This window comes from Ipomoea triloba, chromosome 4 (genome assembly GCF_003576645.1).
Source record: "Ipomoea triloba cultivar NCNSP0323 chromosome 4, ASM357664v1".
In the NCBI taxonomy this organism is placed as follows: domain Eukaryota; kingdom Viridiplantae; phylum Streptophyta; class Magnoliopsida; order Solanales; family Convolvulaceae; genus Ipomoea; species Ipomoea triloba.
The window spans coordinates 21,071,298-21,129,960 of NC_044919.1; the positions used below are offsets into that span (position 1 = coordinate 21,071,298).

A 58,663-nucleotide genomic window follows, 5' to 3' on the forward strand; every position below is an offset into this window, starting at 1 on the left:
TATATATATATATATATATATATATATATATATATATATATATATATATATATATATATATATATATATATATATATATATATTTACTTCAAATACTGTCAATTATTCGTGCATTTTCTTTGATTACTTTTGAATAATATCTTAAAAATTATAGAAATTAAGAAATTAATACTTTCGTAATATAAATTTTAGATAATCAGTTAAGGAAATTGATAATACACATATTACGTCTATAATTAAAGGAGATTAAAACTATTATGATAATTATTCCAATTCACAGATTATTACGCTAATTCATAGATTATTATGTCCATATAACATGCAAATTATTGCAATTCACAGATTATTACACATAAAATTATGTTAATTGTTACTTTTGAATAAAATCTTAATAATTATGGTAATTAAGAAATTAATTCACACATTATACTTTTATTAAACTGTTTTTATACTTACTATAATATAGATTTTATATAATCAATTAAGGAAATTAATGGTACACATATTACAGACATAATTAAAGGAAATTAAACATACACATATTACATCTATAAATAAACGAAATTAAACTTACACATATTATTTTAGCATTAATATTTGATGCACCGCCGATTTATAGATGCTATACACCAGCGGTGAAGGAGAAGATGCCACATCATTAAAAAAAGGGAAAAGGGTCAAATACATCCCTGAACTTTATATAAGAAGTCAATTAGGCCCTCGAACTTTTAAAAGTTGCAATTAAACCTATCAACTTGTTATTTTCAAGCATTTAGACCCAACAGCAGGTTAATTACCTGTAATAGCAGGTAAGCTGCTCATATGACATTTTTTTTTCCAAATAAATTAATATTAACCAAAAAGAAGAAGAAGACGGCAGCTGCCACCTTCAATAATAATTTTTTTTTTTTTTTAAAGATGGCAGCCATGGCTGCCATCCTCTTTATTTATTTATTTTTAAAATTAGTTCCCCATGGCAGCCAGGGCCGTCGGAGTCGTTGAGAATCCATTCTCCGACAATGACTCTTCACTCTCCTGCATTACTATAGGAGGCGGCCGCTTTGTTGATATCGGTTTCAGAGGAGCCCGGATAGCGATTCCGGCGTAACCCATTTCTTGCCCTCCGACTCCTTACCAAGAGAAAAAGAACAAGCGAGCTTTTGAATATGAATTAAAGGGAAGGGAAGAAACACACTTGGGGCAATTAAAGAGTATTCTCAAAATTTTGATTTTGGGGGAATAAACCAAAAGGCCGGAAATGCAAAAACGGCTTTGAATGAGTGAGAGGGATAGACAGAGAGGAATGGCAAACCAAAAATGTGAGAGTTTAGGGGAAAAAAAATGAAGAAGAAGATGGACGGCCATGGCTGCCATCTTCTTCTTTTTAAAAAATTATATAAATTTTTTTTTATTATTTATTTGAAACAATTGCCACATCAACAACTTACCTGCTATTACAGGTAATTAACCTGTTGTTGGGTCTAAATGCTTGAAAATAACAAGTTGATAGGTTTAATTGCAACTTTTAAAAGTTCAAGGGCCTAATTGACTTCTTATATAAAGTTCATGGGTGTATCTGACCCTTTTCCCTTAAAAAAAAAAAGGTCAATATTGACTAGGTCCTTTTTTACAAAATATTAAAGAGTTGTATTTTATTAGGAAACTCTTTATTTCAAATTAACAAACTATATCTACTTTCCTAAACATATTTATTATTTAGTTTTTTTTTTTTTGACAATCTTATTACTTAGTTATTATCTATCTAAATTCCTAAACATTTTTATTAGATACATTATTAATTAAATTACAGTCAAAGACCTTTTGATCTAGTGGCACCTGGTTGCACCCCACATGGGAAGGGGTGAGTTCGAGCTTCAGTGGAGACGATTCTGGCTCTTTGTGTTTTATTTGATTGAGAAAGTAGCTATGGAAACCACCTAACTACAAATCTCTACCGTCCCTTCAGACTCTTCCCAAAGCCCCTTCTAACTTCCCAACACCATATTTGCCACATCCCCTACAAACTAATACCATTCGCTACTATGAACAAACTTAACCTCCAGGCGTCAACTAAGGGTGCACCAAATTGCAACCACAACCACCCATGAGATGGTGGGATGTGAATGAAATAGCGTGAGATTTTTCAATAAAAATTACAATCCCAATAGCTTAATTGATAATTTAGATCACAACAATTAGGCTTTTTGTAAGCGTGTACGGTGTATTAATATTTGTTAATATCAAGATTTAAAATATTAGATAATAAAAAAAATCTCAACATTTGTTTTCAAAAATTTTGCATTCGAATTTTATTTTTAAAATGTTTAGGAAATTAGATAGATAATAACTAAGTAATAAATATATTTAGGAAAGTAGATATATTTTGTTAATTAGAAATAAAGAGTTTCCTAATAAAATACAACTCTTTAATATTTTGCAAAAAAAAGACCTAGTCAATATTGACCTTTTTTTTTTTAATGATGTGGCATCTTCTTCTTCACCGCCGGTGTATAGCATCTATACATCGGCAGTGCATCAAATATTAATCTATTATTTTATTAAGAATAATATATACTCCCTAATTATCATAATTATTCAGATTATATGGACGTCATAATTAGCATAATACGGAGTATTAATTAAGAATAATATATATACCCCTTAATTACCATATAGTAATCATAATAAAACGATATCATTTTTATTGGAATTAATGATAAATTTTTATGTCCAAATAAGAAATTAAACATACACATATCACGGTGGGTAATTAAAGGAAAATTAAATAAACATACACATATTACGCTCATAATTAAAGGAAATTAAACATACACATATTACGTCCATATTACCAACGCATATTTAACACTTTGATAATTAAACATAGAGATTCCCTTCATTTGATTATAGTATATTTTTGTTACTTAAAACAATATCAATTAGCCATGCTCTTCCTTCTATTCCTTTTAGACTTTTCCTAATATGTATTTTAAGTTAGTTTTTTTTCCCAAAATGGTTCATCGACTATTGCTAATTCTCAATTTTGCATTTCGACTTTCAATTGTACCAAATGTGGTCCCTCAACATTCAAAATTTCACCAAATTTAGTCATTAGTTAGGAATTCCGTTACTTAGCATTAAAATAGAGGGTATTTTGGTCCGTTCACCTATTTTGTGTCTAATACACTCAGTAATAGTCGAGAGACCATTTTGGGAAAAACTATTTTATTTATTTTATTTTTGCTTATTTTTAATTTTATTTTTAGACTCTATCAAATTAGAATTTCGATAGATTTTTTCTCACAAAAATATATGAACCATTTTGGGAAAAACTTATTTATTTTTATTTTATTTTATTTTTGTTTATTTTCAATTTTGTTTTTAAACTCTATCAGATTATAATTTATGTAGATTTTTCTCACAAATATAAATAGTTAAAATCCCACACTCCAACCCCAAAATTTTTAACTTTTCCTCTATCTCTATCAAATTTTACAATACATTTCATAACTTTCATAAATACTCATATACGTTTTATTTTTTTTATGTATTTAGGTTCATATATATCTAAAAAAAAATTATACTAAAAGTTTAATAGACAATCAATCACTATATATCACAATAAATATTATTTTATCATTGAAAATTACTTTTTTTACATACTCTATTAAAAAAGTTTCACTTTCAAATTTAAGTTTATTAATATTCATATATAATAACTTATACTTGGTAGCCAGTGATTTGAAAGTGGTAGCTATAGTTTGTACTAACTTTGGAATGAAGTAATGGCCTTGCGGGTTAAGTTAATTAAACCAACTTTTCAAAAATATTTTTGAACATTTTATTACTGATCGAGAAGTGAAGTACAATTCACAATTCTAAGAAGTGTCAGAAGCACCCTTTGACCGAGAAGTGCTCCCCACAATGGTATGACCGAGAAGTAAACTTACCTTCCGATCACATGCATGAGTTTACTTTTTGGCAACTTACATTTCGGTCCAACATTTTCCCTACATTTTGCACTCTATGGGTGTAAACTTGAAAAAAATGATAATGTTATTTGCAACGATACAAATAATATTTATTGTGATACATAGTGATTGATTGTTTATTGAGTTTTTAGTATGATATTTTTTAGAAATATATGAACATATAAATATTTCATATGCCAAGATTTCACAACCTAGGTTCCCAAAGGTTCACACCACTCTGATACCACTTGTATTAGAACCTAATCAATTTTCTTCCAATGATCAAGACCTTATGCTCTGATACAGTTCTGATTCTTTAGGGGGGTAGATGGTAACATTCGGTATTTCTAGTATGATTTTAGCTATCTTTGTACTAGTGTGGTAAAACAAATTAAAGACCCTTAATTTACATCTCATAAAATATCTGTCATATGTACCATCTCTGTCACTCCCACACCAAATTCAACATCCTTGTTGGCACTGATGAGGATAGGGACTATGTTGACATGGCTATTCTTCGTTGCACAATGGAACGCACTTTCTTTTTTCTATTCTGAGCAAATAACAAAGACAAGGTTGCTGCATGATTCCGTCGTAGTATGTTTTTCACAAAATGTTGAGGACCGTCGAGCGTTGCAACTTGCAACATAGTATTTCATTTGGCATAACTTGGTGGCCATCGTCTTCCATGGTCAACGTGTTTTGCCGCCCTAGAGCCTTATAGTAATCTTTTGATTTACCCTCTATAACTGCTTTGTATAAGACAGCTTCATCATATCAATGCCCATAGTCGATTACATTTGAGCACGTATGTATCAAATTAACTAAAAATAGTTGATATCAATGAAGCCACAGTTATATATTTCCGACTTGTTTCTACCATAAAATAAATATCTTTTTCGGTATCAACATATTATTTTCTCTCTGTCTTATTTTCTGTATGTCCACTTTGACAACCAATTTTACCAACATTACTTACAAGTTTCCAACCCTGCCATAATGTTGTTCATGGAATATGATTTAATTAGTTTTACTTGCACTATTTTCACTATTAGAGCCTAATTAATTTTATTTCATATCCCAAGATTTCACAACCTATTTTCCAAAGGTTCGCACCACTCTGATACCACTTGTAGCGTAATCAATTATCTTCTCAATGATCAAGAGCTTAATGCTCTGATACAGCTCTGATTCTTTTAAGGGTGGTAGATTGTAACAATCGGTATTTTTAGTATAAATTTTAGCTCATGGTTTTAGCTATCTTTGTACTAGTGTGGTAAAACAAATTAAAAAACACTAATGATACAGTTGCATGAAACGTATTTCGACCCAACGGTCCACCGTAAATAGGATATTTATGTGTTCAGGAGTTGGTACAAACTGTGATGGAATCCTAACCTTACTACTAAGTAAATTGCTGTCTTCCTAGTATTATTGAGAGAGTATACAAATTCATCATCCTCTTCAACCAATAACTCCTTCACCACTTCCAAATGCCCCATTCGCACGGCCTTGTGCAAGGCCGTGTTCATCACAGTATCTGTCATATGTATCATCTCCCTACCCGATTCAACATCCTTATTGGCACTGATGAGGATAGAGACTATGTTGGCATGATCTTTCTTCGTTGCACAATGTAATGCACTCTCATTTTTCTTATTCTAAGCAAATAACAAAGACGAGGTTCTTGCATGATCCTCTTGTAGTATGTTTTCCACAAAATGTTGACGACCGTGGAGCGTTGCAACTTGCAACACAGTATTTCATTTGGCATAACTTGGAGGCCATCGTCTTCTTCCACTGACGATGTGCTTTGCTGCCCTAGAGCCTTATAGTAATCTTTAGGTCCACCCTCTATAGCTGTTTTGTATAAGGCAACTTCATCATATTAATGCCCATAGCCGATTCTATTTGAGCACGTATTACTGTATGTATCAAATTAACTAAAGATAGTTGATATCAACGAAGCCACAGTTATATATTTTCGACTTGTTTCTACCATAAAAAAATATCTTTTTCTGTATCAACATATTATTTCCTCTCTGTCTTATTTTCTGTATGTCCACTTTGATAACCAATTTTATCACCATTTCTTACAAGTTTCCAACTCTGCCATGGAATATGATTTAATTAGTCTTGCACTATTTACTTTCACTATTTTCACTATTAGAGCCTAATCAATTCTATTTAATATGCTAAGATTTTACAACCTAGGTTTCCAAAAGTTCACACTCTGATACTACTTGTATCAGGGTCTAATCAATTTTCTTCCAATGATCAACACCTTATGCTCTGATACTGTTATGATTCTTAAAGGGGTAGATTGTAACATTCAATAACAAATGGAAAGCAGGGCTAACGTTGTGTTGTCAGCCTCATCTTTACCCTCAATAAGGTTGTCCACTTAGGGATACTTCAAAACATATCTTATAGCATTCAATTTATGTCCACTACTACTTCATGAAGGACATTTTGGAATTTGCTATTAAGCATCATCCAACAATCTGGGAAGTTATTTGATATGTATTTCATAATTTCAATCAACGTTGTCATACCATACTGCTATGTGAATACTGTGATCCACATATCAGCTTTGCCTGCACAAATGTAAGTTGAACAACTTTTTTATGTAAAAATCATATTGGTAACTCCATTATACCGGATTTTATAGCATAGTGCTGCGGCAGCCAACCTGAATCGATCAGTCATGTCGCACAAAGAGATCTCCCTCTTCAATAGTAATTCCATGCATCCTGAGATGGATATATATCAAAATCATCAGTCATGTCACACAAGGAGATCTCCCTCTTCAATAGTAATTCCATGCATCCTGAGATGAATATATATCAGTGATACAATTATATGAAAACACTATATAGCTACTTATTATATATGTTTGGTCAGGCAAGGGTGGCCACGTAGAATGCCATATAGCATTTAATTGATCTTACTAGGTTAAGAATAAAGGAGAAATTAAGAGTTCAATTATTACTATTAATATTATTTTTAAATTCAAATGCAAAATTACAAACACATTTAAACTAATAAACATTGAAAAGTGTCAAATAGACCACTGAACTTCTTGCTTTTGTGCAATTGGGTCACTGAACTTAAAAAGTGTGCAACTGAATCATCAAACAAGCAAAATTTGTGCAATTGGAACATTTCTTAAAAATTTTCCTATAAAATCCAATTATATTACTTAAATGTATGTATTAAGAGTTGCATTTTTCTCTACCATACTAGTTGGGAGTCAATATTGAAATGTCTTTAACTCAAATTTAATTTTAAAAAAATTAGAAAAATGTTCTAATTGCACATATTTTACTTGTTTGATGGATGGATTGCACACTTTTTAAATTCAATGACCCAATTACACAAAAACGATAGCGGGTTATACGGCCATACGAGTGTGCCCGCAGGTTACATAGGTCATGAGACCAACTTGTATAACACGAGTACCCCTTAGGGGCTAAACGGGACGACCCATTTGGATCGGATGGGAGAAATATAAAACCCAACATGCTTAGACAAAGGCTAAATGGGCTCAACTCAGCAAACCGAGCCTGTTTTTATAGCTCTAAATATGGGTACTCGCTTTCAGTTTCCAATTTTAGTTCAGATGGTTCAACCCACCCAATTAGCCCGACAACTCGAAGTTTAGGGTTAGGGTCAAATGGAACCCAAAAATAAAATAATAAAATAATCGATTAGCCCGACAATCAGACAAGGCTAGCCCAAAATCGAACGCGCTAGCCCGATTGACATACCTATTTATAGTTATTAAAAAACAAGCTATAACGTAAATTAAACAATCAAACGGTCACCGCCATAAGTAAATAAAAAACGACATCATATAGGACCAAGGTTCATAGTGCACCTTGCACCCTAGTCAAAGATATAACGATTCATACATATAGGTTTAGGATTTAAAATAAGTATAAGTGTGACATTTTTACTAAATAGGTCATGCTAGGCCATAGGGCCCCTACAAAGAGGCCTGACCTATTTTCCCTACTAACGAGTAGTTGACGGCTTGCCAACACAATTGCTTAAACGAACTTAAATATAAAAGAACAAGTAACAAGAACACATAAGAAAACTTAAGGCAATGAATTCTACATAAATTGTCTTAAGCTCTTCAAAATTAGGATCTGTTTTGCACCTTGGTTGGGGATATTTATACAAGAGAACTGTGTACATAAAAGGAAATTGAATTCCTAAAAAAAGCTTATCAAATCAAGGCTTTAAGCTATAAAAATACTTCCTAAAACACAAATAGGAAAGTGAAATAAATTTAGTAACAAGCTCCCAAATTTGATTTTAAGCAAGATCTCTCAAATCCCTGGTCCATTTATACCCCTGGGTCCTTCAATAATCCCAAACATTATGTCACAGTCGAGGACCAGTGGTCCGAGTAGTTCCCAAGAACGCGTACTAAGAAACCATTTCCAGTGATACCACCCACAAGGCCCCAACAATTGGAATCGAATTCAATAAAGGGTACTAAAGTGTAGGGGTGTGCACTTGGTTAACTGAAATTTTTAAAATTTTAACCGTTAAACGAATCATACTTTTTTCCAGTTAATCGGTTAAATAAAAATTATACGAATACATATAATAATAATATGATATATAAGAAAATATACAAAAACAACACAGTAACAACCCTGTAAATATAAAAGCACAAATTAAAAAAGTGTAAATATAAATAATAGTTAACCAACCAATATTTATAATTTTAGTTAACTAATCGGTTAATTTGGTTAACCTATATTTTCAAACCAAATTAACCGTTGACTGAAACTCTATAAAATCTTTAACCATTAACCGAAGTGAAATATTTTTGTTAAAAATAGTTAATCGAAATTTTATGTACACTGTCCAAGTAAACGTAAACGGTAAACCTGACCAAAATTCCCGAGAGCAAAATTAAAATAGTGATAGAAGACGACAACAATCCTAGGTGAGCTAGCACATGCATGGTGTAATATTTATCTGAGCTGATGGAAACACATGCTACCAACAAAGCCATTGTGTCTATATTATATAGTAGCAAGGATGTCCCCTCCATGTGCCTTAAGACTCCGGCCACTTTCCACTAATCTTCTGGTTAGTGTATCATTATTGGAAGAAGAAAAAGCAAATTAAAAGAAAAAACAGTCACACAGATGACAAGGAAAAAAAAGAGAGCTTCAATTCATTTGTTTCAGATTGATGATCTCCAATTCCCCAAATGAAAATGCAGAGAAACAGTAGCATACAATTGAATGAATATGAAAGGTAGAGCGGGCAAACAACAATAGTAATTTCACTTTACAACAGATAATGTGAGGATAAACAATGAAGAACCAAACAGAAAACATGTTGATGAACTCAAGGAAACTGCAGAAGAATCCGGCAAAGACTGAGACGGGGCAAAAGCAGAATCAGGGATGACGGGAAGCGTTTCATCGGGATTCTTGCTGGGATTTGAAGGGATTGTTGGCATAGAAGATCCAGCTGAAGGTGAAGGCAGTAGGGGAGCGATATCTGGCGAGACTTGAGGAATAATACTTGATGAAGGAGCTTCTGATATGGCAGAAGCCTCCAGCTTGCTGGTCTGATGCAGAGACAAACACAATAAAGGGGAAGCCATAAAAGCCATCATCACTACAACAAAGTTAAAGCAATAAGCCATTGTGGCAATGATATGATGGTGAAATCAATCACACACTCATTTCTTGGAGGCCAGGCCTTTTATAAATGTGTAAAGTGAAATTTACAAAGAAGATATGATTAAAGAAATGTTAAAGTTTTGACCACTGATCAATGTGGGCTATGGTGAGCGTATGAGTTATGACAGTGGTGAGAAGATACAGTTGGCATGTTTTAGAAGCAGACAAAACTAAAGTTTTTTTTTTCCCATAATAATAATAATAATACAGTTATAATTAATTAATAAATATACAGCAATTTATATTCTCTACAACAAAATAATAATTGACAACAACTAATTATAAATGGGACTAAATACCCTATATACAAAAGGACTACACCTAGCCACCACAACCATTAAGGATTATTGGCACAACAGAAAATATTATATTTATGTTTAGTAGCTTTGAGATGCATGCTAAATTTAGGATTCCTTTCAACTTGTAAGAGTGGGAATCCCAAGCATGTTCAGTGGGATAAAATTTTTTAGTTTTTTAAATTGCTACTTAATCAGTAGATATCTGCTAGGAGTCATAAGATAACAATCCCTTTGTTTTTTTTTTTTTTTTGTAGAATATAACAATCCCTTTGTTGGGACACCAGATTTGCAAATTATAGTGTACCCTGATTTAATCTAGAGAAAGTTCATTGTATTTGCAATCCATGTTCATTTGAAATTTTGAATGAAGTCATTCACGACAAGATTGAAATATTCTTGTTAGGATCAAGCGCTTACCACTACGCTTAAAGTTCTCACAACTTAAGGCGCAACTTTATTTCCTTGTATACCATCACCACATTTTCGAGAGGCAAGATGCTGGACATGACCCTTCACCGATCTCCGTCCAACAATCTCCCGAATCACTAATTGCTAGACTTGACCCATCACCGGCCTCCGCCTAACAATTCTTTTCGAAGAAAACATTTACCTATGTAAGAAGGCGCACCAAGCTTGGTACCTAGGAATATGAAAAGAAAAAAGGAGGCATCTTTACAAATGCCGCTTTCATCAATACAAAATTAGTACTGCAGAATACATCTCCAAAGATACCAAAGCAGAAAAGAAGATAGCGTTTCAAAGGTTCTGCATCCCAGCATTATAACCCCCACCAAAATAATATTATTACTTTCAACTTGATCACTTTTTACGTGCATAAGTAAACATGAGAGAAGGGAAACATCACAAGTTACCTGGGCGACCTGACTTTGATACCATTTATTAGAGGATTATTAAGGCTTACTACTACACCAAAAGCCATAGCTCGTACCAATGGTGCAATTTTATTTCTTTATAACGCCTTTTCGAGACGCTAGGTGCTAGACTTGATCGTTTAAGCCCTCAGCAGGCCTCTTCCCAACAATTTCTCAACCTGGGTGTTAAACTTGGTCTTTACCGACCTCTACCCAACAGTTAGAAATGTTGTTCAAGGCATTCTGCGGCTCCCTTTTTTTTAGTGTTGTACTGGCAGAGGACAAGTAAAAGATGTTCAGATGTAGTATTTCATAGTGATCTCTATAAATGTGTTCTCAATGAACTTAATATTAGACATATACACACACACTTCTTCAGTTGATAGTACAATGATGTGCAAATGATACTTGGCGATCCTTGAAAAGATCACACACCTTGTAAAACATCTTTCAGTTTTAGAAGATTCTGCATCACCAAGAACAGCTTGGGCCTTGAGATTCTGTTGTATTCTGGAGAATGTGTACTGGCTTACCTGTTTTACACCAGTACCACGTTAATACCCTCTTGGGGTCCACATAAATATTGAGTTGTACTAGGATGTGGGGGATAAAATAGAAGCACACAAAACTGCTCAGACGCACTGTAAATTCCATTCCTCAGCTATTCATTCGCCATTAAGTCTATGATTTTGTTCAAAATTTGAAAATTTTTGATCAAATTCTCGATAAACCCCCATTCTGCCTTGATGGAGTCCACAGATAGAAATTGCATAAAGCAAAGTAGACCAAGCCAAAGTAAGAGAGACCATAGTAACTGATTCAGGCCAAGAAAGTAACATAGAGCACCCAAGTGCAATGTACAGCTGTTTCTCATTAAGTCAGCAAACACATGAATATATCTTATCGTGCAAGGAACAATATGATATGTAAACCCAACAATATAGCAAGGCAAAAATTCTGTGCTTATTTCATAGTAAATCAAATCAGAAAAGGTGGCAGCAATAGCAGTGCGTATGACACATATGAGGGAAACAAAGCCAAGATAATAGTTCCAAATTAAATGCTTGAAGGCAAGACCAGTGACATCCAGCAAGCTGTCAGCATAACTGAGCAACGGGTGCTGCCAGAGCAAAGGACGGCAGAGATAGATGCCTGATTACTTTTGAGATCTGATAGTCTACCCAGCCACTTTTGCCCACCCTTAAACCACCTAAAATCATTTGCTGTTCCATCTGAGAGCTCCATAATCCATTCAAAAGACTTGCTCAATCATATAAATCACGAGTAGTTTTATGAACTGTACTAATGGATTGATGGTTCAGTTTGTTTTAATGAAGGGGGAGGTGCAAGGTAAGATATGTGCAAGAAATAGACTAATAGATACACTCATGTTCATAAATTTCTGGTTTAAGTACTACATTAGTCTCTGTACTAAAAACAATCCATTCCAATAAGCCAGCTATCATACTTGTGAACTATACACAAATAATAAATAAAGAATATGTGTCACCAGGCCTTTAAAATAAAATTTGAATAAGGCATCTCTCCGCCCATTCCCCAAAAACAACCCTAAGTTTTGTGGAATGACAGAAGCAGCTTTGCAAAACACTAGGGTTCAAGAATATGAAATCAGTTATTTCTGTATTTGTATATTCAAGAATATGAATTATGAAATCACTTTTCATTTGGAGGGGGATCTCTTCACATCCACGTGAATGTACAGAACATCCTTCAAGAACGCGGGGAATATGGGCATTCTTGAGCTTGAAAGAACCCATTACTGTATACTCCATATAATTTTAGACAGAAACAGTATCCGGAATAGCAATTTTGCATTTAGGTCTACATAATAAATTGGGTTCGATAAGGATATAGAGTAAATATAGCTTAAGATGAGGTGGGACTTCAATCAATTTGATATAATTAGCAATAGCCACTGCTACTGGCTTAGTGTTTCAAACATTTGCAGTCCATAATGAGCTTTCAAAAATGGACTGCCACTTTAAAAATGAAGATCAAGTTGTAGCATAGACCTGAATGTGTTAAATTGCCAATAGAAGAATATATAAAAATTTTGCACACTTAGTGCCTGAACTCAAGTGTGCTGCCTTCACTAGAAAAGTTTCTAGATGACATTGCTAAAAGAGAGACAACATAAAGGTTAGTTTCGTTTTAATTCAAACCAATTAAGATCATCAAAATTAAGTTATATTACCCAAATGCACCAACCTTCATGTCACTACAAATTTTTGTAGCCTGTTGCAGTGAGGGGTTGGGTAATTCCTGTTCCACTGTCGCCTTTGGAATTCTATATGACAGAATCGACCCAGCAATTTCTAGTAATCCTTTATAACATGGTCTTCTATGTTATCTCGAGCAGGACTACCGATAGGGTAATTCTGATCAAATAGGGGTGATTTAACAAAATACTCTACTCCATGTCTCCATGATCTCCTGTTATCTTCCTAAATTGATAGGAATAGGCCTTCTGCAATGAATACTCAGGCTCCGAGAAAGGGAGATAAGCAAGCAAGATGATAAGAAAAAATGTCAATAACTGAAGGACAAGCATGAAGTTATGCCCAGAAGATGTACCTACATCTTCTCTCTGGAGGCCCTTAGCAGCTCTTGTCCTGTAAACATGGCTTTCCGTAAACATATCAGTCTGACCAAAGAATGCCCTGAAAATCTCATCATCAAACAAGTCACGTGCAGTTCGTCTCCTTCGCTGTCTAACATTACATTGCTGGTTATACACAAATCATCAAATATACCGATCTGATCATACTGTCTCCTTGACCCTTCATCACTCAAACACTTAAATGCCTTGGACACTTTCTTAAATGCCTCCTCAGAACCCCGGAGCCTTATTCTTGTCAGGGTGAATTTTCAATGATAACTTCCGATATGCCTTCCTGATCTCCTCAGCTGAACAACTCTTCTTAACACCAAGTATTGCATAATAGTCCTTTTTACTCGTAATCTGCCTAATCAATTGCAAATGCTCTTCAGTATAAACCCTATCCTCATTTGGAAAATCATCCAATTTAGCTTTATCCCTCACATTTTCCACATTACTGACATCTCTGTTAGAGCCTGAGGAAGCAGGACAGGGAGAAACTAGATTTTCACAAGCAGCCAGAAGATCATCAACAGACAAATTATGGTTAAGGCGCTGCCCAATTTCAATAAGTTTTAGAGCTTTTTGCTTATTGCCTGATGCAATCGCTTCTTTAGCAATACCAATGCACCTTAAAGCCTCATCCTTGTTACTATCCATTCCTACAATTCACTATCCAACTTTAAACCAATTCAATCAAACAACCTAACTTACAAATTCAATCCAAATAAAATTCCCTAAAATAACTTCAATCATTGAAAAATCACATTACTCAAAGATCCAGAGTTCTCTGTAGGAATTCTACTAACCTAACTAACCCAAAAAAAAAAACAAAATTAAAAAGCGGAACAAATAAATTGCTAGCATTCAACGTATAGCAATTTTTAGAATTATGAATTATTCAAAAATCAGATGAAAGTAGTGATTAAAATGCATATACCGCAGGAAAATCCGGAAATGGGAGAAATACACAATGTTCTCACCTTGTGATCGATATAGAAATTCGGTGATCGACAGAGAGGATACATGTACAAGTTCTGTCTAGACTACAAAGAAAGATGTCTTTAGTTATACACACACGAGAATTGAAATCCAAATCGAAATGGAAATGAAAACCGAATATTATAATGTTAATGGGTTTTTATTAAAGTGTTTTGTATGTTTGGTATTAGCCTATTAGGGTGGTAATGGAATGATTATCAGTATTGAGTATTGATGTTTGGTTATATATAACTCTATTGTTAATTTTACGGCCACAAGTTAGTTAAAAGGCTAGCCAACACTACCGTAAAACAAGGGAAATAACAATAAAATATGGAGGAGCAATTCAATAGAGTAATTGCACTTGTATTAAAATCAAACCTTTAACGATGTGACCCAGGGGTATTTATACAAGAATAATGAGTCTCTACAAGGAAAGCAAGAGAAACTTAACAAATCCAACTTTAGGAAGGTCATTAAAACTATCCAAATCACCATAAATATTGCATAATATGGATTATGAAAGAATCCCGTCGAATCCGTAAAGATTCCCCTCGAATCATCGGTGGCCATTCGACAAGTATCGCCTCTTTTTGAGCCACTAGCTTGAGTCCAGGATCAACCGTCAGGCAATGGGTAATAATGACTCGGTCTACCCCAGGCATGTCTTCAAGTGCCCAGGTAAAGATTTCCTTGAAGTCCCTCAGTACTTGGATGACTGCTTGCTTGGTGGACTCGGTCAATCTAACTCCAATCTTGACCTTTTGCTTAGGCAGATCAAGGTAGAGAGAGATTTCCTCTAGTTCGACCGCTTGTTCGAGGCGCTCAGTTATTCTCTCCTCAATCTGGTGGGCAATGGTATTTACCTGCAGGTCCTTTTCTCTAACCTTTTGGCAAGCTTGCAAATAGTAACTTCTGGACATCTTATGATCGTATCGCACTATCCCGACGCTAGTCGATGTGCGGAACTCATGCATAGATGCTCAATAAAAACTAGGGCGCCTAGGTCCTGCATGGTTGGTTGAGGAACACATTATGTGCACATTCCAGACTAACTACGACGAACTCCATTTCTATCTTCCTCACATGAGGTTAGGTATCCAGTTCGACTATCAATGGCATGGAACCCTCGGCGTCAATTGAATATCCAGTGAACGCAGCCAACTAGGTCTTGGCTAGGCGCAGCCGCTCCATGGGCAGTCCTAGCTTCTTATAAGTTGCCAAATACAAAACTTTTAGACTGTTTCCCGTATCGACCAGGACTCTCTTGACCACTATTCCTTGGATATCCATTCCAACAACCAAGCATCACGGTGGGGAGTTGGGTCTTGGGGCCAGTCATCATCAGTGGAAATAATGTGCTCTCGGCAAGCTTTCTTCCGGTCAGACTCTTGGGTGGCGACTGCCCCTACATACAGCTGCCTGGCCCATGCCTTTCGGGCACCCGCCGTATATCCCCTCTCTAGACCGCCTACGATCATGTTAATGACTAGCTTATGCTTCTAGTCCTTGTTACTTTCTTCCTCGGCAGCAGGCTGCTTGCCCTTATCTGCCGCTTTGTTAGCCAGTCGGGGGGCGTTATCTCGGTGCCATGGCAGGCCAGGGCATCGCCATTGGTTGGCTGGGCGACCGTGCTCAATGAGCTTCTCAAGCTCGGCTTTCAAGACTTCACAGTCTTCCGTTGTGTGCGAATTGTTTTGATGATAACGACAGTAAGAGGTCGTATTCGAATCTAAGACTTGCAGATTATCTCCCGGACGCATTGGGGGTTGTGGCGGTAATTGCTCACGGACCTCGTGGACAGGCTGCACCAGTGGCCGGTAAGCACTCAACTCTAATTTGTCATGCACTTGGCAAGTGGTCACTAGTCCAGCTATAGCTTGTAAAACCCCGATATTTTAAACAATATTCCTATTTTAACAAAATATTTTCAAAAATGAAATTTATTTTAAATTCATAAATATTTTACCTCAAAAACTTTCAAAACAATTGCTTTGATACAAATTTTAAATTAAAATTTGTTGTATGACTCATAATTTTTTTTTTTTAATTTCAAATTCTATCTGAAACGAACATGTGATCCTTGTATCATTATTTTGAACCTAAGTTTGAACATAAACTAAACCTAAGCCCAATGATTTAATCTACCAAGCCTAAATAATTTTCTTGAGCCCAATTATCCAAGCTCAATTGTCTTAATCACAAAATAAATTTTAATCCAAAGTATATATGCATATGTTCATCATCTATCTCACAATAGTTCATTTGCTCAAAACCAAAATTCAGCGCCTCTCTCTCGCCCTCTGTCTCTCGTTTTCCCTCTCGACGGCAGCTTCAGGAGACTGGCGGCGATGCTCAGGGTGGCAGTCCCTCTTCCTCTTCTTCCTTGTCAACAACAATGGAGTTCGGCGGCGAGACAACCCAACGACGGGCGCCATCCTCCCTCCGCAAATCAGTACCGCGACGGGCCTCCTTTGTTGCCGGCGATGGTTTCCTTCGGCAGGTCTCCTTCCCGCGTAGCAGCGTTGGCAATGGTGGTCAACTCCAGCGGCGAACGGGTGGCGTCGAGGTAGCAGCTTCCCGCAAGCTTGGCGGTGGTCGGCGACGGCAGTGGCGTGGGGCAGCGTCAAGCTTCATCCGGCTTCCATTCCCTTCCTCCCTCCCTTGCCGGCGGTGTGGGGTGGTTCGGCGGAGTCTTGGGCAAAGCAGAGGAGAAGATGGATTACAGTAGCAATTAGCAGATTAAGAATGGATTAATAATGGATTAGGAGGTAATGGCCTTGCTTATGGTTTAATGACTTTGATTAGTGTTATTGATGGTGTTTATGGATGGGATTATAATGGGTGCGTTTGGTTCGACATGGAAACGGAATCGAATTGTGTATCAAATATTTGGTAATGATAATGGATTTTGTAAAAGTATTTAGTAGTTGAGTGGAATGAGAATAATTATTAATAGTTGGGGAAGAAAGGAGTACTAGTACAAATAAGCAATTTTGCTACACCTGTAATTGAGTATCCGCTACACCTGTAGCGGTGTAGCGGATTGAGGTGACTCTGATAGTATGTATTTTCCGCGTCACCCGTGAAGGGTGACGCAGATAGTTTTTTTAAATATTTTAATAATGGTTTTCCGCGTCACCCACTTCCGTGCGGGTGACGCGGAAAACCATATTATATTATTTTTATAATATGTATCCGCGGCACCCTCTCCGTTGAGGGTGACGCGGATAATTTTTTTTTTTTAAATATATTATTTATTTTATGAAATTACCTAATTTTTTTTTAAAAAATCTGTGCAATATTTTCCAAAACCACCACATCAACACCAAAATTACAAACTAATACCAATAAATTAAACTATCTATTCATAATGATTTTCAAATTAAACCAACACTTCTAATACGTACTATGAACACAAACATCATCACACAATACTTAACATTTAATAATCTCACAATAAGTCACTACAATATACTTGATACAATTCTTTAACAAAACATAAACATAAGTTAATAATAATAAAGATAATGTTTAAACCAAACCAAGTTACACGCACTCTTCTATGAAGTATTGTGCCCACGACTCACGAACTTCATCTATTTCGTTCATGGAGTAGGGTGCTACTTCAAATATCTATAAAAAAATTTAATTAATCAAATTAGTAAACATGCTAATTGATAAATTATAATTTACTATACATATAGTTGTACTTAAATTACTTGCATCATCTAAAGATTCAAGCATTGAGTACTTAGTAACAATGTCGAACATGTATCGGAGTACATAGTATCCACATTCGAATCCCCCCGGTTGTTGAGGACACTACAATATATATATATATATATATATATATATCATATCATATCATATTAAAACAATAAATAAAAACTAAGGTTAATATAAAATTAAAACTTTAATATAACTTTAACTTCATACTTTGCATTCCGTCCAATTAATATTTCTAGTTGCTCGCCCATTAGTAGGAATAGATCGAAATGCCCTATATAAATAATAAACATTTATATCAATTTATAAATAACATAATAACATTTAAAAATACATATATTAATAGTAAAGTTTTTACTTACATATTCACAAAAGTTTTGACTTCAATGGTACGCTGAGTTTTCATAAGATCAAACACATACACCGCTTTTGAAGGTGTGCAAATCACAATCAACAACCAATGATTGCTATATTTACAAAACACACACACACACACACACATATATAAATTAAAATTCTAATATCAAACATTACAAATAACGTTATAAAGTTATATAAATTAGCAAAGTAAACGACTTACTCTTCATGATACGGTGCGAATATGAATTGTTGATCCTTGTGTTCGTCCATAACATGAATTAGATATGATGTAACATTAGAACTATTAATGTTGACCATATTTGCTGAAATTTGGGTTGGGCATGCAAAACCGATAGATGTGACTCAAGTTGCTTACACAGCTTATTCAAAAACCTGAAAAATAACAAATAAGAATTTCAATAAACATAAAAAGTAAATGTATATAAAACGCATGCACAATTTGAAACTTACAGCATAAACACTTGTATAATCGAGACATTGAGCCACTTCATTGTCAACATATCCTGTATATCCTCATCATCACAAAAACACCATTCACGTTTCCGTGATGGAAGACTGTATGATCTAAATCCAAATCAATGTACTCTTTTTCAACAGGAAATGATTCCAACGCTTTGTTAATTATTTCGTAAAATTTTATCTACCACTACTTTGGTTGTGTGCCATCAGCAAGAAACCACAATCTTAAATTGTTTGCCTCAAAATACCAATGCAACAATTTCATATGCAAGCAATTAGGTGCAGTTTATTAATATGGCAAATTGAAAAATCTGCGGTTAATAGTACCCACCGTAATTATGACTAAAAGCCCTGATCAATCAAATAATCACCGAGCCTTTCAACAACCATGTTGCACTGCCTTGGAGTCATTGGCTCAGCATATATCCCAATGAGTAAGCACTGACTAGTCTTTTTAACACAAAGACCACCAAGTCCCAGGATAAATAATTACATAGTGTCAAAACCATGCATTAAAAGTAAGCACTAAACTTTTTTAAGAATAAAAGATATCCTTTCATACGATACAAAGCACAAAGTACTCTTGTGGCTCATCATAAACCCAAGGGGCAAACAAATGTTCTTGTGGTTCATTTTAAACCCATGGGACCTATCACCCCTCACAAGTCACCCGATTTTGAGAATGAAAACTATGGATCATAATTAACAGATATGCTTTCATATTCAGAATATCAGAAAGCACAAAACATTCTCTAGTGCCACAAATAATTTATTTTCACAATTATTTTTAAAAATTCGAAATAAATAGAGGCCAATAACAATAAAATTAGCAATAAAATTTTTGAACTCATTTACATAGTTATCTTAATTTTTAATAATAAAATACGAAAATAAATTTCAAAATAAAATTTTAAAGTTCAAATATAGCACAATCACACTTATATTCAAAATAAATCAACAAAAACTAAAAATTAATTTCTTAAAATATCAAATATATCACAAAAACATTACTATTCAAGAAAAAAATAAAAAAAATATATATAAATCAATAGTGCAATATAATTCAAAATAAACAAATAAATAAAAAAATAATTCGAAATGCAAAACTTACCGGAACGGAAATGGCGACGGGATGGACCTTGGACGAACGGAGATGGCGCCGGCGGCTGTACGCGAGAGGAGGCAATGGCTGTGGTGGCCGGCGCTCCTGGGTCGCAAACGGCGACGGTCGGCGCTCCTGGTTCGCGAAGGAGATGGCGGTCGGCGGTGGCAGTCAGCGCCTCGCGAAGGAGATGGTGGCAGTCGGCGGTGTGGCAGTCGGCGGTCTGGAGGAAATCGGCGGTCGACAGTCTAGAGGAAATCGGCGGTGTGGCCCTGGTCGCACGGACTGATTTGGGGGGGAATGAAGTGCGAATTGATTTGGGGGAAATGTGCGAAGGATTTGGGGGAAATTTCGGGGTACTGGGGCCTTATTTTTCTTATCATCCGCGGCACCCTCACATGTGGCTGCCGCGAAAAGATATATATTATTTTAATATTTAATTTTCCGCGGCACCCTCTCCGGGTGCCGCGGAAAATTGCCATGTGTTTTTATATTTTTGAATCCACTACACCTTTTATTTATAGGTGTAGTAGATTCTTATGTGTTTATTTACTATATTGCCATTATTTTTTTCCCGCAGTTTCCACTACACCTATATTGAGAAGGTGTAGTGTAAAACCATCTTTATATTAGCAATTCTGTACTAGTGGAGGAAGGAGATGAAACCCTTATTTAATAAGGGTATGCGTTTTCTCATTAATGGGGTATTCCAAACCCATAGTAGCATTCACAAAACCTATCAACCAAACATAAGCAATCACTTTCATACCCATTCCTTATGGCTAAACCCATCAACCAAACACACCCAGTATTTATTGTTTAATGATTAAAGATGATTATTAGTGTACTATGATTTATTATAGTGATTACTTATGGATTATGAGGTTAGTGGAGTGTGATTATGTGTGATTGATATTATTGATAATGATTGAAAGTTGATTAGGATGATAACTAGACATTAATGGTGGATTAATGTTGATAATTAATTAATGTTAATGATAGATGAAGATTATGAGTTAAATGGTGAGTCTTCTTTTATAATAAATTAATATTATTGAACATAATGTTGATTATGGATCTTGATTAAGCATGATTATGGATTATTAAGGTATTTAAAGTCTTGGATTAACTAATGGTCATGAATAGTGATGGTGGTTAGAAGCAAGGTTTTAAAAGACTAAGGCATGCCTCGAGGCGTTTTGTAATCTGAGGCGAGACGTAAGTCTCAGATTTTACACAGAATATATTAATAATATGTTGCCTGGTAATCTGTTACCTATAAGCAATATTCATAAGTCTATAGCAAAGAAACACATAGCAATTCATCATTAAAAGTCTCAAGAAAACACACCAAACATAATATAAGTCTAAAGTAAACACATAACAATCCATCATAAACAATCAAACACATCATAAATGATTAATCACAATGAAACTTCATCTGAAAATTCATTGTATTCTCTAGCATCATCATCCTTATTTCCACTTCCACCATGATGATCAATATCTTCCCATTCATCTTCATCAATTAGCCTCAACTTTTTCTTTCCCTTACTAGCATTCTTGCTTAAGAATGCAATTGGTTGAGTTGCTTGTGATAGCTCTCCCTCAAAAACATCAACATCAAAGTTATCTACACTTGGATGGGTCATCATGTTCACCATTTTCACCCACAAGCCATTCATCATCAGATGGCAACTCATCAATCAACAAGCTATCTTCCTCATTTGCTAAGGATTTCAACTTCAAGTGTCTATCCTTCAACTTCTTGTTGTATAGAATATAAACCAAAGAATTCATCCTTGTAGTGGTCAACCAATTTTTTCTTTTAATTTGGTGTGCACTTGATTTAATGCACCCAATTGCGCTCGCATCCAAATGAAGAACAAGTGAGGCCTAACACTTTAACTGCAAACTTTTGAAGCTCGGGAGTCCCATCTCCATATTGAGTCCACCATTCAACTAAAAAGTAATAATATTAACTATAATTAAGTAACATTCATATTTAAGTAATTTAACTATTTAAGTAATGATTTAAACTTTATAGTGTGATTTCCATTTTTGGTCCTACTGTTATTAGGGCATTGCCAATTTTAGTCCATCATATTAATTTTTGCCACATTTTAGCCAGTCTTTTTATGTCATTGCCACTTTTGGTCCACCGTTACTATTTCCGTGAGTTGACCGTCAAATACAGGGGTATTATTGTCTTTTCATGATGCGGTCTTTCAATTTACCATTTGTGGTGTGGTTTGACTGAGGGAAAGAAAAAAGTAAACTTAATAGCCTATCTTGCTCTTCTAAGTTGAAATTAACCTCTTGATATTGTAGCGGATTAGTATATGCTTGGGCAAGGGCTGCGCTGAATTCAGAGAGTGTTGTTTTCTAATGGCTCCGAAATCGAAACCGAAGCAGTTGACGGCGGCTGCGCTGGCCGTCTCCTTGGAGGATCTATTCATTACTCTTAATCGGCACATCGAGCGATCGGAATACCAAAAAGCTGTCAAAGTTGCGGATCAAAGTCAGTTCGATTTCACTGAGCTTGCGTAAATATACTTTTTGTTTGTTTTTTTTTCTTCTATTTTGTATATGCGTGCAGAAATGCAGATCGGTTATATGCATTCATTGTGGGACAATTGATCTCTGAATTCAATTTTATTGGATGATTTGTTCATTTCTGTTCGATTAAAGTCCTTGCTGCTGCACCTGGGGATGAGGATGCAATTCACAGTTGTCTGCCTATTCTCTCAATGCTTCCTCCTCTCAAAAATTAAGAATTTAAAGCATTTGCCCATTAAGGGTGAAAAGAGTGGGTGTCCCCATGTACTTTAATTTTATTTCTCTTATTGAAGTATGCCATTTTACCTTTGGTATTATTCTTTTCAAGGCATAATGCTTATATCGACAAAACAAGTTGGATGAAGCTCGGGAGACTCTGAAGGGGCAAGAGGAAAATTCTGAAAAAATGAAGAGCAAATTGCCATTTTGGTCCACTGACTATAGGGGTCCTGTTAATTGCAGTCCACGACTTTTAAAACTGTTAATTGCATACCATGACTATTCAATTTTTATCAATTTTGGTCACTCCGGCCAAATTGGCGGCCAAATTGGCGGCCAAATGTCACCGGAAAGTCCTAAACCCTAAAATAATGAGGGTATTTTAGTCATTTCACGCATCTTTCTTCTTCTCCGGCAATGTGCGACTTTTTCCGGCGAGGGTATTCTAGCAGAACTCCAAATTACGATGTTCATCAACCTTACAACCGTCTAACGAACTCATTAAATGTAAATATATGCAAGCTTGTAAATTACTAATAATTGAAACCGTCAAGATTTACAGTCAAATTGAACTTTAATTTTTCTTTATTAATAAACCTAGTCATCTAAATTATACCAACTACTTTTGCACTAATCACACCCATAATACCAACTCTGATTCTTGAACCAGTGAACCACTAATCTGTTTAAGTAGTAACAATAATCAGTTGAAAATCAATAATCCCAGAGACAACCGATGTCCACTGGACTGGTGGATGCTAACGTCATCAGAAACGCCGGTTCCTCGTACGGATGCAGAAACCTCGGAATGGAGTGGTCTTGCGTCAATCCGGAGTCGGAGAAATCCATGTTGTCGGCGTACGGGATGATCTGGTCGGAATGGAAGTAGGTACCTCAAATCCTTCAAACTCCCACTGCTTCCCTACAAACCATCCCCTGGATCACAGAAATACGTACCCTCGCCGGAAAAGGTCGCACATCGCCGGAGAAGAAATAAGATGCGTGAAATGACTAAAATACCCTCAATATTTTAGGGTTTAGGACTTTCCGACGACATTTGGCCGCCAATTTGACCGGAGTGACCAAAATTGATAAAAATTGAATAGTCATGGTATGCAATTAACAGTTTTGAAAGTCGTGGACTGCAATTAACAGGACCCCTATAATCAGTGGACCAAAATGACAATTTGCTCAAAAATGAATGTCAGATTTTATATCGTCTGGGAAAAGCAGATGAGTGTGTTAATATTTATCATAAACTCTAGAAGTCCAAGATAGACTCACTGGAGATAAATATTGTTGCTGCCTTGGTTTCTACTGGAAGGGCTCTGAAGTGCAGGGAATTTTAGACTCTCTCAGAAGCTATTAAGTTTACTTTTTTTTTTTTTTTTCCTTTTCCTCAGTCAAACCACAACACAAAGGGTAAATTAGAAGACCTCATCATGAAAAGACAACAATACCCCTGTATTTGACGATCAACTCACGGAAATAGTAACAGTGGACCAAAAGTGGCAATGACATAAAAAGACTGGCTAAAATGTGGCAAAAATTAATATGGTGGACTAAAATTGGCAATGCCCTAATAACAGTAGGACCAAAAATAAAAATCACTCAACTTTATATTACTAGGAGTTCTTTTGTGGACAGTGCTCATAGCTTGACTCAAGCCAAAAAATCCTTCTCAACTGTGGAAAGCACTATATTATAGGTCGGCTTTCTCCATGTCATCTCTATTGGGTATGAGCTTGTCTAAGCAATGGAATAAGCCAAGCTTGATCTCTGGATGTGTAGAAAAATCAGGAGAATAATGGCAACATGGATTTAGATAGTAGGCAGCTGCATGCAAATGTCGGTGCATTTGAAAATCCCATTTGTCATCAATGATCTCCCATATCTCCTTGTAATCTTTTTCTTCTCCACCCAAGTTTTTTGCTATCTTTTGTTTAACCTCATCCATAGCATTATAAAGAAAATCCATAGCAGGCTCTTTGTCTGCATCTACTAGCCTCAATACTTCAACCAATGGTTTTGTGTTCTTGATACCATAAATCAAACAAGGCCAAAAGTTGTTATCCTTCAAAATTATTTTTCTAACTTCCTTCCCATAAGCTTTGCTTGCATAACTACTATTTGTCCACCTTTTCAGAAGTGAACATAGCTTCCAATGGTTGCCTCACTTGATAAATGCTTTGCACCGTCAAATATGCAGTGGCAAATCTAGTGGCAGCCGACCTAATAAGCTCTCTATTCGTGAATTGCCTCATCAAGCTCAAGACCCAAGAGTAATTATAAATGTAGTTGCTCACTTTCTTTGCCTTGATCAAAGCATTTTTGTGTTGTGGCAACTCTCCAATCTTCTCTAGCATTAAATCAAGACAATGTGCAGCACATGAAGTCCGGTATAAAAGCTTTCTCTTCTCCATAGCATTAACCCTGTTGCACGGTAGTTGCTTGCATTATTAGTGATCACTTGAACCACAAGTTCTTCTCCAACTTCCTCAACAACTTCATCAAGCAACTGAAACAACAATTTAGCATCCTTAACATGTTCAGAAGCATCAACACATTTAAGAAATATTTTGCCACTAGGATTATTAACAAGGAAATTGATTAGACTCCGATGTCTAACATCTTGCCAACCATCAAACATGATTGAAACTCCAGTTAATGGCCATGTACTCTTAATCTCATTAACAAATCCTTCCGTTGTCTTAAATTCTTCCTTCAAAATCCAAGTCCTAAGCTTGTACATGCTAGGATACTTAAATCCCCGACCATATGCACCAACTAACCGAAGTATGCTCACAAATGAAGGACTCCTTGCCACATTGAATGGTATTGCATTTTCATAGAAAAACCTCCTAATATCTAAACAAACTTGTTTACGTAATTCCTTTGCATTTTGAGGTGATATAATAGTGGTTGTTTCATCACCACTAGCATTCCCTTTCACCATAAATCTATCCATAGGTCCATGGATACCTCTATTAGAAATTGAACCACCGGAAGCAACCTTGTCTTCATCCTCACATTCCTTCCCACTTCCAAAATATGAACCAACTTCAACACATGGCTCAAACTCCATTTGTGCTAAGTTCTTTCTATTTGCCAATTTGTTCAAAATATCAACATATTCTCGCTTAATTTCTTCAGGTACTTTAACACACGGTGCATCATTTTTATTTATCCTGGCAAGATGATGTTTAAACCTTGACACCCCTCCTGCGATAGTTTTTTTTTACAATAATTGCATATGACATATTTGTAATGCTTCTTTACTCCACCTTCATGAACCAATTCAACACAATGCTTCCAAGCCGGATCTTTCACTACACTTTTTGCATTACTCTTATTCACCATTGTTAAAAACAATCAACCTACAAATAATTAATAATAATTTAATATTTAAACAATTAAACAACTAAGCTAATCACTAATGAAAACAAATAAGGAATAACTTTAAAAAAAATAATAAAAAGAACAAAATTTTTTCACTAGCAATGTAGTGGCAGTGTGGTACACTGCCACTGCCCATTGCCACAATAGTATATTATATATACACACATACATCATAATTTTTTTTTTGATGACACAACAGCCACAGTGTGTTTATACGGAGTATTATATATAACAATACACACAACACAACAGAAAAAGAAAAAAAAAGTAAAGAGAAGTTGAAGTTGAAGAAAGCCGCATACGGCATACTTGGAGGCTGGAGGCTGGAAATTGCCGGAAGGTGGAGCCGTGGAGGTCGCCGGAAAGTCTTCGCACAATCACACTGTTCGCGGACGCTAGCTTGGTTCACAGAGGCTGAGTCGCGAGGGCTTTGGTTTTTTTTTTTTTTTTAATTTTAATGTGTTTTAGTCTTTTAGATAATTATTTTGAACCAACTTAGGGTTGGATATAGTGAATATAATTCCTATTTGGATTGGGTATTGTTTGATTGGGCTTTAACAAAGAAATTGGACTATGAAATGGTTATGGGTGTTAAATTGTTGATGATGGATGATTATCATTGTTTAATTATGAACATTAACATAACGATGACGCTATGAATTAATAGTGATGATGTTGGAATTGATTAATGATGATTAGTAGGTGAATAATGATTAGTTGATAGTAATTATGGACCATGATGAGTAAGTGGATGAGGGGATAATTATAGATGATAATTATTCATGATTTCGTACTAATGATTAGGTGGCCATTGAAGGATAATAATAGGATTAATTATTGGGTATTGAGAGTATGAAGATGTGGATGAATACTATAAGTGATCAAGTCTGGATTGATTCACAGGTTCCTGTTGAAGTGGCTATTGCGAGTGAGCCTAGATTGGAGCTTAACTTTGAGGTAAGTTTCTATGTCCGTCAAAACTACTTTTCCCTATCAACTATGCTATTTATTTGTTCGAGTCCTTAAATTGTTTTGAAATGTTATTTGGGTTTAAAGATGTGATAAGTAGCAAATGTGTATATTTTAGTATTGACATGTGATTTACAAATCTATGAATATGTGTATATTTATATGGGGAATATTATGGAAATTATATGAGTTGAAAATAACACCCTGTAAACATAGAAAAACTCATAACTCTATCTCAAACTAAAACAAATAATGAAAATGCAGTAAAATAAAATGCGAAAAAATAAAGGATAACATGGAGTGCCTCCCATGAAGCGCTAAGTTTAATGTCGCTAACTTGACTCAACCTCATGGACATCAAGTGTGGGCCAATCGATATGGCGGCCTTTTGAGCTTAGAGAGCTCCTTCATCCATCTCCTATAGAAACCATCAGGACCAAAGAAACTCCTCCCACTTTTTAGAGCATGTTTTTCCTCAAGAGGTTAAGAGGTGACTAAGGGATCTTGCACGTCCCCTAGCTCTTTCTTTCGACTTTCATCAGTGCACTTTCCCAGCCCATCTACCATATAACACTCATCAACATACGATGGCTAGTGTTTTGCCATCTTGAATATATCAAACTCAATCTTGTTCTCAGCTACTTCCATTACAAGTTTTTCTCTCTTCACATCAATAAGTGCTCCAACAGTAGCTAGAAAAGGCCTACCAAGTATAATGGTAACCTTGGCATCCTCCTCTATGTCAAGAACAACAAAATCCTCTGGTATAAAGTATTGATCAATCATCACCGGGATATCTTCAAGAACTCCCACCGGCCGCTTTATGGAACGATCTGCCATCTGAAGAGTCATAGTAATAGGCTTTGGTTTACCAAGGTTGAGTCTCTTGTAAAGAAAGTGGGGCATAAGACTAACACTCGCCCCTAGATCACACAAAGCATCACCCACTACAAACCCACCAATGATGCAAGGAATGACAAAGCTACTTGGATCCTTTAGCTTAGGAGGCAATTTATGTTGAAGAACTGCATAAGTCAATGCTCCCCTGCTTAGATCCACCACTGCACTCTTCTTTGGCTTCTTCTTGTTGCCTAGAATGTTCTTCAAGAACTTTTTGTACGATGAAATCTGAGTCACAGCTTCAACAAAAGGCATGGAGATCTCGAACTTATCCAGCATCTTATGGAATATGCTCTCTCTCTCTCTCTCTCTCTCTCTCTCTCTCTCTCTCTCTCTCTCTCTCTCTCTCGGTCTCTTTTGACTTCCACAATCTCTATGGAAATGGCAACAAGTTGCAAGGTATGACCGAGTCATTTGTCCTCTTGTCCTTGTTCTCACTTTTCTTGCTCGAGGTACTCTTTTCTTGCACAAGCGCATTTCCTTTGGAACTGTCTCTCTGAATCACAGGCTCCACTTCACTCTCATCAAAAACATCCTCAATCTCAACTCCCTCACCCCTCTTATCAGTTTTCTCAGGTACTGGATCATTAGAAGGAAAATGAGGATCCTTCAGGGCTATTCCGCTCCTTGTGGTGACTGCATTCACTTGGTGCCTTGGATTCTTTGTACTAGCTGGAAACCTACCACTAGAAGATGAAGCCTAATTAGAATTCTGATTACCACTTCCTTGCTGTTGAGCTTTAAGACTCTCCACCTCAGATTGTAACTTACTCATCTAAGCCAACACAGTATTCATGAAAGTTTGCATATCCACATCCTGAGATGGCTTGGAAAAACCTTGGCCTTGACTATTCCCATAGCCCTAATTACCTTGCTGAAACTGCCCCTAATTCTGATTCTGATTCTGATTGTTCCTCCACTAAGATCCTTGATTATCCCCTCTAGGCCCTTGATTACCTTGAAAACCCGGAGGAGGATTTCTTGCTTGATTGCCCTGATTGTTCCAAGAGGGAACAAACCGATTCCTTCCTTGTTGCTGGTAGTTCCCATAACCTTGCCCTTGTCCTTGTGCTCTAGAGTATCCAATCAAATCAACTTGTTCCACATTAGACTGAGGAACTTCGCTACTAGGATCTAACAAATAGCAAGTCTGAGAAGTATGATTGCCACCACAGACTGCACAGCAAGCTACCATAGCCATCCCTTGAGGGACCTGAGGAACCTGTAGCATAGGATAATGATTAGGAACAAAAGAACCTTGTGGAGCTGGTGAAGGCTGAATCACTGCCTGGACACTCTGAGTAGAACCTGCATCATCTACTTGAGCATGTGCTGGATGGAGTCTAATTGAGCCTGCATTGCCATATTTTCCTCAACTTCAAACATCCCAGTTGGCTTTTCCTTCTTAGGTTGATCACTCATCTCATTGTACCAGTAGGCAGTATTCGAAGTGATCCTCTCTATCAACTGCTCACCATAATCTGGAACCATATCAATGAAAATACCTCCACGAGATGAGGGATCAAGTATGGTCTTCGCACTGTCTAACAACCCCTCATAGAAAGATGAGATGAAGTCGCCTGGAGTCATCAGATTCTTGGGACACTGCCTCCTTAGCTCCTTGAACCGCTTCCAAGCCTCATAAAGACTCTCATTACCAAACTGCTGGAAGTTCTGAATCTGTTTCTTAAGCTTAGCAGCCTTGGAAGGAGGTCAATACTCCTGCATGAATGCCTTGTAGAGCTGCTCCCAAGTAACAAAATGGTTGGTAGGAAAGGAATTGAGCCAACTCAGAGCATGATCTCTTAGGGAAAAAAGAAATAACCGCAGTTTAATGGCATCACTGGAATTCCATTCATCCGGCAGATCCTGTCGAAGTGAACAACATGAGCCTTAGGATCCTCAACCCGAGCACCTCCAAATTGATTAGCTTGAACCATCTGAATCAGAGAAGTCTTCAGCTCGAAGTTGTTCGCCTATACTCCTAGATAAACAATGCAGTCCTCTTCAAACTCAGGAGCTAAGTGAGCTGCCATAGGTGGCTGACCACCCTACTGGAACATAGGAGGAACTCCTTGTGAAAATTGCTGAGTAAACTGGTTGAAAAGGTTGGGATTCATCTGATAGAGAAGATTTTGCATCCCAACTCCTTGGCCAACCTGCTAGAACATAGGACGCTACTGAATTTGAGGCCCGTATGGGACTTGAGCTTGTGGAATGTCCAATCCTCCCCCAACATATGCATTTGGGTTCGGATTAACCATGAAGTTCTGTGCCTGATTCTGAACATTGAGCGCTGGAGGATCGACACGAACTCCATGGTTCTGCCCATTAACCTCTCCCTGCCTAAGATCTTGGAGTGTGTTGACATCATCCTGAGTAAGCTATCTGGTGTTGATGTTCTCTCCGGAATCCATGTCTACTTCAAAGTTCTGAAACTCTCGTAGCCATTCGCGCAACACCCTCTTCTCCCTGCTTAGATTCTTCTCAAAGTTTGGATTGTAGGGATGAAGACTGGTGCTCCCCTTCGATCTAGTTTGCATAAAACGAGGGAAACCTAATGCCAAACACAAACAGAAACACAAACACTCCTGGAAGAAATTGGTTATGGGTTAGAGCAAAATAAAATAAAATAAACTTGATCTCCTAAAAATTCACTAACTCTAATGCTAGAAATAAAATAATCACACAACACAACCAAATAAACCAATCTCCGGCAACGGCGCCAAAATTGTGATGAGTAAAATGGTGATAGTAAAAAGATGGTGTAAATGTCGTTCCGCTGAGGATTGGGGCTATGACACGTATTTGTGTGAACTAAGAAATTCTAGGCACTAAAGTAATTGAATTTAGTAGAATCCAAGTACATGATAACTAAATAGGAGAAATAAAAGAAAAGCAGATTAACTAGTGAATAAACTGTATGATAAGGGAATGAGTCAGAATAGGGGTATTGCAATCTTGATGCTCTAACAACCTTAGAATTAGGGAAGGAACAACTAACCTGGGGATTTATAGCACATAAGAATTCAATTCAGCTACTTTTGTAATCAATAAAACAGAATTAGGCTAAGATTGCCCCACTTTCGTGATGTATCAATCATAACCTTAAAAACTAAAGCATTGTAAGCCCCCAAATTACCTCTATTATCATAATAGGAAAAATCAGGTTGAAATTGGTCAGGCTGGAGTTCTTCACCCAACTTTCGTTGTAATGAAGACCTTTCCTAAACTAGCAATCAATTGTGGCCATCAATTAACAAGAAGTAGAATTCAATCCCCAATTCAACTAAACCCTAAGTAAACAATTGAATCCCTTTATGCAATAATCACAAATTGAACATCAAGATTAGCAATAGATCCCTAATCTAAACCCATAAGCGAACTAGTCACTCATTATTAAAGTAAATAAAGCAAAGCAAGAATGAAACATTGAAATCATAGCAACGAATCTGAGAAGTAAAAGAATAAAGAGAAGAACTTTACTAACAACTTGAAGAGTAATTCCAATCCAATCCACGATTCCAAGCTTGTAAACGAGTTAATGTGTGTAAATCTGAGCTAATCTATGCTAGGGTAAACTCTCAAGAGAAGGAAAAATAAGCTAAACTAAACTAGGGCTCGGAATACCCAAAAACCAGAAAATTAAATACTAGACAGCAGCAGGGTCACGGCCATGCTCACGGCCGTGTGCATGGCCGTGAGGCGTAGCGATTTTGCTGTTGTTCGCGTTGAAGCTCAAGGGCACCCACATGGCCGTGTGGTGCCCCCTCCTTTTGCCTATTGACTCTTTTTGTGCTCCGTTGCTCCTTTCCGTCCTTGGGTAGATTCCTATGCTTCCGAAACTTGTCCAAGATGTCCAAAAATCCTTCCTTTGCTTCCCGTTTGTGAATAAACTAAGCTTAAGCAAATGTAACACACAAACGAGTCTCAAATTCACCAAGGTAAAGAAAATAAGCAACAAAACTAACTAAATTGAGGGCAAATAATAGTATAAAATCAGAGGTATCAGTGTGTATTGTCGTTCCACTGGAGATTGGGATTTATAGCGTGTAAAGAACGGTTACCTAAACTTTAGGCACCAAGGTATTGGAATCCATAAAGATCCAACTAAATCATGTTTGGTTTGGAGTTTTGGTATTTTGGATTAAAGGGAAAGCAAGATTAAAACTGGGGGGTAATTCAATTGGGAAAGATGGGTTGAATTAGGTGTATTAGTCTATTGATGCATTTGACACTTATATTAGGGGAATAACATTATACCTAGGTTCTTGAGGCAAGCACAAAGGAATCAAAGTTCCCACAAGGATTAGAACAAGGGTTGCCCCATTTCCATGGTGTATTAACCAAAATTCTTTAAGAACAAAAGCTTTGTAAGCCTCAATTTATCCCTATTTCCAGAGAAGGGAAATTGGGTTTGAGATTGGGAAGGCTCAAGTCTTCCCTCCAATTCCCATTGTAATGAAAGACTTTCCAAAGGCAACCAATAATCACTGTCCAATAACTATTGAAAGATAGAAATAAAACCCAATTCAAACTCAAGAATCCTAGGTGGGTGTTCAACCCCTTTTATGCAATAATTACATAGTCTAGCATCAATAGAATCAATAAACACCTAATCTAACCCAAATAAAGGGCTACTCACTCATTTGTAAGGTAAACATAGCAATTTCAAGTAAAGAATGGCATAAATAAGCAACAAATGTAAATAAGAGAGAAGATGAAGAAATAAACCACTTTGGTATTAAATGAAGGAGAAGAATTGTTGAGATTCACTCCAAATCTTCAATACAATGCTCCAAAATGAGTAAGTAGTGCAGATCTAAGCTAGGCTAGGCTATTTTGCTCTAACAAAATGAAAGAGAATTAGTCTAAGTTATCTAGGGTTCTAAGTTTGGGCACAAAATGTAGAAAATCAGCTTTTATATTGTACAGAGTGCGCGACAACGGCTACCCACACGGCCGTGTGGTGGTGCTGCTAAACAGAACCTGCATCGGGGGCAAACGGCCACTCACACGGCCGTGTGGTGCCATTTTTTCAACTTTTCTCCCGCTTCGCGTTCCACTACTCCGATCCTCCTTGAATGAAATCTAGGCTTCTAAAATTGTTCCATTATGCTCCAAAAAGCCTCCTATTGACTCGTTGTGACCCACTTTATCTAAAAACATCAAACAACACAAACAAGTCATAGATTCCACTCAAATTAAAGCACTTTGTTATCAAAAATTGGTTAAAGTATAGGGTAAAAAGGGTCAAGAATCAAAGGTATCAATCATCGAGCTAGTTAGCTCTCTAAATGGCCTGTGCATAAGTCCAAGGATTCTTGTCACGTATTTTATTGTACTGCCTGTCTGCGTGCAAGAATTCTGTGTAGAATGCCAAGGCTGTCTTTCATCCCATTCTCCTTCTACCGCCTGGACTTTCTTTTGCCAGTGAGCCAAATAACTTCGCAGGCTCTCCCCCTCATCTTGGTGCACCTAAGCCAAGTTTGAAAATTGCTTCTTGGGTTTTATATTGCCTGCGTAGTGCATTAGAAACTCCTCAGCCAACACCTCAAAGCTAGTGATGATTGTGGTAGCAAATATGAGAACCAACTTTGCCCAGGACCCATCAGCGTAGGAAAGAATGCCCGAAAAATCAACAAGTTCACAACTCCGATCACTTGCATCTTGGCTCGATAACGGATCACGTGATCGCGCGTATCCCTGGAGCCTCCATATGTGGAATGGTTGGGTAGCTTAAAATCTAGAGGTACGCTGTAATCTAATATCTTTGCCGTGAAGGGAGAGGTAGTTAGAAAGGACTTAGTAGTTGGCCTTTCTCTCTCCTCCACCTTTTGCTGCAAGTCTCTAATTTCTCTTACAAGGTCCGCACCGCTAGGTTGGACGTGCGCTCTCCTAGTCGATGTTTCCCAACTACTTTCCATATCGCCGACTATAACCTCCCCGTCAAGCCGGTGGGCCATGCACCTACACAAATCATCCTGCCTAAGTCTCACAACAGAATGCTCCCTAACCCCCCCTCCTGGTCGGGTAAGGCGAGTGACGTCTAGCTCGACCACCTAGCTAATCCCTAACTGACTAGACAATAGTTGCAAGTCTGAGCTGCAAACGGACGGGTCGAAAACCTAGTCCAACTAGGCGCGTGGCCCTCCAAGTGCACCGAATGACCGATTGTCTACATTGTTATACGCTTGTCTTACTCTGGCGGTGCTGATTGGTTAGGCAAATCTGCCCAGCTAGAGTGGGCAGACCTCATAACTCGTCCATATGCCTTGAGCACTTGTGCGATGACTTTGGCCAAAGCTAGTGCGGGAACTACTTGAGGAAAAAGCGTTACAACCAGCACCCCAACTAGCAGAACGTCGCGCTACCCCTTGCGAGCCATCGATTGTTCAACGGAGTTAGGACCCTTAGCTACGCACGTAGATCGATAAACCCCCAGCTCAACCGTTCGCACAAATCGCCGGCAGAACCACGGTTAACCTCAGGGTGGGTGGCCGCAACATTGTTTTTGGTGTTTCCAAAATAGCAACTCCTACACGTTTGTGCCATTAGCAAAGTTAAGAACGAGACTTCTCGTAACAAGGTCCCCACGGAATGATGTGCCGAAAAGTTTAATTTTTTGAATATTCTTTGGAAATTGCCTCTTTACATCAAGTGAGGATTGCACAGAAATCAAATAGGTTTATATTCTTGTGTGCTTGCATGATGTTCACCTATTATTTTTCTTGGACCTTAGTCAAGGATCTCTTGAAGTGGGAGTGTGCACATCAATGGTGTTTAGGGCTTTGTTATTGTTGTCAATTGTCGTAATATCTATAGTAGTCTATTCATCAACAGGGATTAATGCTACTGATTTATCATCATTTGTTCGGGTTGGATGTTGCCATCCATTTGTACCAGCTCACCATACATTGACACCCTAGGCTTGTAAGTAGATTCTTGTTCTTGCCTTCCAGTACGCATTGTTGGTGCCTACTAATTGCGGTGGTCACGCTTGCGCTTCCATATCTTTAAATATAAAATGAAATAGCAGAAGAATGCATAGAAAAACAGAGTATAAAGATTGGATTATTGAGTTACAGGGATAAAAAATCAAGAAGAAGGTTCTTGGAACCCGATCTGATACCAAGTGAAGTTTGCGAAGGGGTAACTCAATATCTAGATTAAAGTGTTAATGACTAAGTGACCCAACACTTTGTAAGTGACTAGTGAACTAGTTCGAAAGATGGTGCAGAGAAGCGCTAACATGTGAACAGTAAGCAAGCAATAAGAGTGGTATTCAAGAACACAAGATGTTTGGTAACCTAGTTCAGAATGTCAATTCCTACATCGGGGGGCATAACTGAAATGGTTGCCCAACTCTTCATTCATAATCAATTAAATGCGTTTTACCAACAAATCGATTAAGAGCGAAGCACTTCGAACATCACGGATGCACCACACTCTTTCCAATCACGTCGAAGCTTTTCGAAGAGTTAGTGAAGATCTCTCAATAATTCAAGTTGAGACTCCCGCTCAACTGCAGCTCTCTCGAGTAACGTTTCAATGGTTTATAGCCCGTAACCTTCAAGCATCAAATCGAACTTGATATGAACTGTAAATTCACCAAGTTGATTAGTTTAATGTATAGAAAACTGTCCTCTAAAGTTTTCTTTTTAAATCTCTTAGAGTAATTCTAGAGTTAACCATTTATCAACTACTTTGGAGAAAGATAAGGCTTTTTGTAATCTTCTTGCGGATTAATCTCTAATAGATTAACTGTCTTAAATTGATTTCTAAACTTGTCTTATTGACTGGTTCTGCCCTTGGTCTTCAATCTTCTGAACTAAGTCTACTAGTAACTACAGAGTCAATCTAATCCAAATATAATCTTTAAAAATAACTTCTTGAACTACTGAATTGTTCGATATATCAAAACAACTTGAAGGACAGAAAAATATATTTTTCTTTGTAATAATATTTTTTTCTAAATGATGTATTTTATTACCAACAGTAATGTTGTAGATAGATAGAACCCTATTAACATGTGCGTTTGGGCCTAGTTGGTAGCCCAAACGTGGAGGTAGCACCCCGTGTGTTTCAAAATGTTATTTTCGATTCCACATTCAAATTCTGTTCTTAAATAAATAAAATATCTTTTATTTTAAATATTTCGAATTTTAAAAATAGGAGTGTCACACACACACACACACACACACACACACACATATATATATATATAATGAGCATTTTCGTTACAAATATAATGCAACATTCCTTCCACACTACACTTGTTCTAAACCAGGTGAAGGCCATGGTCGAATTTGGTCAAACCCATAAACCTGGTCAATATGTCTATTCAATATTCTTAACATGAAGTCTAACTTCATTATACTTTTGCCAGAGATTCTCGTTGTATAATTACAATCAAATGAGACCTATAACGGGAACTATAACGGGAACTAAAAAATGTGTGTGTGTGTGTGTATATAATAGCCAATAAAGTTAGACCTATAACGGGAACTAAAAAATGTCCTTTAAATTATTTGATCAAATGAATGATTAAGATTATTTTGATTTTAGATTTTTTTATGACTTTTTTTCTTTACCTCTATTATATTATTTTTCTTCCCTTAAATAACTCCACATTCTGTTAGTATTAACTTTAGTAATGGAATATTTGGTTAACTTTTAACTTATCTATTAATTTCTATAAGAAATGTCTTAGGTTTGAAGTCCATCCCAATCAGAGTTGACATAATTGTTGAACATCCAACATATTCGTAACATATGTTTAACAATTATGCCAACTTTGAATGAGATGAGATTCGCGCCTAAGACATTTCTTATTGAAAATTAAGTACACACTCTATTACTCTTATTAAATTATATAAATTAGTAAGTACAACAAAAAAATAATACATATGTATTTCTTTAATTTAGAATTGAATGTCTATAATGCGTTTATTAAAAAAATTACTCATTATCAAAAAATTAAAAAAAATATATAATTTCATTTTTTATGATGTCGTAAATACTTGCCTCTATTATAATTCCTCTCTTTAGAGATTCATTGCCCCAGCAATCTCATTTTCTTCCTCAGCTTCTGACTTTCAAATCAAACTTCCAGCTTACTTCAATTACTTGGAAAAATTAACAAACTATCAGTTAATAGCTCACCTCCCCTCCATCTCAGTCTTTCCTCCTTCCTTAAATATAAAAAGCACAAGGCAAACTATTACACAAAGCAAACTATTATTTATAAATCAATAACAAATTAAATTATCTATTACACAAAACAAACTAAATTCAGTCACATCTCAAATCAAGAAAAATAGAAAGGTGCAGTGTACATAAAAAAAAAAAAAAAAAAAAAAACTCTCACAGAAGCACCATGTGCATATCCATGACTTTATTCATAACCTTAAAATCTGTAAAATCTAATCTTTGGAGGAAAGAACAACAAAAAACCCATCAAAAACATTAAAACAATAATAAAAATTTTCAAGAATAATATGTTGACTCCATAAATTGGAATATATACTGGTAAGAAACTCCATTGTTGACAGTGGCAGGCCATAAATGCAGAATTAAATCAAATACTAAATTGGATACAATTATTTCTAACTATCTATAGTAAAAGCTCACAAAACCTAAAACCTAAAATAAAAAATACATGTTTAACTACCTATTCCTAGTACAATCAATGACCTTAACCAAAATTGGAGTACCATAATAGCCACTTCCAGGAAAAAAAGGATTTACCAGCTTGTGGGATCGGCAGAGCCTTGCGGTGGGGGCAGCGGAGGCTTGTGGTGGCGTGTGCGGTCGGCGGAGGAGTGGAGGCGTGTAGTAATGGCGATCGGCGGATGCTTGCGATTTGACGTGGCGATGGTTTCGGCGGATGCTTGCGGTCGTTCTATGGTTCCAGATCTGTTTGGCGGTCATCGGTGGAGGCGGCGTTTGGCGCAGGCGAAGATGGTTGTTCAGCAGTCGTTGCTGTGGCGGAGGAGAGGGAGGCGTTTGGCGTAGGGAGTAGGAAATGGTGGGTGGCGATGGGTGGTGGTTGTTGTATGTGGTTTGGACTCTGGAGATGGTGGCGGAGATGGAGGAAGAAATGGTTAGGGTTTGGAGTAGGAAATGGCAGAGATGATGGGGGCTATTTCATTGCGATGTGGGGTTTTTTTTCCTTTAATAATTGCGATCGCTGATGAGGTGTGTTATTTTGTTTAATTTTTGCGGCACCCACCTGTAGTGGGTGTCTCGAAAACTAATATATAATTTTAATATATAAGTTTCCGCGTCACCCACATGTAGTGTGTGTCTCGGAAATGAATATATTATTTTAATATATAATTTTTCGCGTCACCTTTAAGGAATGAGTGTAGTATATTTTTATGTATTTATTTACGATATTGCCATTTTCAACTATCCACTACACCTCTATTTAAGAGGTGTAGCGTAAAGCCCTCCTTATATTCTTAATTCTGTACTAGTGTGTATTCTAATAGAATAAATTGTAGAATCAATTGTATAGAGTATGTCTATAAAAATAGAATAGTGTGTGCAGGAATATGTATGAAAGGTAGAGAGTATATAAGAGAAAATAGAGAGAATTAGCTTCTAGGATCTTTTATTCATGAATGTGGTAGAAAGAATCTATAGGAGAAGAGAGCCCCCTATACTTGTGAGTCAATGGCCTTTATATAGGCCCAAAGCATTGACTAACCGACTTTGACCCGGACCGTTTGACCTTTACTCGACTACAAAACAAGAGCATAGAACGTATAGGGAGGTAAAACCCTGGAATATTTCCTAAGCATTAATTACCTGCTAAGACCAGAGTAATGCAAATGCGAATCTCCAATTCATGCTACTGCTAACACCATCGCTTGCCACCATTATACGAAGCGCCGACCATCGCCGATGGAAGGGAGGAGGAGGGGGAAGTATGCCGCTGCTGGACTACCGCCGCGAGGTCGTCGAGAGCAGGGGAGAGAAGACGTCGAGAAGCTGCTCACGCCATCCGAGCTTATTGATTTATGCTAGTCTAGGGATTAATTATGGTTTAGTTATACTCTCAGTACTAAGGATCATCAGTAATGCCTAATTACGATTCATTAAGGGCTTAGCTTATTATTAATAATAATGGTTATTATTATTAGAGATTGGATTGAGAGTCCAGCACTGTGACACCCCAACTTTCTTTTCGCTGAGATAGGCATAACTTAAACACAAAAGCTATAGATCTCAGAAACTAATCATAAACATAGCGGAAGCATATAAACCTTAAAGGGTGTCATGCCACACCAAGGTACAATCCATCCTAGGTGCACAGGCTAAAATCCATAAACATCCATCCAAAAGGTAAATACAAACGTAAAAGTCGATACATAATCCATCTCTAAGGCTCACAGGCCCAAAAGTCTAATACAAGAACTAGTCTAAGCTTATCAAAATAGAAGACTAGCTCTATCGCGCTCTCAGCCCAGACTACGGCATACCTGGAAAACAGTTTAGAAAACCATTAGCAAAAGAATGCTAAGCAACCAACCACTCACACTCGTGAGAAGATACATAATATAATAGAGTTTGTAAATAGGTTTACACAAACGTATAGAATATACGCACCAACGAACTGTTCTTTATTTAAAATCAGAGACTCAACAAAAATAAGCTGAATAAGTCACAAACCAAGACTCTTCCAATGAAACCAACATCCAATACGAATATACGAGATAACAAGTCTATAACCAAGATACCAACTGAATCACAACTTCCACAGAATAATCACAAAGGAACCAACCAAACCGACATATCAAGGAATAACAGATACCAACTGAGGTACAACCTCAACCCAGTAACCACAAAGACCAATCAAACCACTATACCAAAGATAGGCACCAAACCACCACCCCCAAATCACAATACCAACCATAAAACCAACCACCATATCCATATCACAACACAAAGGCAATAAGCCCAACTACAGAGGCATACGAGCCCAATCACGGAGGCAAACGATGCCCATTATCACAGAGGCAAAAGCCCAACACAGAGGCAAACGATGCCCATATAATTCCTCTCACCACACCATACGCAATTACACCATAATTTCACCAACTAAATCCCAAGATCACCAAAGATCCAACAAGTTAAGAAATGCTCATAAAGACTCAAGGTCTCCACATACCAACTCAGATTCACCCACAAGAATCACCCACCAACATTGTTCATCTCACAATATGAACACAACACATACACAGGACAACAACCAAGGAATAAACCAGCGATACCAACTCAATAGGTTAAGATAAATGTCCAAAGATCATGGATAACCACTCAAGAATCAAGGTGGAATACTCAACAAGATGCTCAGTACACATTCCAGAATCAAAATGAATCAAATAGAGTTCAAAGACCTCAAAACAGACACTGGATCAGAATCCCAAATGACCTGGCGGAACGAAGCAACAGAACAACCCAGTCCGTTAGACTGCACCGCACGAAGGCACGGAAGAAAATCACGATCCACACTACCGCGCCACACCATTTCGCCCTTACACTTGCGGAACACACTGGCGGGACACATTATATCGCCAGTGTGCACCGTACGTGCACCCCCAACGCACAGATTCCAGAATCGGAACAAAATACACGATGAATCATTCCAGAGTACAAATCATGCTCAGAATACACAGATTACTAATCTCAGAAGCCAATAAATCATGGAATCCATAACAAGAATTACTCATACACATCTAGATACAAAGGATGATGAACACAAGTCCAATAATCCACAAATGAAGGTTCACAGACTATCAAGCAAGGCTATAACCCCAAGAAATTCACAGGATTCCAACACCAAATCATATATATAGATCATGAGTGAAAATAGCTTTAGTGAGACATGGATGGTTACCTCTTGAAGCGTATTAATCCAAAAGCAATCGCCAACTCTAAGCTCATCTCAATAGCAAGTCCATAATTTATGAACCTGAGGATGAATGTAATCTAATACTATCACTATGGCTATTAATAATAACGGCATTAACATTCCTAGTTGGTTCATTACAATCTTTAGGTACTAATAAGGATCGTTATTACCTAAACTATACTTAAGCATAATATGATCATAAGATAATAATACCTTATGGTCCAGAGGAGAGTTAGTAGTACTCAACAAAAGATAATAATAACCCAAGAATCTAATTACTAACCCACTGGCAATCCTGTAACTATCCTAACCGTACTAATTACCACAGTTAAGTCTTAAATAGGAGATTACCTTAATAGCAAAAAATGTTAATCCAACACTTAGCTCCCAAGGATTTGAACCCACACCCTCCAACTCAACACGTGAAAGCCCTACCACCACGCCACACCATCTTCTTCTGCTATGCTCTGCCACCACCGAACTACCACCCTTATATGGACTCTCAGCCACCATCGACGGAAACGGGAGAGAGAGGTGACATGCCGACGTTGCTGCTGTGAACAAGGAAGTCCCTTTTGCATTGCATTGCATTGCTCTCGCCGGAGAAAGAACGAAGTCCACCGCCGCCGCCGATATCGCCACTGTTGCATGCTTCTCGCATTGGACGGGGAAGGAGTGTCGTTGCTGCCGTCCGCTACCTTGCACCGCCGGAAAACAGGGGAGGGAACTGCTGCTGCCCACTACACACGCTGGTCAAGGAGAAGAAGCCCACCGCGGCTGCCTACGCCGGTCAGAGAGGGAGGACTGCTACTGGAGCTCCATCGCCAAACCTCCGTTGCCGAGCTCGGTCAGTTCAGCTGCTGCTCTGCCTCCGTTGCTCTGCTCGACACCGGAGAAACAGGAATACTCCCGATCCATCGTAGCTGCTGCTGGCAAGCCTTACCGCCGCCGACTAAGAAAGGAGAGGGACGAAGATGGGAGATAGACGTTCATGGTGAGTTCCATGCTACTGCTGTTGTCCGTAGCCTTCATTATTGCAGCCGCAAGAATGGAGAAGAGAGGTGCGTAATGGTTTTGGCTACTGAGGCTAAGGGTAATAAATTACGCATACATTCCCATACTATATTTGGTAGGTTAACATTCCTATTTTGGGTTGGGCTATTTATAGAAAAAGGCTTATGCAATTTGGACTAGGGTAGTTGGGTCAAGAGTAGTTATAATATAATTATAACTTAGCTTAAGATAACTCATTGGTCCATAGCCCTATAATAGAAATCATATAAATTATGAGCTTAATATGTTTTGATCTTAAAATAGTAATTTATAAAGATAAGTTATCTCTAGCCCATAGTAAAATAATTGTATCTATAATTAATAATAAGAAGGTAGGCCTTTATTTTTAATATTTATATTTAAAATAGTGGTAGGAAAATACGGGGTATTACAGTGAAACCCTGGAATATTTCCTATCAAAAGCCCTCTAGTCCGAGCCATGACGTCAAGCTAATGAGGAATGGTTCGGGCTGGAAAACCTGATTATATAGTCCATGACTTACGTCGGTTGCCTCGTTAAAAAACAATAGATTAAGAAAAACTCGGTGGAAAAAAGTTTTAGCTAAGAGAAAAAGAGCACAACCATAAGTAAAATCTTTTGGACTATAAGGGGTTGTCTAGATTTTTACTGATCTCAGGATCGAATTTGTACCATGATTAAGAGATCAAATTTTACCGATCTAGTGACCAGATTATTTGTTACGATCGGGAGGTCGAATTCATTGCAATATGTTGATTCAAGTGTTAGGCTCGGGATACGTGACAGTGGGTCAGAGGTCTCTGAGCTCTTTTATAGCTTATAGAAATAGCCCAAATGATCCCCTACCTCACAATAAATGCGGTATTTATAGTCGAAGTTGGGGAACAAATTCCTTCCTTTCGTTATGATAAGCATGTAGAACGCATGCACAAGTTGACGTCGAGGTGTAGGAGAATCGTACACGTGTTCTTAGATGCTCCCAAAAACATAAAGCATGGTCACTGAGTCTAAAGGTCGGTCATGGACTGAATAGGTCGAGTCGGTAATGAAGATGCCGGAATCTGCCTAGGAGCCAAGTAGGTAGGCTCGACTTTTAGGATGATCGGTAAGGGTCTAAGTGCGTTCCATTATGGTCGGTTTAACCAAGTCACGTGGTAAAGGCTCGGTACTAACCACCGTACATGCACCAGTTTCGAGGAATAATCCCCATCAAGTAGCCCCCCTAGCCTGGAGCTTGACGAACGCTCAGGAAGAAGGGTTCGTGCTGAAAGGTTTGAGTACACAATCCGTGACAAGCTCCTCGAGTCTAAGTTGAGTATAGGGGCGCGATTTACACTAGTTGCCTCGTTAAAAACCTTAGACTAAGAAAAATCCAATGGGAAAAAAACTTAGCTAAGGGAAAAAAGAGTATAACCATGAACGCAATCTTCTGGATGATCGAGAGATCGAATTAACTGTGATCTAGAGATCCAATTTTACTAATCAAGGGATTGTATTTACTCCCGATCTAGGGATTGATTTTTACCAATCAAGAGATTGGATTCTTTCACGATCTAGGGATCGGGTTTTACAAATCAAGAGATTGGATTTTTAATGAGATCCAATGATCAAGTTTTACTAATATAGGGATCGGATTTTACCAATCAAGAGATTGGATTTTTAGTGAGATCTAGTAATCAAGTTTTACCGATCACTGGATCGGGTTTTACCAATCAAGAGATTGGATTTTTCTCGATTTATGACCTTTATTGATCTTATTAATCGTAAGTGGGGGGGGGGGGTGCTTTTCCCAAGACCCTTATGATGGGTTTTGAAGAAGTAAAATTTTTTGAACAGGGCGTTTTACTCTTTTTATGCTCGGTTTAGGAATCGAGAACTCCGAGTGGAGGGATGTTTGGAGACCTAGAATTCTAACGATAACGAGATCGGGTAGGTCATTATGTCGGGAAGTGTGTTACAGTGCGTTACGGTCCCCAAGTACATTATGCTCGAGAAGCGCATTATGGTCGGGAAGTGTATTCTGGTCGGGAAATATACTAGTGAGCTTCGTAGACCAAGGGGGTTACCCTATAACTCTACCGATAACGAATCGTCAACACAAGGGAATAGATACTATGACCTCACGAGCTCATTTTTAATTATGATTGTGGTCGAGAAGTGACCCGATCGGATTCACGGTGCTGGTGTTTGGGACGTCAACTGACCATGTGGTCGATTTGCCTACCTTGATCGGATCTCAACACAATGAAGAGATTGAATGCTACCGACTAAGCAATCAGATTTTTAACATGATCTGGTGATCAAATTTAACAATCAAGAGATTGGATTTACCCAGGGCGGGAAGACCGACCTGGCGGGCTAAATTGCTTACTTCATAGGGCTTATTCCAAGATTTTTTTCTTGGGCTTAATTGCCTACTAAGTAGGGCTTTATGCTGAGATTGTTCTCGGGCTTAATTGCCTACTAAGTAGGGCTTTATGTCGAGATCTGGTCCCTGGGCTTGCTACCTACTTTGTAGGGCTTAGGGTGTCGGTGGTGAAAGGACTTACCTAATCGGGCTTATATATAGATTTAGTATTACCAGTCTACATACATAGATAGGAATAGTGTAATTTACAAATCAAAATTACAATCATAACTTTACAAATTCAAAAACTTGTGACAACTTGCTCAAGTTGATGGAGCGGTTGGTCAACGCGCAAACTTCGTGATCTTAGTTGTATGCGGGGTTTGCCATAGCAGTTTTAGCCAATATTCCAACAGGATCACCAGTACCAAATTTACTCTTAAACTTGTTTTCACTCAATAAAACCAAACTGAATAATCGAATTACTACATATATTTCTCATAGTCCCACACAAGAGGGGTGATTAGTTTCAAATTTGTATTATTTTTTTCCATTTTGAATTTGGTATCTTTGCCACACACCGAATTTCTGATATGCAAATTAATTGCATGTTCTAAATTTTTCGCAATCGATTATCAAGATAATGTTGATACATGTGTTTCCCTCGTTTAGGGATTATTGGTTGGGTGAGACCGTTAGATGTTGAGGTCCAAAGGGATTGCAAAACACATGGCACACCACCAAAGGGAGAGATCTCAGGCCAGAATATCACATATGATCTTCTCCCTCCAAACCAAAAGAAGTTTTTATTTTTATTATGCTTAAGACCGGCCATACAAGCGCACCTAGTCCAGGAGGACAAAAAAGATAGCAAAACAATTAAACATAGGGCACACCACCAAAGGGAGAGATCTCGAGCCAGAATATCTTGTACGATATTCCCCTCCAAACGAAAAGATGTTCTTATTTTTATTATGCATACACTAATACAGAAAAAGGATACTACGTCGCCTAATTAACGTCGGTTTTTGACAAACTGACGTTATATGTGAATAAAATAAAGCAAAAGTAAAATATATTATTTACGACGTCGGTTCTGGGCAAAAACCGACGTCATAAATATTTTTTTTAAATAGTAAGACATATGACGTCGGTTTTTGGAAAAACAGACGTCGTATGTCTTTAATATTTTTTTAAAAAGAAAATTAAAGACATATGACGTTGGCTCCAGAATCGACGCCGTATGTTCTAAATTGAATTTAAAAAAAAAGAGTAAAGACATACGACGTCGATTCTGGGGAAGAACCGACGTCGTATGTTATAAATAATTGATTTAAAAAAATTAAAGACATAAGACATCCGTTCTGCGCCAGAACCGACACCGTATTTAGTCTTAATTTTTTTATTTAACCCAGATGACAGATCTCACACATATCTTAATCCTGACCATCCCTTCTTCGTTCTCAGTTCTCTTCATCCGTACGTGAAGACAACAACAACCTTCATCTTTATCTTGAGCCTTCTTCGTTCTCAGTCCTCTTCATTCGTACTTGAAGACATCAACATCAACAACGAGTGGCGAGCAGCGACGGCGTGACGAGCAGCGAGCAATTAGTTACGACGGTTGAGTAGCGAGCAGCGAGAAGATCTCCGGCGAACCTAAAGAACCCGATGAAGGCGTGACTAGATCTTCGACCTGCGTGACCATCCGTTGTGACCTCCCTTTCTGTTGTCGTCGCGTGACCATATCTCCGGCTGCGTGAGTTGTTATCATTAGTATTTACATACGTATTTATCATTACTATTACATTAGATATGAATTAGTTACGTAGTTATTATTATTATTATTATTATTATTATTATTAGTTACGTACTTATTATTATTATTATTTTAATAATAATAATAATAATAATATTATTATTATTATTATTATTATTATTATTATTATTATTATATATGCAATATCTTCTTCAGCTTTTTTTTTTTTTAATTAAAAATTGATACGAAGTCGGTTTTTTATCGGTTTTTATAAAAAACCGACGTCGTATCTATTTATTTTTTTAAAAATAGAGATACGATCTATTTTTTTTAAAAAAAAGACATACGACGTCGGTTTTGTGAAAAAACTGACGTCGTATTTACTTATTTAAAAAATTAAAAATAATATAAGATGTCGGTTTTTAAAACCGACGTCGTATAATTTATTTATAACGTCTGCTTGAACTACGTCAGAAAAAACTGAAGTCGTATGTCCAAAATAACCGACGTTAAAAGGTATTTTTGTAGTAGTGATAGGACCGGCCATGCAAGTGCACCTGGTGCAACACCTAGTCCGGGCTTATAGTGCCGACGATGGCAATACGAACCTAACTGTGATGGGCTTATAGCACCGGTGGTGGCGATGCCGACGTAACTGGGCTTAATACACAACTATTCTATATGTATGGTCGTGTACGGTTTACAAAGCAAATTAAACTAGAAATTTTACAAGCACTAAAAAATTCTACTACTTCACTTAGTCTTTGAACATGTAGGCTCAAGCATTTGATGGAGTTTTTGCCGTCGTAATCGCGGATACTTTTGTCCTTGTAGGTCTAGACACCAAAAAAGTTTTTCTATATTGCGGTCATAATAACGGGCACTTTGTCCTTGTAGGTCTTGAGACTGAAAAGTTTTCCAACATTGCGGTTACTATGGTCTAGGAACCATTTGATTTTTCGACCTAGTGACTGTCTTGACCTTTGGGTCGCCTAGTATAATGACCGTAATTTTTTCCGACATCACAATCGTAATTGTGTCGAGATCTGATCTAGGCTTAGAGCGTTGGTGGTGGCAAGGCCGACCTGAACGGAAATGTACATATGTTTATTCCGACTATTCCTACTACAAAACTAGGAAGTATAGAATTTGTAAATTAAGATTACACTAATAGTGTTTGGGTGAAGATTACACTAATAGTAATAATTTAAAATTTTGAGAACTAGGACTCAATATGTTCGTCACAACACCATCTCCCACAACAACCAATAGCAAGAGAGCTTTGGCTTTTGTTTTTATTTTTCCACTGCCCACACCAACCAATAATATTACATACGAAGTATAGTTTGTTTGTCTCCACTTTATTTATTGCACTCCACCATCACTATTAGGAAGCCTGTAACCGCCTAAATCTACCAACCCCAAGATATTACTAGGGAACACACCACAGAAGATGGCGGTTACGGAATTAGAGGGAGGGGGCGATGATGGATGGGTTGGTTGGATACTGCGTTGAATATAATGATGGAGAGAGCGGGGATAGCGGTGGCTGACAAGCTGGAGGTGCAACTGACTTGATGATAATGATGATGAATATTCTACTCTGCCTCTTTTGTTTTTACTCGGAACTGATAGAGAATGAGAAGAGAGAGAGAGGTTTGAAGCAACAATGACAACCACCGCCACCAGTTCCCTGTTACGCCTCTATGAAGCTTGACTGAGGAGATCGACAAGCTAAGGAGGCTGAGATTTGGCAAAACGGGTTGAGGATGGAGAAAAGTTTCTTGGATCAACACCTCGATCGCCATTCCTTCTGAGGTTCAATCTTTTGTTTGAATGTTGCATCTTTAGTTCTTTATCATATTATTCTCGTATTTAGTTTGTTTCATTTACCAAGTCTTTAGGAGTTAGTGCATTAGTGCCTTAGTGGCTTGATATTAGCTAGATAGTCGGTTAGTGGTTATCTTTTATTTTTCAGTTTCATTTGTGTATTTAAGCAGTGTTTTAGAAGTTAATAAAATGCATCTTTCTCTCTAAAAACCAACAAATTGGTATTAGAGCCTCTTTTCTTAAAGGATCTGTGAGTGAACCAAGGGAAACCCACCATAAAGCCTTACCTTTCTTTATTCGATCCATAAAATGGATTCTGAAAAACCTTTTACAGAAATAGCGCCACCAATGTTTAAAGGTGAAAATTATCAAATATGGGCAGCTAGAATGGAAGCCTACCTAGAGGCAAATGATCTTTGGGATGCTGTTAAAGAGGACTATGAAGTTCCTCCCTTAACAGATAATCCAACCATGGCTCAGCTGAAGAGTCATAATTTAAGGAAATCAAGGAAGTCGAAGGCAAAAGCTACCTTGTTCGCAGCTGTCTCCAAAGAGATCTTTACAAGAATCAAATCAGAAGTCAGCATTTGATATTTGGAACTTCCTCAAAACTGGATATGCAGGAGATGAAAAGCTTAAAGGAATGCAAAAGTTGAATTTGATTCGTGAGTTTGAGATGCAGCAAATGACGGAGTCGGAGACAATCAAGGAGTACACAGATAAGCTTCTTAGTATTGCGAACAAAATTAGGTTGCTTGGTTCAGAATTTTCTGATTCTATGATTGTTCAGAAAATACTTGTAACTGTTCCTGAAAGATTTGATGCTACTATATCCTCCATGGAGAGTAGCAAAAATCTATCAACAATCACCTTGGCAGAACTAAACAGTGCTTTACAGGCTCAAGAACAAAGGAGACTGATGAGAATTGAAGGTTCTGTGGAAGGTGCACTGCAGGCTAAGTTACAAATCAATCATGGAGAGAAAGACAAGAAAAAGAGTTCTAAGAAAAACTCACGTGATGCAACCAGCAACAGCAAAGGAGAAAAGAAGAGAGATTTTCTTCCTTGCAAACATTGCGGCAAAAAGGGTCATCCTCCTTTCAAGTGTTGGAAAAGACCTGATGTGACGTGTGGGAAGTGCAATAAACTTGGGCACCATGAAAGAATATGCAAAAGCAATTTCCAGCAGAAGGATGATGCCTAAGTAGTAAGCGAGCAAGAGGAAGAACAAATGTTTGTAGCATCTTGTTTTACAAGCAGGAGCTCAAGCTCAAGTTATTGTTGGCTCCTAGACAGAGATTTTACCAATCACATGACCGGTGATGAAGAACTCTTTAGAGAGTTGGACAGGTCCCAAGTATCCAACGTCAGAATTGGTAATGGTGACTGCATTCCTGTCAAGGGAAAGGGAACTGTTGCAATAGAGATTTGCACAGGTACTAAATTAATTTCTGATGTCTTGTATGTCCCTGACATTGATCAGAATTTACTTAGTGTTGGACAGCTAGTTGAGAAGGGATTCAAAGTCATCTTTAAAAACAAGTTGGGTATAATCAAGGATACATATGACAATGATGTCATAAGAATCAAAATGAGAGGCAAAAGATTCTTACTTGATCCGATGGAGGAGGAGCAAGCAGCTTATACAGCTACTACGACCAACACAGAGACTTGGCATAAAAGGCTAGGTCATTTTCATCATGCAGCAATTTTGAACCTGCAAAAAAGGAAGTTGGTCATGGCTTATCCCACATTGAGTCGGATCTACCAATTTGCAAGACTTGTCAATTTGGAAAACAAGCTAGACTTCCATTAAAAAAAGGAGTCTAGAGAGCTACCGAGAAGCTGCAACTCATCCATACAGATGTTGCTGGACCTTATAGAACTCCTTCACTCAATGGGAGAAAATACTACGTTGCTTTCATTGATGATTTCACAAGGATGTGTTGGATTTATTTTCTCAGGTTTAAGTCAGAAGTTGCAGGTGTATTCTTCAAATTCAAGAACTAGATCGAGAACCAAAGTGACTGTAAAATTCAGATTTTGAGGTTAGATAATGGCAAGGAGTACACCTCAGGTGAATTTGATAAGTTTTGTGAGGAGGCTGGAATTGAGCATCAACTTACATCCCCATACACTCCACAACAAAATGGGGTCAGCGAGCGAAAGAACAAAACTATAATGTAAATGGCCAGGTGTATGCTCCATGAGAAGGATCTTCCGAAAGAATACTGGGCAGAAGCAGCAAATACTGTTGTATTTCTGCTGAACAGGCTGCCAACAAAAGTAGTTGACGGTAATACTCCTTTTGAGGAATGGTATGGTTACAAACCCCAAGTAAAGAATTTGAAAGTTTTCGGTTGTTTGTGTTTTACTCATGTTCCACAGATTAAGCGTGACAAGTTAGACAAAAGAGCTGAACCCGGCATATTTGTTGCATATAGCTTAACATCTAATGCTTATAGAGTTTTTCAACCTGACACAAGAAGGATTCTAATAAGCAGGGATGTAAGTTTCATGGAGAATGATAAATGGAGTTGGAACAATGCAGAAATTCAGCAGCCCAATGATCTAAATCACGACGAGTTAATTGATGATCCTCCTGTTCGTGGCACTAGATTACTTGCTGATATCTACCAGAGATGCAATGTTGATGTGCTTGAACCAGCAGGATATCAGGAAGCAGAGAAAGATCCCAATTGGAGGGCAGCAATGCAAGAGGAGCTCGCTATGATCGAAAAAAAATCAGACTTGGGAGTTAGTTGAAAGACCTCAACATTAGAAAGTGATTGGAGTGAAATGGGTATTCAGAAAAAAAAAGAGATTCTAAACGGAATGGAAATCAAGCAGAGACGAAACGGAATCTTCATTTGTCAACAGAAGTATGCAAAGGAGATTCTAAAGAAATTTAACATGGATAATTGTAAGTGTGTGAGCACTCCTATGTGTCCAATAGAGAAATTATGTAGAGATGATGGAATAGCTAAGGTGAATGAGTCCATGTATAGAAGCTTGATTGGTTGCTTGATGTATCTTACAGCAACAAGACCAGATATCGTGTATGCTGTAGGTGTTCTTTCAAGATTTATGAATTGTGCTAGTGAGTCTCATTTCAAGGTTGCATAAAGAGTTCTCAGATATGTGAAAGGAACTTTAAGCTTTGGTGTTAAGTTTAGTCAGACACCAAATTTTGAATTGCAAGGTTATTCTTACAATGATTGGGTAGGGTCCATAGAAGCACTTTCGGTTTCTGTTTCAACTTTGGATCCGGAAGTTTTACGTGGAGTTCAAGGAAGCAAGAAATTGTGGCTCAATCAACCGCTGAAGCTGAGTTCATATCAGCAATAGCAGCTGTCAATCATGCCTTATGGCTAAGAAAGATTCTAAGTGATTTGCACTTAGAGCAAAAGGCGAGTACTGAAGTTATGGTTGATAATCAAGCAGCTATAGCTATCTCAAATAATCCAGTTTTTCATGGCAAGACCAAGCATTTCAGCATCAAATTATTCTTCATCAAAGATGTTCAAAAAGGTGGTGCAGTTAGGCTGAAGTATTGCAAGACTGAAGATCAGTTGGCAGACATATTTACAAAGCCTCTTGCAAAGGGCAGATTTGAAGACTTGGAATTTGCATCTACTGATGCAAGGAGGAGTGTTTAATGTTGCATCAGTAACTTTAGTTCTTTTTCATATTATTCCCATATTTAGTTTGTTTCATTTACAAGTTTTTAGGAGTTAGTGCATTAGTGCCTTAGTGGCTTAATATTAGCTAGATAGTGGGTTAGTGGCTATCTTTTATTTTTCAGTTTCATTTGTGTATTTAAGCAGTGTTTCAGATGTTAATAAAATGCATCTTTCTCTCTAAAAACCAACATCTTTATATATAATTTCATCTATTTTTTCCTGATTCACGAGGCTGTGGTTCAGTATTGGCCGAGGACTACGGAAGTTGTGATGGAATACACCCTCCTAGGGCTGCAATTAGGTCAACGAGGCGGCGAGAAGTGTGGTCTGCGTGGCTGAGAAATTGATGATTCTTCCAGTCCGTTCTTCAGCAGCTAGCTGGTGGTGGCCGTCCGCTATCATGCATGCTGCCAACAATGCCAATTGCTTAAGCAGATATATATCCACAGACTTTACAAGGAAGTGAGATATATGTTGCCATGCTGCTCTTGTAACGTGGCTGTACCTATAGACACAGGGGCACAAGTACAGTGTTGTAGATCTCCCATTATAGTGCTTCATCTCGACTTGGTTAAATCCAGAAACAAACTCTAGATAAGTGAGCAACACGTCATTTCGTCACTTGCTTAATTCTTGCTATCAGTTTTGTTTCTCAATACCAAACCGAATATCAACATTTTACCAGAAGCTCTCACTTTCTTGTACAAATCTCATAGTGCAGAATGTATAAAAGAATTCATACACAGAAACCGTAAGCCGATATGCTTCTAGTTGAGACAATGTACTGTGGGAGGCTTTCCCTTATACTACACAAATATCATTCCAGACTTAGATGGTGGAATATATTTCAGGTTTGTTCATCTCAACTTGATCCTTGATGTTCCTATAATGACCTGAATCTCTATAGTCCACACTTTTACTGTGTGTAACTAATAATATTGTATTTATTCACATTTTTCAACCGTAACTGTAATTCTCAACTTCTGTAGAGAATTGACTAGGTAGGCAAGAGGCTGTTGTTTCTCACTTACAAAGAGGGACTTCCATGAATGGAAGGTGCACGAGTACAGTTCCTTGCTCAAGCCATCACCACATCTGGGTAAAAGAGCTTGCATTAGAGCTCTAGCCATAACTTTTTGTTTTTTTTGTTTTTTTTTGAGAATAACATAACTTTTTGTTTTATTAATAATATAATACTTTTGTGTTTTTTAAGATAGCATTGTGTTTTGATTTATATATTATTGTATTAAAGTGTGATGATATAAAGTACTGTGTTTTGATGATAGTATTGTGTTAAAGTGTGATGATTTAAATTACTGTGTTAGTATAAAGTTTGACTGTAGTTTGATAGTATTAGGTAGTGTTGATGATAATATTGAGTTAGATATAATGTATTGATAGATGTATTGTGTAGAACTGTATCGTTGATATGGATTTTAAGATTCGTAATAGAGACAAGAATTTAAAAAAATTTAGGAGTTTAATTAAAATAAATAAAATATTTACTATATATATATATATATAATCATTCGTTATCGATCATCCGCTACCATTCCTAACTAGGAACGGTAGCTGATGACTAGACTTTCCGCAACTATTCCATGATGGTAGCGGAAAGTCAGCGACAATTAGTGACGGTGACATCTGCCACTGTTGTACAACAATTGCGAAAAGCCATTTGCGGATGTGCAATTCTGTACTAGTGTTTGTATTGCATTTTGTCCTACCGTCTGATTTTTCTGGAAGGAGCATTTCTGAAAGAGCACACTGCATTTGCTTCCTCCGGAAGGAAAATGTTTGACAATAGTTGGCCGAGAAATTGGACGATGACAAAACTAAATGTGATACAAATTACAAAGTTATGCACTTAATTTAAAAATTTTAATAGTCAATAACAAAATGTGATTCATTCATGGATAATAGTCAAGGGACCAAAAGTGAAATTTCTTCTTTTATCTTAGCATCACCACTATTATTATTCATACGATCTATATATTCATCGTTATGACTACATATAATATTTTATGTTTTTACTCTTATTAGAAATGACAATAGGTAGGTACTTTTCTATTTAACCACTTTCAAATTTAATTTGAATCATAATACATTTAGAATTGAAATAGAAAAATGAAAAAACAAAAAAAAATAAAAATATATACTAGACATGCATTCATTTTTTTTCACGATCTAGCAATGTTTCTTTTTTTGGGTCACACTTGTATAACACAGTCTCACGGATTTTGATCCGTGAGATGGGTTGGATTTAGTAAATATAAAAATGTAATACTTAGACTAAAAAATATAATACTAATAAGGAATAAAATGTTTCTTAGTTATAATGGAAAGTGTGATATTTTTGAGAAAAAAAAAAGTAGCATTTTTACATTTTGAATTAAAAGTACAGCATTTTTCATTAAAAGTATTACAATTTCCTTTATAAGTAATGTTAGCAAGTGTTTGTTACTTATAAGAGAAATTGTAATAGTTATGAGGGAAAATATAATATTTCTAAATCAACATGTAAATGTATTACATTTTTCTTCAAAATTAAAGTATAATATTACAATTTTCCATATAAGTAATAAACCCTTTATTCATTATTAGTATTACATTTTTCAATATAAGAATTATATTTTCATCTTGACCCGATCTATTTCACGGACAACAATTCGTGAGACGGTCTCACACAAATTTTTACCTTTTTTTTTTGTCTACCGTTGTAAGTCCCACAAAAATTTCACTCTTCTGCAAATATAATTCCTTCTCTCTTCTCTCATCCCTCCCCCACCTAAAGAAAAAACTCAAGAAAAAATCCCTCTTCAAATGCTCTAAGCGACTTTCCCATTATTTACTAATAATTAATATTTTTTTATTTTGATAGTTCATATAACAAATAATTTTTGTTTTTACGAGAAAAACTCATAGCCACTATAAATAATGTACACCGAGTAAACTCCACTCATACATAATAATCCATAAATTACACAAGAAAAATAAATAATACTGAAAAAACTTATGCAACAGACGTGACTAAGAGAGTGTATGACATTGAGGAGGTTAGCTTGGGTAACACTTGTGTGAGACCGTCCCACGGATCTTAATCAATGAGACAGGTCAAATCTTTAATTAATGCGTCAAAACTTTAATTAATGAATCAGATCTTTGACCTCATTAATCAAAAATTCGATCCGTCTCATAGATTGAGACCCGTGTGACAATCTCACACAAGTTTTTGCCGGTTAGCTAATTAGGAGTTGGTATACAACTCATGAGAGTGATTTTACATGACAAGATGGGCAATAAATGCATTAATAGCATTGGACGGTTGGTGCAAATCTAGTAGCTTTAAGAGCATGCTTTATTAGGACTCTATATGTTTGAGTCACATTAGGATTATCAATTCTAGTTTACCTGAGACTTCTCTTGTGTATATATCTCTATCCTTTGTCATTGTAATTGTTGAACTCTATTGAATAAAAACATTCAGTTCTCATCTGGTATCAGCTAGCTAGGTTCTTTTCCTCATGGCTGACGGATCTGTTAACTCTTCCGAACGGACCGTCTCAGATGCTGCTATTTCGTTCTTGGTCTCCTCGAGTGTTTCGTCCCTTCCCACTGCTCATCACTTTGTTAGTATTAAGCTAACGAACACGAATTTTTTATTTTGGCGAACCCAAATCGTTCCGTTTCTACGAGGTAATGACTTGGTTGGTTTTGTCGATGGTGCGTATCCGTGTCCGTCTCCCCATCTGCCGTTCGTATCCGTGCCCGGTTCTGATGCTGCTGCGGCTCCTCAACCAAACTCGGCCAGCGTATGCTTCATGGGTTAAGCAAGACCAGGCTATGCTCAGTATGCTTGTATCTTCCTTCTCGTCAGAAGTTATGCACCTGGTAGTCGGCAAGCCCACTTCGAAGGCGGTTTGGCTCTCGATTAAGCAGGCTCTCACTTCTTCCTCGCAAGCTCGGACTCTGCATCTTCTCGGCCAATTGCATGGTCTTTAGTAGGGAGATTCCTCCGTCACGGATTACATTGCTCGGGCACAGGTGGTGGTTGAAGATCTTGCCCTCGCTTGCCGAACTATTACATTAGATGAGCAGAATTTATACGTACTCCAGGGTCTTCGGTTGGAATATCATCCCCTCATAGCTTCCCTGTATGTTCGTGGTCAGCCGGTGTCGCTGCAAGAGTTGGCAGATCACTTGGGTGCTTACGAGTTCGTCACTGGTCACGGCTATGGCTGAGCGGCTCTGGTGCCTGGTGTTTTTGCAACGCAACATGGTGGTGGCTGTCGACAGTGGCGTGGTGGTCAGCAGCAATCGCATGGCAGTGGGCAATTCAGACCTAGTGATGGTGGGTCTGGTTTACATCGTGGCGACGGGCTGCGTGGAGCTCGTGGCAGTCGCAACTGTCAAACACGAGGACGTGGTGGATGCGGTGGCAGTTGGCAGCCGAAGTGTCAGATGTGTGGTGTTTATGGACACACGACTCCTTCCTGCTATTCTATTCTCAATGCACATCCACAAGCCAATTTGATTTATCCTGAAGGTATCCCAAATATTCAGTCTGACTCGCACTTGTGGATTCCTGACACAGGTGCTACAAATCACGCCACCCCTGATATTTCTGCCTTATCTACATCCGAGGAATACAACGGTGGTGATACATTACGTGTTGGTGATGGTAAGGGATTACATATCAGTCGTGTAGGTCATGCATCTTTTGTTACCCCCGTCTAAAGTTTTTAAGATATCTGATATTTTACATGTTTTTGGACTGCCTTCTTCTCTCTTATCTGTCCAGAAGTTTACTAGAGATAATAATGTCTTTTTTGAGTTTCACCCTTCTTTCTTTGTTGTGAAGGATATCACCACCAAGGCAACTCTTCTACGCAGCTGTAGTTCAAGAGGGTTGTACACATTGCCTGTTCCTTCGTCACAATCTGGTCCCCGAACCTATGTCTCTTCTCGTGCTTCCTCTTCGGTGTGGCATGATCATTTAGGTAATCCGCATCAGAGGGTTTTGATTTGTATTCTTCCTTTCAGTTCAGTTATTAGTTCAAATAATTCTAGTCGTTGTAATTCTAGTTTGTGTTCAGCATGTCAATTGGGCAAATCTGCCCGTTTTCCCTTACCACGTGTTGGAACTGTTAGTTCGAATGTTCTTGATTTAATTTATACTGATATTTGGGGACTAGCTCCTGTGTTTTCTTCTAATGGTTATCGATACATTGTTCTGTTTATGAATGATCATTCTCGTTACACGTGATTTTTTCCTATGAAATTAAAATCAGACATGTATGCTATTTTTTTTATCATTTTCGTGCCTTAGTTGAGCGTTCTTTTAATCGTAAAATTAAGGCTATTCAATTTGATCTAGGGGCTGAATATAGGAAATTGCATTCTCTATTTGTCCAGTTAGGTATCAATCACAGGCAGTCTTGTGCCTACACTCATGAACAGAACGGTCGAGTCGAACGCAAGCACGGACATTCAATCTAATTGTGAAGCCTACCACGGTCAGGTTACTTTTAAGTTTGGCCATCTCTTCTGGTTGGGTTATAAGACAATTAGATGTTCATAATGCTTTTTTGAATGGTCACTTGACTGAAACTGTTTATATGCGACAACCACCTAGTTACATTGATGCTCAATTACCTGATCATGTGTGTCTGTTGAAACAGTCTTTATATGGTTTAAAACAGGCTCCCAGAGCTTGGTTTAATTGTTTACACACATTTTTGCTCTTACTGGTTTATGTTGATGACATACTTGTCATGGGGAATTATTCGAAGCTTGTGACTGTCTTATTATCAAAATTGTCTGTTGCTTTCAAGATAAGAGATCTTGGTGAACCATGTTTCTTCCTTGGAATCTAGATGGTGAAGCATGGTAATGGTCGTATTCTTCTTTCTCAGCAAAGTTATATGTTTGATATATTGAAAGTGCTGGTATGACTGAATGTAAACCTTTGGCTACTCCCATCTCTACTGTGAGACTCTCTTCCTCAGTTCTTAATGCAGATCCATTTGATGACCCAACACGATACAGGAGTTTGGCCGGGGCCTTGCAATATCTAACGGTAACTCGTCCTGATTTGTCATTTGTAGTCAATCAACTGTGTCAGCACATGCACTCACCTGCGCTGTCACACTGAGAGCAACTTAAACGTGTGTTACGGTATGTTAAAGGGACTTTATCTTATGGTCTACGTGTTAATCAGTCATCATCTAGGGAGCTCCATGCCTTCTCTGATTCTGATTGGGCTGGTTGCCCTGATGACCGAAAGTCTACTAGTGGGTATGCTGCGCTCTTGGGCACCAATCTTGTGTCGTGGGTCTGTAAGAAGCAGAGGACGGTTGCTAGATCTTCTACATAGGTAGAATACAAAGTTCTAGCAGATGTTTGTGCTGAAGTTACTTGGATTGTGTCTCTCCTACGTGAAATCAAGATTCCTGACATCCCTGTTCCGAGGCTATGGTGTGACGATCTCGGTGCTACATACATGTGTGCCAACCCAATCTTTCATGCTCGCACCAAACATGTTGAAATTAATTATCACTTTGTCAGGGATAATGTAGCTAGTGGAGAAATTCTAGTCAATTTTATTTTTACTAATGATTAACTTGCTGATATATTTACAAAAACTCTCCCAAGTCCTAGGTTTTCTTGTCATAGAGACAAGTTTCAGGTGTCTAGTCCATCCTAAGCTTGAGGGGGAGTATTAGGACTATATGTTTGAGTCACATTAGGATTATCAATTCTAGTCTACATGAGACTTCTCCTATGTAATTGTTAAACTCTATTGAATACAAACATTCAATTCTCATATGCTCATCAGTAGAATTGTAGGAAGGGTAGTTTAGAATTTTTAGGACAACAACGAAATAGTGGAGGGGGGGGGGGGGGGGGGGG

The 58,663-nt window shown here is 37.4% G+C and overlaps 4 protein-coding genes, 1 long non-coding RNA gene and 1 pseudogene across 6 annotated transcripts; all 6 read right to left on the bottom strand.

Moving 5' to 3' along the window:
* Window positions 1-9,143: 9,143 nt before the first annotated feature.
* On the bottom strand, window positions 9,144-9,799 carry LOC116014991 (classical arabinogalactan protein 27-like). Its single transcript, XM_031254968.1, has one exon. It carries the CDS (start codon window positions 9,649-9,651, stop codon window positions 9,283-9,285), a length of 369 nt encoding a protein of 122 aa, XP_031110828.1. The 5' UTR covers window positions 9,652-9,799; the 3' UTR covers window positions 9,144-9,282.
* Window positions 9,800-12,656: 2,857 nt separating this feature from the next.
* LOC116014990 lies at window positions 12,657-14,545 on the bottom strand (annotated as a pseudogene).
* Window positions 14,546-17,872: 3,327 nt separating this feature from the next.
* Window positions 17,873-20,487, bottom strand: LOC116017370. 2 transcript variants are annotated; one of them, XR_004097883.1, is made up of 6 exons: window positions 20,141-20,487; window positions 19,021-19,479; window positions 18,770-18,942; window positions 18,552-18,656; window positions 18,400-18,463; window positions 17,873-18,096 (listed from the first exon to the last, which is right to left on the bottom strand). XR_004097883.1 is itself a non-coding variant. In XM_031257948.1 (5 exons), the coding sequence occupies exons 2-5, from the start codon at window positions 18,865-18,867 to the stop codon at window positions 18,010-18,012; spliced, it is 354 nt and encodes a 117-aa protein (XP_031113808.1). In that variant the 5' UTR covers window positions 18,868-18,942; window positions 19,021-19,765; the 3' UTR covers window positions 17,873-18,009. The 2 variants fall into 2 exon arrangements, 1 of the variants encoding a protein (XP_031113808.1); XM_031257948.1 differs by lacking the exon at window positions 20,141-20,487 and having other exon boundaries at window positions 19,021-19,765.
* A 4,124-nt stretch (window positions 20,488-24,611) lies between these two features.
* On the bottom strand, window positions 24,612-25,994 carry LOC116015966. The gene is made up of 2 exons (XM_031256134.1): window positions 25,342-25,994; window positions 24,612-25,047 (listed from the first exon to the last, which is right to left on the bottom strand). The coding sequence occupies exons 1-2, from the start codon at window positions 25,992-25,994 to the stop codon at window positions 24,612-24,614; spliced, it is 1,089 nt and encodes a 362-aa protein (XP_031111994.1).
* Window positions 25,995-27,868: 1,874 nt separating this feature from the next.
* On the bottom strand, window positions 27,869-28,456 carry LOC116015967. Its single transcript, XM_031256135.1, has one exon. The coding sequence runs from the start codon at window positions 28,454-28,456 to the stop codon at window positions 27,869-27,871; it is 588 nt and encodes a 195-aa protein (XP_031111995.1).
* Window positions 28,457-39,408: 10,952 nt separating this feature from the next.
* LOC116017385 lies at window positions 39,409-42,143 on the bottom strand. Its single transcript, XR_004097887.1, has 3 exons — window positions 41,451-42,143; window positions 41,085-41,159; window positions 39,409-39,666 (listed from the first exon to the last, which is right to left on the bottom strand). It is a non-coding gene; the product is annotated as an uncharacterized LOC116017385 (long non-coding RNA).
* Between the last annotated feature and the right edge of the window lie 16,520 nt (window positions 42,144-58,663).

Excerpts from the sequence above, each read along its gene's own strand:
- LOC116015966 (XM_031256134.1), bottom strand. The coding sequence starts at position 25,994 with ATGGAGTTTGAGCCATGTGTTGAAGTTGGTTCATATTTTGGAAGTGGG. Across the intron at positions 25,048-25,341 it reads AGCAACTACCGTGCAACAGG|GTGGACAAATAGTAGTTATG; the intron begins GTTAATGCTATG and ends ACTTCTGAAAAG.
- LOC116017370 (XM_031257948.1), bottom strand. The coding sequence starts at position 18,867 with ATGGTCAACATTAATAGTTCTAATGTTACATCATATCTAATTCATGTT. Across the intron at positions 18,657-18,769 it reads TTCGCACCGTATCATGAAGA|CAATCATTGGTTGTTGATTG; the intron begins GTAAGTCGTTTA and ends TTGTAAATATAG. Across the intron at positions 18,097-18,399 it reads TTAATTGGACGGAATGCAAA|ATATTTGAAGTAGCACCCTA; the intron begins GTATGAAGTTAA and ends ATTTTTTTATAG.
- LOC116014991 (XM_031254968.1), bottom strand. The coding sequence starts at position 9,651 with ATGGCTTATTGCTTTAACTTTGTTGTAGTGATGATGGCTTTTATGGCT.
- LOC116015967 (XM_031256135.1), bottom strand. The coding sequence starts at position 28,456 with ATGCTGGATAAGTTCGAGATCTCCATGCCTTTTGTTGAAGCTGTGACT.